General features: G+C 42.1%; 1 protein-coding gene across 1 annotated transcript; it reads right to left on the bottom strand.

Annotated features, from left to right (window-relative positions):
- Positions 1-15,164: 15,164 nt before the first annotated feature.
- On the bottom strand, positions 15,165-33,748 carry CHST15 (carbohydrate sulfotransferase 15; the record flags this gene model as incomplete). The annotated part of the gene is made up of 7 exons (XM_080621716.1): positions 15,165-15,355; positions 16,618-16,765; positions 19,719-19,875; positions 23,943-24,099; positions 28,768-28,914; positions 32,080-32,419; positions 33,161-33,748. 7 exons carry the CDS (start codon positions 33,746-33,748, stop codon positions 15,165-15,167), a joined length of 1,728 nt encoding a protein of 575 aa, XP_080477842.1.
- Positions 33,749-71,050: the final 37,302 nt, after the last annotated feature.

Here is a 71,050-nt window from a genome sequence, read left to right as displayed (position 1 = left end):
AAACCTTCTTTTTAGCATTACGGTATAATGAATGATAGGCAGTATTATGACTGGTTATTATTTTCTTTACTATATGAGAGCTTCCTCATGGCAATTAAAAAGAGACTTAGAATAACAAACATTTCTTCCACTGGTTTTCTTTAATGGGAAGCTGGATGGGACCACTTGAGTCATTAAGTCTCCTCCCATGTAATGCAAGGTAGCCATATAAATCGTAGAATCATAGAATAGTTAGGGTTGGAAAGGACCTCAAGATCATCAAGTTCCAACCCTCCTGCTGTGGATAATTAGTTTAGAAGGTTCCCTTAAAACCCCATCTGAGGTGACCTACACCCCACAAACTGCACCACCTATCCCAGCAACTCATTCAGGACCTCAATTCAAAGGTCATGTTACAAAACACCCCAGGGAGAAAGAAGGAATGATGTAGGAAATTACCAGTTACTCTAATTCCTTGCAAGAGCAACAACATTGCTATTGACTAAAACTCTCAAATGTGTATATAAATTTCCATGTATTTTCAGTAAATCCCTGAGTTTTTCTTTCTTCCTTTACTCTTTTTTCCCCTGGAAAAAGTAATTTGTGATATTCCAGTCTTTTCTCATTTATGCATTGGAAATGCTTTGGTTTTAAACCACCAAGATCCAAACGGCATATAAAATTGTAATGAGACCTTCTCCCAAGGATGAGAAGATTCAACATTTCACCTGAGAGTGCCTCTTCTATTAAAAGTAGGCCACTTCAGCCTATCACCTCACATGGCCAAGACAGCAGCCCTTGCTTTCTGTTTGGGTTTTTCTGGTTGGTAAGAACAAGTTTCTGCTGTGAGAGATGCCCCTACAGCAGCAGCCAAGCATCTTCCCACTCTACAGATGGCTCCCAGCAGATGTGTTGGATGCGCCTCTGTTTGCCCAGGACCCGCTGAGCTGCGACCTTCCCTTGGCACGTGATGGGACCACCACTGGGAAAACACCTCCCACAGCTGGGATCTCCTGCTCCTGCAAAGCACCAGGGCCTCACAGACAGAAGGAGCAGGCTCTGGGCCATCCCACCCTCACACATCGGGAGAGAAGAAAGGAAGTTTCTCTTCATCAAAAGAAATAACCAGAGTCAGGATTTTGGAGAGGTTCCCAGGAGCTTCTGTTGTTCTCTCCATTAGAGATGACTTTGGCACTGCCCCACCTTCTCCTGCTGAGCCTATACTGCCGCTTTACATACCCTGTTGTGCACACCTGGGGTTTATGTCCAGAGGGGATGTCCATGCTGGTGAGAAGCAACACAGTGTTTCCTACCCAACATGGGACTTGTGCATGTATAACACCCAGGCTGGCAATCACAGAGGAGCACTGTTACTCCTGCTCCTAATTTGTGGAAACGCTCCCTCTGGTTCTGCCCATTGGGTTTTATTGACCTGTGCTCAGTAGGGACAGAGGAAGATTTTATACCTTCCAGTGGATTGCCAGTAGAATTATTTTCTAAGCAATAATTACAGGCCTAAGAAGATACATCTCCACAAAGAGCGTCTCAGCATGCATAAATGCATCAGAGGGCAGAGAAAGACTGTAGAGATCCCAGAACTTCACTACTGCGTGTGTCTATAGGTAGTATATAGAGGAAACATCTTTTTACTTATTTTACTGTGACTGTATTGCATCTTCTGTTTTTCATTGCAATGTTACCTCATGTAGCCTTTGTTTTCAGAGTAAAACTCCAAGTGGTTGCAGTCAAAATACTATCTTGTGATTTTGATTCAATTTCTGTTTAATCCTTAGCCAGTAAGAAATCCTTTGAAGTAGCAGAACTGTGCTTGGACTCACACTAATCAGAGACAGACAGCAGGCAAATGTACCAGAGCAGAAATCGCAGATTTGCTGCTAGGTCCCTGACAGCTCCAGACAGACCACAGAATCCTGGAATGGTTTGTGTTGAAGTAGACCTTAAAGCTCCTCCAGCTCCAACCCCTGCCACGGGCAGGGACACCTTCCACTAGAGCAGCTTGCTCCAAGCCCCTGTGTCCAACCTGGCCTTGAACACTGCCAGGGATGGGGCAGCCACAGCTTCTCTGGGCACCCTGTGCCAGCGCCTCAGCACCCTCACAGGGAAGAGCTTCTGCCTAAGAGCTCATCTCAGTCTCCCCTCGGGCAGGTTAAAGCCATTCCCCTTGGCCTGTCCCTACAGGCCCTTGTCCAAAGCCCCTCTCCCTTAAACTAAACTAACTCTGCTTTAGTTTTACTTACTCCAAATAGAGGCATACCAGTGAGGGGACCTTGCTCCACTAAGTCCCCCCACTGCTGGCCTTAGACCAAGCAACAAAGTCCTCACTACAAAGGCTGCCAACCAGCCAAGTTGGTGTTTGTCTGCACAGAACCCTGCTCCAAAGCATTTCCACAGCTCACTGCTGCTGGAAACCTTCCTGATACTCCCCTCCCTCTACAGCAGAACCCCAGACTGTGATGACCAGAGCAAGAACCAGCTCACATTTAGGTTAGGGAGGGGACAGTCAAGGAGGAACCTCTCAAATGCATTCAACCCTTGCTATTCCCAAGTCTCACCTCTCTCTCAATCAATGGAACTGATGAGTGCCAAGCATTTAACTGGAGCAGCATGTGGAAATGCAGAGGAAATAATCAGTCTCAGGTGCATGTCTCAGCTGTGGCTGCAGCTAATGTGTTTATGACCTAAGATGGGATCAACCAGTGGTATGCACTGTATCTGCTGTCTCTCAGAAGAGTGCTTTGAGATCCAATTGCCTGTTACACAAGTGCCATAAAGCCTGAAAATGCATAGGGATGGTCCTTTGAGGACTTTCCTTTGAGGACATGATGTCAGCCAAATGGATTTCCCCTTTACTGGGAAAAAACTTGCAGCAAAGGGACTGTTTGGATTAGAGGAGCAGCCTGAAAGTACTGCTTCTTCTCTCCTTTCCATCCCCTGCTGAGGTGCGTGGCACTCATCACACAAAAGGATGCAAGGTGGGTTTGTTCTTCCCTTCAGCTTCCTCACACACTTTAGCAAGGTGACATTTCCCATTTGAAAACCAGATTGCTTCAATGCAGAGGGGGGTGCAGGGCTTCTGCTCTGCTGTGCAGGGGTGGGTTTCATCTGATTTTCATGCTGGAGCAACTTGAAAACAATTCTTTTCCCAAATGTATTCAATAAATTATAAAACCAAGGTAGTAGATGCTTGAAATAAGTGTTGCTGCCCCTTACAGTCCTATTCAAATTGACTTTAAGCATGTGAAATGATTTTTGAACTGCAATCAACATAACTGCGTGTACATTTTAGGCATCCAAGTTTACTATTGTGATAAGAGATGTTCTTCTTGTGTAATATTCTCTGGGTTCAATTTGTATGTTTTCCTTATCCTAAACATGGAATACTTGAAAGACTGTAATTCAGGGAAACAATATTTATGCTGTAATATTCTTCCTGACGTGTTATGCGGTGCTGGAAAAGACTTTGGCATCAACACGTGTTCCAGGTCCTTACCCAGGCATCCAGCCTGGCCCTCTAACAGACATGCTGGCTCTGTCAGAACTGTTCCCATTCACCTGTGGGCTCAGTAACCATTGGTTTAAAGACAATTTACACTTTATTTAGGGGATATTCGTTATACTGAAGATTTCTTCAAGTGGCCTCTTGAAGAAAAACATGGTGCAAGTGCCTCCATCCACCTAACCTGCAAACCTGAGCCCATGTTATTTGTGTTACTAATGTTCGTTAAAGCCAGGCTAGTGTGAAAATGCTTCGAGCACAATCAGGAACCAGCTCAGTTTATTCTAGGGACCTGTGTGAGCTGCAGAGCAGAAAATCTGCAGCATGTGTCTAGAAATGAGTCGCTCTGGTGAAAAAAGTAGGGCAAATGGTCAGGAAAACTGGGCCTGAATGGGCTTAAATAAAAATGTGGTATTTCTCATGGTGAAACTGATGATATATTACAAATTCCTGTCCTAAATTAAAAGTTTTTTCTTTTCAAGCACATGGTAGATATCATACCATCATGTCAATGGGAAGGCCTCCTAAAAGGCTGCATAATGCAAAGCTGAAAGCTCCTGTATCTGTGTTAATGTTGCAGAGTACTGATGTCAACATTGCAGAGATGTCACAGAGAAGACTGGAGGTGTTGCGCTGGGGACAGACGTGTTTAATCACAGCATTAATTATGCTTTCTAAAAGCCTAGAGCTCAGTATTTGCTGTGGAAATGGAAATTGTTTCAGATCTTTGCATTCTTTGCGTATTTCTGGTGCCCTGCGGTACTAATACAGAAAATTCACCTCTTTTTGTCATAGACCCAGTGCTATAGGAGGCATTTAATTTCGAAATATGATGAGGATTTAGTTTGTTTATGGGTCATAGGAAAAAGAGGGGAAGGAATGGCTATAGGGGAGAAGCATGCAGAGTTACAATTCCTGAGCAATGTGCAAGTTTCCAAGTATAGATATGGATATATATAGCTTAGTATAATATATATGTTTTCTTGGTTCTTGGATTTAGGAACAGCCACATTCTGGCTACCTTCACAAAGCTTTGTAAAGAGCTCCATGTATTAAAACATTTCAGGATATTGTTCAAGCTAGGTACTCTAATCAGTTGCATTGTCCTTTTGAAGCAACCAATCAGGCTAACACCAGGCTGTTTCCTTACAGCAGAGGGATTTCTCCCCATGCCTGTACTCAAGCTTTACCAAGCTCTCTAGACTGTCCTTCACTCTTCCCACCTGGAGCTATGTGTGGACTCCTGCCCATCCACAGGCTGGGTTTCTTAAGTAGCCTGGGTTTATTCCATTGACAAGTTATCCTGTAAGACTTTGGATGATCTTATACTCTCAGGGGGAATATTAGTTTAGGTGCAATGCCTAAACGTGGCTGATTTGCCTCCTTGATGTTCGCCAGCCTCAAGGGCAGGAAGGTCCTAGGTCTGCCTTGTGAGAGGCTTCCTTGAGATCTGATGGGGGTCTGGGTATCATTAAAACATCATTAAAATCTGCTGAGTCCCAAGGAAGTGCATTGGCTGCAAGATCCTCTTCCTTTCCTTTAGCTTTGATGACTACAACCATGAGCTGGCTGTTATACTGCCTGCGGCAAATCCTTGATGCAGCATTCTTGAAAGTAAAGAATATGTGAACAGAGAATATGCAACTCCTAACAAAAGTAGTCCTAAAAGCAATAACAGATTTGCTTTTAAATACCCACAGCTCAGAGCACTTCAAATTTTAAAGATTTACAGTCTAAAATGCTGTAGATACCTGCCAAGACAATAGCGAACACTGAACACGTCTCACTGGCTGGTTCCCTTTGCAATTGGAAGACTGTACTTGGAGCCTTCCATCTCTCTCTGACCTGATTTCTCCAGGTCTCCAGCACTTCTGTTCCTGAGCTTCTGCTCTGCAAGCAGTTAACTTCAGCAAATGCTGCTTCATGTGGTGCTGGACACCTACAGCTTCTGCCTCCTGAGGGTTTTGCCACACTCATGCTAGTACGCTTGCACTGGTCCAAGTGCTTTAAATCTTCTGGCTTCAGAAGCTGAGGATTTTGATTGCTTGCCCAATTGTTCTGTTTCAAATCCCTGTCTTAGTTCATGCTGTGCTGCCTTCAGCTCCCCAGTCTTTAATTACACAGCAATGAGTACCCACCAGGGTGTTCATTAAGAAATATACACTTCTGTAGCACATATAGAAGAAAGGAACTATTGAAAAGCAGCTTAGTATGAATGTATAAATCCAGTACTTCTCAAATACAGCATTACAAAAGCTCAGCCACAGTTAGAATTATGGGACTGCTCGGCAGCACCATCTGCTGAAATGAAATACACTTGGTAATCCAGTTTCAGCAAAGCACATATTGACTGTTGAATCAGGCCAGACATCATGCACTCTTGGCTTTGGAGTAGGATCAAACGGTCTAGGATTCACTCTGGGCTATATGACACAGCGCTGTCAAAGACCAACACGTATGTGCCTCTTTGGAAGGTGGTATTTAGATGTAGAGGGTTTATTTTTTCAGTCTAAGCTTGGTTTTATGTGTTCGTAGTACTACTGAAGCAAAAGATGCTTCAGCAACACTCAGTTTGGTAATGTCACTGTGAGGCAACAGAGCACTTAACAAATACTTTCTAATGATTCAACAAATACTGACTCAACTGCTTAGCGTGCAACCATCACAGAAGGATTTTTCAGTGGGCATAAATTGTTCATATGTCCTTTTCCTGATATATCATGATCCAAGATAGCTAAATAATGCACTGCAATTAACAAACTCCTAGAGTTTGGGCTTATGTTTGCCAGTCACAATAAAGAAGTGGTATTTTTATTTGCTACCTTCAAAATCCATGTTAGTTGCACTGAGGTTTGAAAAGGGATTTGTATTCAGCTGCACAGATCAGAGTGAATTAGAAGGTGTGGGGCTACCCCAGACCTGGTGGGCTCATGCAGGAGAGAGAAGAAGGATCACAACGCCAGTGCCTCTACATGAATAGCATCAGTGCTGTACGGTTGGACTCGATGATCTATAAGGTGTTTTCCAATCTAAATGATTACAGCAGTGCATGTAAATTGTACTGCTGTGCATGTTTCAGTCCTTTTGCCTAATCCTCCCAGTGCTCTTTGTGTTGTGTATGAGTTATGTTATGTGTGAGTTATATTGAGTTGTGCTGAGTTATGTGTGATTTATATTGAGTTATGTTGAGTTATGTACAAGTTAGATTGAGTTATGCTGCTGTGTACGGGTTATATTGAGTTATGTTGAGTTATGTACAAGTTAGATTGAGTTATGCTGCTGTGTACGGGTTATATTGAGTTATGCTGAGTTATGTACACGTTTGTGTTACGCGGCATGAGGACCGCTTTCCCTCTACCACTTGGTGTGAGCCTAGGAAAGCCTCTGTTAAAAGCTTTTTGTGAGTGGATCTCTCACCAGGGTTTGCCCACCTGCCTGCAGTCACCATCAGACATGTCCCTTCTTTTTCCCCGGGTTTCTTTTGCTACCTCCTGGGTGTTATTTGCAGAGCAACACATCTGGGTCTGCCCATTGCACACCGGTGTTTCCAGCTGCAGCTGAATTTCCAGATCTGCCCTGCCCTCTTGTGGTGTGCTGCTGGCCTAATCGCACCTCGTCTGATCTTACACCACTGGAAAATAAATGCCTGGACACCCCTCAAAGCTGCAGCTGCGGGGATGGGGTGTCAATGTGTGAACACGCTGCAGGCAGATGGGTTTTGGCAAGTGCTGTGCTGCTCCTGCCACACATTGCCTCTGTCAGCAGCATCACATCCCACCACCTAAAATTGCCAACATGGTTTCCCACAGAGACTAAAATGAAAGGCTTATGCAGTTTTTGCCATCTCTAACACACCCTCTGGACCACAGTCCTGCCCTTGGATGGTCCTCCCATCTAGAGTCTGAATGCAGGGACAGAGGATAACTGAGACATCCCCTGATCACAGAACCCCAGCCTGGTTTGTGTTGGAAGGGACCTTAAAGCTCATCCAGTTCCAACCCCTGCCACGGGCAGGGACCCCTTCCACTAGAGCAGCTTGCTCCAAGCCCCTGTGTCCAACCTGGCCTTGAACACTGCCAGGGATGGGGCAGCCACAGCTTCTCTGGGTACACCATCCACAACTCCTCTGGTTGGCAATGTCAGCACTTTTCTCTTCTTAGCTATAGATGCAGCATTTAGCCTCTTTCAGTCTCTCAATCCAGTCAAGTAGCTCTTGTTCTTATTTTAGCCCTTCTCCTTCAATAGCTGCTCTATTCCCTTTAACAGACTTTACTCCTTCCCAAGCCTAAATGAAGAGTTGAATTCTGTTGTATGAGCTGAGCAAAGGGGGGGGTTTAGGAACACACATTTCTGCAGATCCCATCCCATCCCTGTTCCTCCCAACTCTGAGGTTTGACCTCCCAGTGCAACATACAACAAAACAAAAGACAAGTCTGTGGTGGGCTCAGCTGATACCTTTCCAGTCAAACCAACATAGTTGCCCCAGGTTATATCATTATTTCCTTTATCTAAGCCTTTTCAGATGGTCAAAATAATCCATCTTTTCTTTTCCTCTGACAGCCCTACATCTCTTCCTGCTTATTTCTCTGCCTGATTTCTTCTATTTTTTGGCTACCTTGCTAGGATTTAATTTCTTCTGTGCAGTTTTGCCCTCTTGATTACTCTCACCTCTCCAGAATTTCATCTGACTCAAATGCATGATTTCTTTCTTATTTCCCCCCTTCTTCCATCCCTTTCTGTAGCTGTTGTATCGCAGCCTTTGCCTCCTTACCCTGCCCTGTGTCCCCTGATCATATCAATGGACAGCAGTTTTATATCTCTGATTTCAACATACTAGAGGAAGAGTTAACATATTTAAACCTAATTAACCATCCAGGTAATTGGGGCCATCCAGGCAGGGCAGCATATAGGGCAGTGCTTGGCTCCTTCCAGGCCTGGGATAGCTTGGTTGGAGACATTCAAGTGTATTTCTGCTTTAGTGCCTATTTAATGGCAGTATGACTGCCCCCTGAGTACAAAGTTGGTAACTGCTCTTCTAGTAGAAGACCTGAGAAAGCAAAAGTCACTTAAATTAAGTCAGTTCAGGCCCAAAGTAATATATATAAATAAATATACACATGCTGTGTGTCACCCAGGGGGCTGAGCTGGTAAGTCAGAAAATCTGGGAATGACCTAAATCTTATGTTGTACACTCATCTGACTTATGGAGGTGTTCAGCAAGTTTATAAACCAAGAAAAACAGGCACTGAAATTTTAAACACAATTGGTTTTTCTACAAGCTCTTTTCTCAATATATCTCTGTGGGAGAAGATCCAGCTTGGCTGGATAAACTGTGAGCAGCCACTGATGAATGATGTCTCACTACATGTACATAGAATCATAGAATCACAGAATAGTTAGGGTTGGAAAGGACCTTAAGATCATCCAGTTCCAACCCCCCTGCCATGGGCAGGGACACCCCACACTAAACCATGCCACCCAAGGCCTCATCCAACTTGGCCTTGAACACTGCCAGGGATGGAGCATTCACAACCTCCCTGGGCAACCCATTCCAGTGCCTCACCACCCTCTCAGTAAAGAATTTCTTCCTTAGATCCAATCTAAACTTCCCCTGTTTCAGTTTGAACCCGTTACCCCTTGTCCTGTCACTACAGTCCCTGATGAAGAGTCCATCCCCAGCATCCTTGTAGGCCCCCTTCAGATACTGGAAGGCTGCTATGAGGTCTCCACGCAGCCTTCTCTTCTCCAGGCTGAACAGCCCCAACTTTCTCAGCCTGTCTCCATACAGGAGGTGCTCCAGCCCCTGATCATCCTCGTGGCCTCCTCTGGACTTGTTCCAGCAGTTCCATGTCCTTTTTATGTTGAGGACCCCAGAACTGCACACAATGCTCCAAGTGAGGTCTCGTGTGAAGTAGACAGCATCTTTGGTCTCTGAGGAACCCAGCATGTTAAACAACCAGGATTAAGCTTCCTGAAAAGCTAAACCCCAAGTTATTTGCCATTCATCTACAGCTTAGGTCTCTGTAGCCTAAAACAAAGCTTTGGGAGCTGCTCTGAGGTTTTTCTTCCTCTGCAATGCTCTGAGTATCAGCACCTTCTCTTTGCTCATTCCCATTCATTAGTAGATGAAGGGATAATTTTGTGAGACATACCTAGACTGTGAATTATTCTGTCCCTCCTTTGACAGTAAGTGACAGTGCTTGCCTGTGTTTTCCTTGGGAAGATGTCCTGTGCAGCAGCTTTGCAGTGCCACCACTACCATGCAGTAAGTTATTACTGCAGCAACTGCTATTCAGTAACTAAACAGCAATTGTAAAGCTCTTAAGGTTGCATTTTCAGCATTTTTCCTCTAGATCTTGGCTATGACACGTAGCTAAAGGAGTGTAAGCAGCTGGGTAGGTGGGAAACAGGGAGTGTTGTAGTAGGTAGGATCCTGCCATTGAGCTGGGAATCCCAACTGAAGAGGAAAGGCATCTGAGGGTAGGGAGGCAGGTACTAGGTGCACTTCCAGCCCTCACTGGGACTTGTTTCTCCAGGACTGGAGGTGATGAACCAGTCACATCATGGGCTTGGGACTTCTCACCCCAACAGAGCATCAGATGAGTCAAAAGATACAGACATGATACAGATGTGCATAGAAATCTTACCCCCTCTTCCTGAAGCCATCATTGGAGAGAAGTACATTTGGTGGATGAAAAGAAGAGAAGACAGATGGACACATACAAGGCCCGTATTCCAGTGCCCCCCTGCCGTAGCACAGCCCAAGGATGGGAGCAGACCTGTTCCCTGCTGTGGAGACACCAGCACACCTAGACCTGCTCAAAGGGGCAGCTTTTCCACCTAGCAAATGGATGCTCAGAAATGATGAGGGCGAGGGATGGGAAGTGTGTGTTTCCTCTGACATGTGAATGTGCTGATCACTATTTGTGTCTCTTCTAAATCTTATTTTTCTGTTAATTGTGACTTAATACGTACCCAGCAGGCCTCTAATTTTCAACAGCAGCTTTCTGCCTGGCAGCCCATTAAGCCCCTGCCATGCCGGCAATCATTTTAAGGGCAGTTCCATTGATTGAGGTAGCATGGAGGAGAGCTGGCAGAGTTTTCACAGGAGCTGTGACTTAAAAGCAGGGGTCCCCAGCAGGACATTGCTGAAATCAGTGGAGGTAAGCATCTCCCCAGCTTCAGCCTCTGACGTGTTTCCCCTGACGCAGGCAGAGAAGCATGGATGGAAGTGTGGACCAAAGGCTTTAACAGCATCTCTGCAAACTGTGTTTCTCAGGCCACAGCCTGACAGCAGTTTGGCAGCTGCTCTGCTGTTAACAACTAGAAGTGCTACTGCAATAACACGACCTAACAAATCCCCTCTGTGCAGAGGTAAGTGCTGCATAATGGTCAGCACTGGTGCTGCCAAATCCCAGTGGGAGACTGCAGCACATGCAGGACCCTGAAGCAGCTCCCCAAGAGGGATCGCAAGGATGAGGTTGTAGCGAGCTGTTGGGTCTCTTTTCCCAAGTAACAAGTGATAGGACAAGAGGAAACAGCCTCAAGTTGTGCCAGGACAGGTTTAGGCTGGATATTAGAAAACACATCTTCACCAAAAGGGTTGTCAGGCACCGGAACAAGCTGCCCAGGGAAGTGGTGAAGTCACCATCCCTGGAAGTAGTTAAAAGATGTGTAGATGTGGCATTGAGAGCAATGGTTTAGTGGTGATCTGGGCAGTGCTGGGTTAATAGTTGGACTCAATGATCTTAAAGGTCTTTTCCAACCTAAACGATTCTGTGATTCTGTGAAGCTGGGGCTATATGAAGTCAGCGCATCTCCATCGGGCCCTCAGCTCCTGGGCTGCGAGAGAAGTTTTATTCCTGTGCAATTGGAAAAGAAGTGGAAATCATTTTATTTCCTTTTGCACCTGCCTTTTTTTTTAATATAGAGAAGAAAACCCAAGCCATGTTCGCGGCACGAAGTGTTGCCCGCTTTGACCACACGATGGTGCTGCAACACAAGCGTTTGTTGGGAAAATACAGCTGCTCACGACATCCTAGAACCATGGAATCTTAGAATGGTTTGGGTTGGAAGGGACCTTAAAGCTCATCCAGCTCCAACCCCTGCCACAGGCAGGGACACCTTCCACTGGAGCAGCTTGCTCCAAGCCCGTGTGTCCAACCTGGCCTTGAACACTGCCAGGGATGGGGCATCATTTATCGTGCCTGTTTTAGGGACATCTACCAGGAGTAACTTCTTGTGGCACTGTTGTGCCTTGTCTTTAACAAAAGAGTGTTTGGCTTAGTTGGAAGATGGATGAAATTCTTGGCAGAAGGATGTATTCAGAACTGTGGCGGCTTCAGCATTTATCTTCAATTTATTAAGCTGAAGCATACAAGCCTGTGCACTGGACTCAACAGATACCAACATTTCCATGTAAACCACTGCCTGTTTTTCTTAGCCGGAGATCCTTTGTTTTTACTGTGCTTCTTTCAGCCAGCCAAGCTGCTTGGCCCAAACATGCAAGATCTTACAGAAAACACATTTCACATTCTTCTGCAGTAGCAGGGAGAATATTTGGAAGCAACCCTTGCCTCAGTGCCTTTGCACTCAGGAAAGCTGCATCTTTGCCTGATTACTTTTGTTCAGCAGAGATAAGAGTGAAAACGCAGTATGAGACAACACATTTTTGGAGGTCTCTGCAAAGAGCTGCTGCTACGCTTTGGCAAACATGAAAATGTATTGTCTTGATAGCAAGTCCAATTCCTGAGCAAATTACTGTTCTGGGGATGGAGGTCAGCTCAGTGCTACAGCAAATAACAGTAATATTGAATTCTTTCACAGCTAGAATTGTCAACAGAAAGGTGAAGGGAACTGGAAGAAATTGGGGTGAGCTTTATCCAATATAGAGATCTGCTGTGAGGCTGGAGTGAAGCCACTGAATGGCCGTGGTACACTGCTCGGCGGCTGACAGAGAGGGGCTCTGACACCCAGCGCTGTCACATCATTCAAGAAAATCAAATACTTTTTAACTTTAAGGTCACCAGATCAATGCTATTTTTATAGTACGGACTAGAGAGCAACATGCTCACTTCCAAGATACCCTTTTGACAGCTAATTTCCTGCTTTTTGATACTTAGTCATGCCCCAACCCAACAGTATAAGGTTGCAATGTGTTCAAGCAAGAGACCATAATTTGGAGCTCATGAAAAAGACGAAGACTTACAAGCAGCTTCAACCACAATACAGCCTCATTGGAGACTTCACTGTCAGATCACATATAGCATATAGCCCCTTCCTCATGTACTCCACACAACACAGCAACACTCAGTGCACCGCCTGCTCCCACCCTTGGGCACATCTGGACACTGCTGTCCGGCATCATACAGGGAACCTCCAATCTGAGTCAGAACTAGGCAAGACCTCAGTCTAGGAGGGTGATGGGTATGATTCAGCCTAAAGCAGAAATTATGACCATGAAGCATGTTTTGATTTAGTTTATATATTTAGCAAAAGGCAGAGAGAATTTCCCTGACCACTGGTGGACTGCATGAGTCTGCTGGCAGAAATTAGAATTCAGCACCATGCATCAATGTGACACAAGCTACTGTGTGTCACTTGTTCATGGCATTAACCCTCACACTAAATGATAGTAACAGAAACATTCATTACCTTTTAGGGCCGGTAAGATAACATCATTAGCTCGTGGTTGTAATGGAAATATTTGACCACGGCAGATCAGGTTAGCAAACATTGTGTATAGCATTATCCTAAGCACACAGTGTTGACTCTAATTCAGAGCACAGGTAGCAGAAATCTTTTAATGTCAATAAACTGTTGACTGAAAACTTTACATTTACAAACAGTGGTGAATTTCTTCTGATTTTCTGATTCATTCTGCCATGGTATTTTTTTTTTGTGCTGCTAAAATAATCCATCTTCAGTTCTCAAACCGTTTTTGGTCTTTAAGCATTCCTGAACTAGAACTAATCTGTTCTGGTTGCCTAGAACTACTTCCCTAAATCACTTATTTTAGTCTTTCCAAACACCAGACTGAATCCCTTTTAAACAGCACATTAACAGTTGGCAAAGGACCTCAAAATGTACTTCTGTTACAAAAAATCTCACAGCATCAGTCATATTCACGTGTGAAATGTTCAGGATTCATGAAGTTTTCAGCATTAATTCTCAGTTTAGAAACACAGGAGGTAAATAACACGTCCCTGTGGAGGAAGATGGTGAATAGTTATCCTTAGTATTTGCAAATGTATTTGTGAATCCATCAGGAAGCTGGATTGTGGGGCTCTACATAAAGGTTGCAAGGACACATAACGCCAATTAGAAATGATTCTTTGGGCTTTTGATATCTGATATCTAAATACCAGCTTCATTTGACCCACTCCACATGCATTCAGGGAAGAAACGATCTGTTTTGGCCTTAAAACGAAGGCAGCATTTTTATGTGTCCATGCTGGCCAGTTCCATCTGCATCTGTAGCTATCACTGATCCTGACCAGGTGTGTTTGAAATCAAATACTGAATTACTGCATATTTATAGAGAAACTTGGCCATTTTGGTCAAATAAAAACTTTCAGATAGTCCAAAAATTCTCCATAATTGAGTAAACACTTTTTTATCAATTCTGCATATCTCAACCTTCTTAACTAGATGTTGACATTTTTCCTGAAGAGGGAAACACGTAACATACAATTAATTAATTAGGTAACACACCTTCTCTATGAGGACGCAAGATACTGTGCATCCTGTCCATTTATGCATTTAATAACAAGATTTCATATTGATCTTAAAATGCATATTTCTTCGCAACAGAGAAGAGTAATTGTGTAGAACCTAACAAAAAACTCCGTAAAAGCTCTTCATGGCCAGCAACAGACTTTACATCAAGCCCGGTAGTGGTTTCCTGGGTAAATGTGTGAATAATATGGATAAATGATATGCATTTGTATTTACATGAACAATATATGGACGACAATGGATTTGTTATATTAGACACTACATGTAGCTTTTTGTTTGTATTTCAGTCATCCATTCTTACCTGGAATATAAAATGTTCTTTCACAAGATCTGTGGTTAAGAAAGTCCATTTTTCTTGAAGGTATAAATTAGACTTGGAAATTTATGTAAATGCAATTATCCTTTATCTTTGTTTTAGAATTAAGGAAACATAAAAACCTTACTGAGAGTGAAGACTATTTGTGAGGATGCTGAAAAAAAGAAACCAAATTGTAGGTTGAATTCAATTAAAAATTTTAATGACTAAATGACATTGATAGTTTGAAAAAATGAATGAATAACATATACTGAAAATGAGATTATAAGCGTAATTGTAGGAAACTGATGCTAATTCTGTGTTGCAGCATCTTAAAGAAGGTTAAACTTCACCATCCCCATGGACAGCGTAAGACATCATCTTTGTATTAATGCTTTTCCACTCTTTTCCTGGGGTAAAAGAAGTTGCAATAAACTGATAAGCAAGATGCTTTACATTCTCACAAGGAAAATGTGGTATAGCTGTCGTGAAGTGTGCTGACTGAAGGTGAGAGTCTCAGCTCATCAATCGGCTTCTCTTTGGAATGGGAAAAATGTAAATATCCACGCACAAAAATAGAATTTAAAAAAATAAAAACTCCTTTAAGCGCTGTATTTGTGGCACTAAATTTACATATTATGTCCTCTTCCATAAAAAAGCATCATCAAAAAGAACTTGTGCCAGTTTCGTATTAAAAGGCCTGTAGAAATCTCTTAAAATTGCCTTTGTTGTTGGTAGCATAGGTCCTAGACTTCTATCTTCAGGTCGTCTGGTGTTTGATGCAGGACTCTTTGTAATCAGAGCTTCTTGTTTCTCACTTAGAGGTCCTGTGGAAAAACAGATGATTATCTTAGAACATTTCACTAAAAATGCCCATGCTAAAGACAGCCAATGACTAAATCAGGTTTGCCAGGGGAAGACAAATGGAATTTGTGTTAGCGGCGGTGATGTTTCAGAATACTTAATACAGGCTTAGATTAGTGAAATAAATCACTGTTAGTAAATATGGAAATAATATGTTTTCCTTCCATATTAATTAATCATTGCTACAACAAGCAGCATAAATCATTCCTGGAGGAAAAAGAGTGTTTTCAGAAGACAACTACGACATTGTGGAAGGTGGCCCTGCCCATGGAAGGGAGTTGGAACTAAATGATCTTCAAGGTCCCTTCCAACCCAATCCATTCTGTGAATATAACTTTCCATCCATTTTGGATTTGCAATTATTTGCTAGTGTTACTTAATTTTATGATGTGAGTTGTCTAATATCTTGATAGCAACTCTATGGGTTTCACTCATGTAAGCCCTCTTTTTTGTTTGTTTTGGAGGCTGTCAGTGGGATCAAAGTGGTCCACGGGTACAGCAATGCCCCTATTCCAGGAATAAACGTAAGCCCTTGACAATGTATTTCAGCAAGATTAAAACCCACAGACTTTTCCAGTGTAAACCATATTCAGGAAGGAGATGCCAAACTCTTCATCTGTTCAATCTGCTACATTCAAACTTTCTCATCATCTAGACCAGCGTTTGGACCAGCCAGACTATTTTGCAGCCACATTCTCATCCTCTTGCTACTGTCAAATCAACATTGGGCAACATTTTGTCTGCCAGCATTTCTCTGAGGATTAGCAACAGATGTCTCAATCAACACAGCAAAAACACAATTTCCCCCTTTTCCCAAGGCTAGAAACTCAACCTTTCATCATACTCAGATTTAGATCCTGGATTGGTGGATGCTGGCAACATCAAGCACACTTCAATTTGTTTAAATTGCATGGGATTGCTCTTGCACCTATGTAAGCCCATGACAAACAAGCCCTGACTGCCTTCAGAAGAAGGACTGGCTTCCGTATGGTAAGATTTATCAGATCTATCCCTACACTGAATGGTTTTGATTTTTTCCTTGACATAATCTTATTAACATCTTCCAACACCAGCTTTTCTATGGGAATTTGAGAGTTTTAATTTCGCTCGACTCCAGGCAACAAGTTTAATGCATTCTTCAAGCCAGACTCCCATGCTCCTGTTTTGTCTCCTATTAAAGCAAAAATTACCTAGAAGAAGGATAAATCAGCCAGAAGACACATACCTAGATCCAGAAACTGGAACACCATGTGCATGGTGTACTTCACATTTGATGCGTGGTCCTCCAAGCGAAGAACAAGTATCTGATCTTTGTTAAAAACTGTCAGCCAGTCCAAAAGATACACAACGTAGAGCCCAACCTGCAACCTTACCTGTAAGCACAAAAAAATCCAAAGCAAATAAAGATTAATTCATCTTAGAACACTTGTAGCAGTAAGAAACCAAAGCTCAACTCCGCCTTTTGGGCAAAATTCCCACATACGTGCTTTTGAGGAACCATAAAAAGACAATATCTATTTTTAATCTTCCTCTTGTTTCCAGTGCAGCTTCAGGAAATCTTTGCAAACGGCCTTTCTACTGGTCAGAGATATCATTTTACTAAGGGCTTGGTTGCATACCTGCTGCAACAGGTACAGGCCTGCATAAAAGCACTGCATAGAAACAACCGTATGAAGAAGGATGCTCAGCCATCTCACCTCCATGCCTCTCTGCGCTTAGGATGACCCAGCCTTCACTGTGAGTAGTACAAATACTCTGATTTGGTGTCAAGAATTAGATTTGGATGTATTTGCTTGTATCCTCTCATTGCAATAATTAGATTTAGATCTAAGCTGAAGCAGCAGTGGCTGCTAGACAGTGTTAATGGCACGTTGTCTGAGTACGCGATGAGAGTGCCAGACTATGTTAGACCAGGCATGTAAAAAGGCAGTTTTTCAGCCTATCCTGATCTAATCTCTGTTTTTCTTCCCTCCTCAATTTTACATAACAAGCTGAAACATAAAAAGGGTAGTCTGGAGTTCTTAAAAGTCCAACCTCCAACTGTGCCTATAAATACTCTTCTAAATCCCTTCAGGCTCAGAAGAGAGAATCACGAATCCCAAGTCATAAGCATCTTTCATAAAAAAGACTTAGCATCTTTAAGTCGCATTACTGCAGAACAAATGAACTCAGATAACAGTATCTTTCACTTCTTACACTGACTCGTGGCCTACAGTGATACCTAAATTCCAGTAAAATAAGCCATATTTTGATTTATTGCTAGTCATTATTATCATAATGTCTGATTCTGATGCAAGTCTTTGGCTGTTTATAACAATAAGCATCTATATTTAGCAGACTTCTTTGTATACATGCTACACAAGAATTTGAAATATCTTATTTAATTAAAACATCAGCCTAATGTGTAATAATAATGGCACATATACTAATAATAGCTCTCCAGCCCTCAGTCAATGCCCCATTTCATGGAATACTGGGGCAAACGTGTCCTCAGTGATGGGTTTTGCTTTTCATTCTCCTGGGAGATGGAGATGAGCAAAAGGCAAGCATGAGCTGCATGATATAGTTTGGGATTGCAGTGCTTTCCCACACAGGTTTAGAATCCTTTTTAAAGCTCTTCACCAGAAAGAGAAATTTTAAGCTATATGTCCCCATAATTTTAATATGTCCCTGTAATTTTCAGTTTTCTTGGAATCAGCAAGAACTTTGATTTTATTCCCTAGGCAGTGTGTTGTACTGACTTCTTTTTCATCACTGTTCTTCTGAACCAGATCATCTCCTTCCATAAAGCTCCAATGCTTCCCCTCTATATATCAAAGGCATTAGTAGAGTTTCCCAAGCCATTCTCCCTTCCATAATATCTATTCTTTCAGTTTCTTCACCCTGGCTTTGCATGCCTTTCTCTGGGTAAAATGCTTTTCACTTATTCTAAGTAAGGATAAGCTGCCAAACACCCCTTTCTTTACAGGCTAGCAGGTATCAGCAGCAACAACGTCTACAGCACCTCTTTTGTTTCAGGAATATATTAACAAATAACAACATAAAAGTCTTCTGGCATAGTCACACAATTAGCAATCTAATGAGCTCACCAGGGAAAATAATTCTTACTTCTTCAACGTGTAGCAAACCATGCACATAACAGACTTGAATGAAGCAGCCGCTAAAAAAGCCCATTGAGGAGCACAGTTAGCATTTGTGTTTTATTACAAATAGCGTTTGTGTTTTATTACAAACACCTGCTTGTGGCTCTTTGGGAAGAGGCATCCTCTGTTCATTTGCAGAAGTATCTTCTTCAGAGGGCTGCCTAAGACAACAAATGAAGATTGGTTCTGCACCCTGAGGACAAAGAGAGGAGAGAACTCTTTCCTTCTGGTTCCCTCTCTGCTTTTCTCTCCCCACAATGAAAGAAATGCATTTGTACAAGCAGATGGCTGGAAAATGCTGTGATATTGCCCAGCAGCAGCTCGTGTCTGTGAAGGTCCTGGAGACTACCAATAAAGATGAGCAGCTCCAGTCTACTTGCCAAGGTAAGTAAGAGGAATGTCCTCTGCTGTGGAGCTCAAGCCTGTGCAATACACTCTTTTATGGCTATTTTATTGAGTGGAGGAGGGCAATAACTTCCTCCTGGAGACAAAGAGAGGAAGTATTCCCTCTAAGTCCTTTACAGCCTGAGCAAATAAAATAGGATTGAATGGCAAACTGGCCAGAAGTGATACTTCAAGTCAATCTCTTCCACATTATTCTCTCCCCTCAAGCAAAGTTTGAAGTCGTTACTACACTGAAAATGTGAATTTTGGAATACTGAGCCTGTAATCCTCATCCATTCTCCTGCCAGCACTTTCTGTATTTCCTTTTACCATTTTCTGATGTGCACAATTGAAAAAGAAAGGGGTTTTTTTATGTAGTTATTGGTAGCCTTTTCTGGAGAAAGAATACATCATTTCTTCCTATTTTGAGGCAATTTCGCACCAGAAAGATCCTTGCCAGAACTACTTTTTGGAGACATCTGCAAAAAAAGCTTACACATTAAACTGTAATCTTCACTAAATGCGCTCTCCATACGCTTGCACAATAGAAAGACTGTATTATTACTGTTGGCATTCATCAGGGAACAGACTGAGGAGACAGCTGAGCCAGTACATCAGCTGTTTACATATATGTTTACATATATGTTTACATATATATTTATGTCATCCACTTTACAAATGAAAACGGAGAAAGTTTCATTTCCTAATGCTTATTTGCTCAGCATTTTGGTGGTTTAATGACCTTGACACAACGCACCATCCCACAAGCAAGGAATCAAACGTTCTTGGAAATACGTACGGGCATGGCATTGTTGAGGGTGTTGTTGTAGACGCAGGCTCTCAGGGAATAATCCAGCATGCAATTTTCAAACAGCTGCAGTGATTCTGCCACTTTTTCATGAAAATCTTCCACAGATTTATTAGCACTTGCAAAGTACAGATAATCGGAGTACAATCTGTGAATGAGAGATGCGTAAATGACAGAGGGAATGAAAGCAGACTTATTTACATGAGAATGGCAACCAGTTAAGTGAACCAAGGGAAAGGGTACATGTGTGTAACATTGCCCCATTGGCAGCCTGATCAGCCAGGGATACATTTTCTATTCATTTTGATGGGGTTTGGCTCAGAGTAGCATTCATTTCAGGGAGCTGCTAAACATCATCTCTGCTTTCAAGGTCAGCATCACTTGAGAACCTGACCCTAGTAGTTGTGCAAGCCAGTATTTTCTCCTGAAAGCAAGTTTTACAAGTGAATGTACTTTTATTTTGCGTTATCTACCAATAATGGAACTGTTCTCAGCTGACATTGGGTGCCCCTCTTTATCTGGTGCTCCACACTGCCATGGATAGAAACAGTCCCCATCTCAAAAACTTAATGTTGATTTCAAAACCAACAGAGAATGGGACGGGTTATAAGGAGGGATTTGTATATGATTACCAAGCTGGCCAACATCAAGAGCAGGAAAGAGTCCAGAATTCCTAGTTTTTTGCAGAAAGCTCCCCCTCCAACCCTATGTTGGCTTTCCATCAAAAACTTCCAATTTACAGCATTCCACCTCTTGTTTTTTTTCATGCTGAAATACTCCAGCTAGGTGAATGGTTCACATTTGTGCTACAGTGTCTAGTTCTGCACTCCCCAAGCAGTCCAACCTCTGCTTAAAGGACAGCAGGACATAAGCCCATGCACATTTGGAGCTTGTAGGCAAGCAGAGCCCTTGCATCAGCTGCTGCTGTGAGCAAAAGCCACCAGCAAAAGGAATTTCTCTTAAGTTACAGCAAAGGAATATCCCTTTATTGCACATTTTTAGCCCAAGTTTTACAGTTGCTTAATATCACTTTAAAAAGACTATCTAAATTCAAATCCCTCTGGAGGGGGGGGGGGGTGTGGTGAAACAACCCAAAACCTATAGGCAAATGAAATACCTGTTTTAGCATTAATCCCTGAAACCCTGATTAGACTTTTCCAAGGTAAACGTGGTTCAAAGAGACAGAGCAAATGCCTTGACACAGCACAAATATTAGATCTGCTGAATGTGGTATTTTAACTTTCTGTCAAATTTAGGCTTAGAAACTATGATCAGAACCAATACTGCAGGTATTGTTTGATACGTTATTGTTGATATTGTTGTATGACCCAACAATACTGTAGGAGTTGGGAGACAATTCTGTAACACTTGAGAAGGAGTCATTTCTCCGAGTGTATTTGCAGCACAAATATTGTGCCTTCGTAGCACCCACCTCTCACAAATCCTAGCTATCTTTCAGCCTCTTCCAAAAAAACACAGGTGTCTAAGGAAAAACCTAATAAAATCCATTTATTTTGGTCTTATTTTATTGCTGCTGTAACCTTTTGTACTGCACTTTATTTATTTTTTAACTCCCTTGATGTCCGCAGGTACTTAAAAATTCATCATTTAATTTAGAAAGTTTAGGCCCTAATCCAGCAAAGCACTTAAGCACAGGAATAGCCCCTCTACACTCATTATTTATGTTAGTGTTTTGCAAGAACATGATTTTAATTCCCATATGAAGCCAACAGAGGCTCTCTGTTAGTTTTAAAAGGAAGGGTTGCATTTGTTGCAGGATGCTTCCCATTCAATTTTTACCCATGTTTTAAAAGAAAACTCATAGCAAACCATAGAAGATGAGGCAGAGACACCCAATACTATGTATAAGAGTGACCAGCTAAGAAAAAGACTCTTTTGGCCCAGTTCTTCCCAATCTGGCAAATACGCTTCAGACAGCTTTCTTTAAATGAAAACACCACCTCAAAGCAAAGGGATGGTACCAGGTTTGGACCAGACTGGTTGAGCAGCCTATTTCAAAGCAATGCCCACCAGTCCTTGAGGACCACAACCATGGCACCATGTGTGTCTTTTCTGCAATGGCAGACCTTGGGTCCCTCATGCTGTACCACCGAAGAGCCACCCCATCAGTACAGGGATGAGGGGGAGAAGTGAAGGGACAAAGCCAGCAGACTTCAATTAAATCAGGCACACAGCAGCGTCTGCTGCTTGCAGAGAAGTGTATACATCAACTAGATTTGAGCTTGCCCGGCTTGTGCCAGGGATGACAGGACCGACTGCTCCTGGCAGACAAGATGAAAAGCTTCTTGCTGAGGGAAATCAGCCAGCAGACATCACGTACAGCATGGGCCTGGCTGCAATTTCATTTGAAACATTTAATATGACTGCTTAGAATTTCTACTCATCCATTAAAATAAATGCATCATTTTAAAGACTTGCTGACATCTGATGGAAAACTATATTCTTGAAGACAACCTCTATCTCTACAGGGCAGTTGAGATTTTCTATGTTTCTTTCCATCTGTTTTTAATTCTCAGACATCTGCCTGGAAACAAAACCTTTGCTGATTAAGATTTCAGATGTTCCAGCTGCTTGAAGTCCTTAACCTCAATCACCATCCATTACAATGAAATAATGATGACAATGACACCCACCATCACAAATCTTGATGTCCTCCAAATATCCCCCATTGGGGGATAGACCAGATCCTGTGCAGGTTAGATCAGACCCTGTCCCAGACCTTTCTGTTTTTCTCCTCGCTACTGCATTATTGATGGAGTTGCCTGGGCTTCCCCTTCTGCCAAAGCTGCTTTTGCTCCTGCAGCTCAGATGAGCTATCAACAGCAAAGGCATAGGGAATCAAACAAAAAGCCACCAATTTATCATCAATAAAGCAAGTGAGATGAATCTGACTTTTTATCTCACCCTTATTAAAGCTGGCAAAGAACTACACCCGTATGACAAAGGATGGTTAAAGCAATCACGGAATTTGCTGGTAATTTACATGAAGAAGCCACTTCAGCCAGCTCTCTAGGATAAAATTACCATCTGTTGAATCCTTAGGTCAGGAGATGCCATTAGAAATTGAGAGCTCTATTTCCTGACATAGGAGATAGGAAGCACTCTCACAGCTCTGCCTCTCCTCAGTAGCCGTGTCCTACCATCAGGGAAGCTTTCCAAGGAGCACCCTTCTCTTCCGGCTGTCACTCTGGGCAGCTGCTGCCTGCAGGAGCATCCCAATCCTGCTCTTCTCCCAGTGCTTGAGCTCACACCAGAGCCTGGTCCCATCATCATCTGCAACCCCTTGTCCTTCTTGGTCATTTCTGGGGTTTTGCCCCTGAGCACTGACCTAAGTATCCTGGATATCCCTATGGAGCTAGAGAGAAGGAATTCACATCCCCTTGGTCTGATACTTTTGGGCTCTTGCCTCCATGCCCTCCACCTTCCCTGTTGCCCTCATTGTTATCACCCTCTTTCAGACAATGCAGGGGGAAGAAATGCCTCAGAAATCTGGAGGAAAACTAGAAGAAAAAGTGAAATCCAAGTGGAAAAAAGGGCATTCCTGGCTAACCCAATGGAGAACCTTTTGAGAACAGCCTGCACCTTTGCAAAATCAGAGCCTTTTCACTGCAAACAAAGTCAGAAAGACCAAGAATGAACTCCTGTTGGCTGAACAAGCTAAAATTGCCCAGTAAAGCTTTATATAACTGTTGCACCAAGCATTTTTAAGATTAAAAGAAGTTTGTATCATTTGCTGACTCTGGAGCTATCTGCAATCTTTGAATCAATTTGAACAGTATACCCCTTGAAGATATAAACCTTATTATTTAACATGAACTGAAGCACGTACAGGACCACACATGCAGGGACCTATAAATGCAAGTGCCATGCTCACTCAAGTGAGCCCTGCTGAGAACCAGGGTGTATTAGCTCAGGTGATGGAGTTATATTGCATTTGGCAAGGTATATATCCATTTCTTTTCAGGTGTCCACGTGTGGCACTCACTGTAGCATTTACACTCACATGTCCCTCTTTAAAACACTATCACAATGCCAAAATACACAGAATAAAACCCCTTGGCAGCTCTTAGCACAAACCATGTAACTGTCAAATACCATGTGAACATTTATTTGCATCCAAGAGAGTGAAAGCAAATAAAATCATTATAGTAAGAAATTGTTCTTGCGTACTTTAGCAACGTGATCCTTGCTCACCTTTCAACAGGGTCTCTCAGCATGATGATAAGTTTGGCATTTGGCTGGAAGGCATGGATAAAATCCTGGATTAAGAAGGGAGGTTCTCCTTCAGTGCTGTTGTCATAAAAGAAAATCCAAGCGTTGTTATCCCACATCGTTGAGGCGCTGGCCTCCCCTGGAAATTAAAAGCATCTCTGCTAGTAACTCATTTCATTCCTTGTCTTGGAGTGGAAATGGCTGAATTTTGAAGTGGTGCAGATTGACTAAAATTGACTCTGTTAATTTCAACATACCTTAGTTCTTGTAAATTGATCTAGCTAATGCTCCCCCCAGCGCCAAAGCAATCACTCAGCCTCAATCCTTTGTGAACGTAGTGATGGGTAAGGCAGGTTTCATGTAATTCCACCTGAAATATTACTGTCCACTAACCACACTGCTTCCTTTTAGTGGTTAACACATGGAAATGTATTTGCCCTGAGCTGGAATGGACTGCTCAGGGTTTTGGCACGTCCTCCAGTGAGGAGATGCTGAAGACTTGCCAAGCTCTCTGTAGTACCCAAAGGGTTGGTTTTAATGCTCTTGGTCTCGAGAAGTAACTGCTAACAAATAGTACAATTTGACACAAACTAAAGAAAGAAGCAGAAACCACCACACTGGTGGATCAATAGTGTTTAGAACATAAACAGGAGAGCTGGTGAGCACATGGGAAATATTAAAATATAATGCACCAAGCAGCTGAATTGAGTCATTGTGGTTTGAAATATCCCTTCTTGAGAATATTCCATTATCAGAGCTTTTTTATAGAACTACAATTATTCACGTAGGTGAAGTCAAATATAACTATTCCCCAACCATTAGACAAAAGGTCTATAGAATAAAGAACACATTGGTTAAATGCCAGATTCTGACATCCCTGGTTTCTGAAGAAGCTCACTCTAAATGTAATGCTACAAGGAGAAACACAGGCAGTAACGCCTGTGCCAGCACAAGGTACATGATGCTTCAGCTGCTAAATAAATGATCTGAAAGGATGTTTTGACTTGTGTAATCTTCCCTGTCTTTTTAAGTAACATTGCGTTTATGTGGCGTGCTACCACTTAATAAAACATATAAAGAAGCTTTTTGGAAACTTCCACTCTTTGAGAGTCTAAAGAGAGCTAATTCTTGTTAATGAGGTTTTTCAAATCAAAAGGAATAAGATGAGACAACATGATTTCACAGACTTGCACATAACCTTGGACATGATTTCCCCCCTCCTTTTATTTGTTTCTTTCTTAGGAAAGTCCCATAAAGATTCTAAAAGATGGCCAAAACACAGCATGAAAAATATACTGGCTCCAAACTTCAGCTTAACATAATGCAATTCAGTAATAAAGTCTGGAAGTTGTTAGAAAACACATTAATCTTCTGTCATGTTCATTTTGCCCCTTTTCAGAAGGAGGAGATCAGGTCCATTGGCTAAAGCTGGGTGTCCAGAGCTTTTCCATTCTAAATCAATTAGCCAAAGTACTGCCTAATCATCAGAGGGCTTTGACTTGTCAATTGAAACTCATTAGCCCAGCTCCCACGCTGGGTGCAGCAGAAACACAAAAAACTAAATATAGGACAAGAGCTGAAATAGCCGTACCACAAAAACATCGCGCAGCTATTTCCGTGCTATCAGAAGATGGTATCATGCAAACGGGTATGAGCACTTGTGTACATGGATTTACGGAAGAGTGCACTCCAGGGATGAGAGTGACCTTGGAAAGTCACTGCTGTATCTCTGTGACTGGAATGGCTTGACTTAGCTGCTCCCTCAAAAATGTTTACCTAAATCATGCCAAAGAGTGAAGCATACAACCTCCTCAGGCCATTTATTCCACTCTTCCTTCCTGCTCCTCTGCTCTGTAATCTCTGATCATATCTGATGTTCTATTGGATTTATTCCAATTAGCTCATATATAGTGACCAAATCTAAGAACATCTGTTTACACGTGTGCTATCGGAACGAAGTAGAATCAGTGCATTTACACATAAATGGGCAGAATCGTTTAACGTCACAGATCAGACCACTTCATAGCTGCCACCATCAAAGCTCTACAGGCAGTACACACGGAAAGGAAGACCACAGGCACATAGGCCAGTCATGCTAAAGCATTAACAGGGACTCAAGGTGCAGTTGGTCCAGGATAGCTTGGATTCAAGAGGACAAATCTTCCCAAAACAAGATGACTGTCAAGAATTAAGGGGAGGGAATAATGATAATTGGAAAAATAAACAGCATTCTGGTCTCTGCTGGCTCTTATAATTTTAATTTCCTGAAGCAGCCAAAAATACTCCTAACAGTGCTTGTTTCTGTTTTATAATGCAGATTTAATATCTGCAAAAACAACAAACCATAATAAACATGAGATAAATTAATCACTGGAGCAATTATGTCAAATTACTGCAGTATTTTCTCTTATGGACTTAATGAATATATGAATTAGTAAATTGCCTAAAGAGTGGTTGTATAACCTCTTTATTCAGTCACTAATAGATTAACATCATATTGTGTTTTCACAAGGCATTCCTTTGAGTTTATCATATTAATGATCACAAATAAATACGTCCTGCTCAGAATGCCTCCAGCTAGATCACTGCTGTCCTCTTTGGTGCATCTCTAAGCAGATGTTGGTCTTTTGCAGGGTGAAATGCAATTATTACCCACTAAGTATACTATCCAAAGAAGCTGAACTTCATGTAACATGACGAACTACTTAAAGGTTTATAGTTTAATAATTTGTTTTTCTTTCTAGTCATCTGAAATAAGAAGACGGAGGATTCTCAGCAAACCTGATATACAAACATATTCATTTTAGACCACCTCTCTGTGCTTTACCAAGGTCATAAAAGACTGACTTAATGAGTATAATCATTCAGGACTTTTCCTGTAAACTTAATAAGAAAAGCGAACAGAACCTTAATGAAACAAGAAATGAGACTACAGGAAAACGAAACACAAAGCAAACTCTAGAAAAAGCCGTAACAGGAGGTAAGTAATCAAAGATGTACGCTGCCAATTAGATTAGTGAATTTAATTAGTATAAGCACTTCACCCATGAAAGGACAGGAGATATTATTGTGAGGCGGAGGGAAGTCTGCAGATGTCCTTGATGGCAACATTCTTAAGACCCCATCTTGCGAATATTTAATAAAGTGAACGATAGACTTAAATGGAGGCTGAGGAAGCATCGGACAAATGTGATTCCAGCCAAGTCTCTGGTTTAAACAAGGTAAGGCAGAGTCACCTTTTCAGCATGCCAACAATAGGTTAAGCTTTTTTGGTTAGAATAAGACAAAACCAAGAAGATTCTGAGGGCAAGCAGCAAAAACCCCATGTCTCTGTTTCCTGCAGAATAATGACTTCAGGCCTATTTGAAAAGTCTCCTTTCAACAGGGAACTGTCTCTTGCACAACTCCTACTTTCATGGAATGTGTCTGGTTTCCCTGGGAAATTCTGCGGTGGCAGAGCAAGACTGGTCAAACTCTTCCCTCCAGCTTTCTGGTGTTAGCAGACTGCAAAAGCAGAATTAGAAACTCCTGCTGATTTTCCCCATGGGCACTGTGAACTGATGGTACCATTGACGGCAGTGGATGAGCACAGTGCACTGACCACTGTGTGCCATAGAAAGCAATGCAGGGAGCCCTCCCTAGAGCTCAGTTCTAACCGTACACTTCCATAAGGCACAATACAACAGCATTTCTAAACCACTTTTAATACTAATCAGGTAATTTAGTAACAACTGAAACCGTAAGATTATCTTAAAATAGTATCCTGTGCCTCTAGGTTCCACATCTGGAAAGAAATACCATGCAAGATAGCTCCAGTTTGACTCTGTATATTCCTGCTCTTGAAACTTGCATTATCTTTGCTGTTAACAAAGCAATTCAAGGTTTTAATCATTTTTATTTTAGTCCACCATAGGCTACACAGACTGATGACTCAAAAAATGTCTATCTTATGTAGGAGCTTAAGAAAAGCTGCTTGGAGCTATAACTATCTCCATTCAGCTACAGCGTTTCTACAGCAACCACTGTATGTCATAAAATCACAATTACTGTGTTATATCAGATGCATTGCTACAGCATTTGAACCTGATGCTACAACCCCATGACTACAGGTAAACCCCTGTAATGAAAACAAAAACAACATCTGAAGGAGTCACCAAGATCATTCTCACTCTTTTGTTGTTTGGTTGGGGTTTTTTTTTAAGATGTAATTAAATGATGATGTTCATTGCTTACTCAGGCATCTTCTAAGGTTAATCACAGTTTTAACAAAGCAAGTAACAACCCTCAAGGAAAAGGCAAAAATTCCAGACTGGTTTGTGTTGGAAGGGACCTTAAAACTCATCCAGTTCCAACCCCTGCCATGGGCAGGGACACCTTCCACTAGAGCAGCTTGCTCCAAGCCCCTGTGTCCAACCTGGCCTTGAACGCTGCCAGGGATGGGGCAGCCACAGCTTCTCTGGGCACCCTGTGCCAGCACCTCAGCACCCTCACAGGGAAGAGCTTCTGCCTAAGAGCTCATCTCAGTCTCCCCTCTGGCAGGTTCAAGCCATTCCCCTTGGCCTGTCCCTACAGGCCCTTGTCCAAAGCCCCTCTCCAGGTTTCCTGGAGCCCCTTTAGGTACTGGAGCTGCTCTGACACCTCCTTCAAGCCTTCTCCAAGATGAACAAAATAATAACTTCTGCACTAATGTCAGGGGCTCAGTGTTGAGAGCCATTCACATGTGGGACAATGCCCCTCTCATGCCACAGCTGCAAATGCTGCCAACCTGGAGCTACAGAGTCATATTCCAGAGTGTTATTTCCCTTACCAATTACGATGTTGTTCATCTTGCCATGTTCTTTTGCTGCTTCACTCTGCAGCACGCCCTGAATCTGATGTGCTGCTAAGTCAAACAGATCAAGGTAATCTTCCACTGGGTAGCGATCGTGAAATCCATCCCTCAGACGAATGATTCCTAAAAACAGTGAAAAGAGAGAAGTTTAAGGCAGGGCAAGATTAACCACTGGTGTGAACCAAGATGGCTTCATTGACATGGCTGGCACTGAGCCAGTTAACGTCAGCACAGAATTAGACTGATGAAGTGTAACACTCAGATAAAAGTGCCAATAATGAAGTAGCTGAGATTGGAGATACTATACGATTAAGCCATAAATTCACAGAGATAGGAAATATCTGAAGTGTTCTGGTTTATAGCTCCTGCATGAATAGCTTGCATTTATGTTCTTCTAAATTTAGCTTTTGGAATGAATATAAAAGACCAGATTCCACTTTCATGTGCACCAATATAAATTGAAGTAATATTAATATTGGACTCCCACTAGATTTACTGTACTGAGATTGAGAACAGGCTCTGGTGCCAAATATGCAAATCAACATGCACTTATCAAAATCAGAATGCTGTGTAATCATTCATGATATTGTCTTCCATAAGTATGAAAACAAAGCTTCACGATAGTGTTTTATTTTCCTCCTCTCCCTCCCTACAGTCCAGGGTGTGTTCAATATCACCTGCTCCCTGCATTTCTCAGCATCTTGAGCTACATCTGTGATTTTTACACTTTTTTTCCCACTTTTCTGTCCAAACCTAGTCTCACTTTTCTATCTTCTGGACATACTGCCCATGCCTATCTTTGCTTTCTTGCTTCATAGCACACCATAAGTGAGTCTCTTAAGTGTACAGTGGTCAAGGACAATATTGGGAAGGCAACAGGATAGGAGGAAGCCTAAGCAGGAATCCTCATCTCTTTCTTTGTCCTGCAAGGCCACTAATTATCAATTAAGCGAGAGGAAACCTCAGCAAGGGAGTTATTTTGTTTGTTATTTTGTTCGTTCCCTCTGATTTTCCCCTTTAGAAAAGTGGGAGTTAATGAGGGTAGAAGAAAGCTCAGCTGTGAATTATGACTTGTTTTGAGGGAAGGAAGAAAAAGAACAGTCGTGGTGCTACAGACTGCCTTGGTCTGTTGCCACCTCACACATGGGAATAGAAACGGTGGCTATGAGCCAGGGAAGAGAGACAGTCACACTAGGACAAAGTCCTGTAGAGCATCAACCATCCCAGTGGAATGGGAAAGTGGTGATTTGAGAAACAGGGCTTCCCAAGGAGGGCTGCTTAGCTTCAGCTGGAATTAGGCAGTCTCATGAAGATCCACTGAATCAGAGGATGCAACAGAACAAAGAGATTTTCTTGTCCAGATAAGTGTTACAAACTAAACCAAATTAGTAGCCAGGAGCATTAGAGTCATATTCATTATCTGGCTCATAAACACGGTTGTCTCAGTTTCACTTGTTATTCTATTTGTCATATTCTCTTCTTTCTTCTTATTGTATTTTTTCAATAGTAACTATTAGCTAATGCACTGTTGAGGCAGAATGAAAGGACAAGACACCAGAGGCAAACTTAATCTTCCACTCTCGATGGCAGACAGCCCTAGATGATCGGAAGGTCATCTCTACAGATCTCCCTCCCATGAGATCACGAGCTCTGCATTCTTTCCTCATTCTTCAGCTTTATAAAGTCACTTCAGAAAATGTAATTATGCAAAGAATGTTCTCTTCAAGGATCTGCACTTGTCCCCAGTGGCTGACCACAAGACCATGCAAGTGGAGGGTTTGTGAATGCCAACACAGAGATAGGAATTTATCCTTGTTATGAAACTATATGCACCCCAGCATGATTCTGTCCACTCCTCTGCCTGTTTGGTAGGTCCAGTTCTGAGCTTTAGTGAGTCCAGTCTTGCTTTGGTGAGGCTGGAAAACACTACCTCCTCTGACATTAATTCCAAACATCTAAGTTGAGGCTAGTGTAGGTGTAGAGAACTATTTAGTATAAAGGATTTCAGCTTAACGTATCAGTTCAGCTCACCCTTTCCTGCCAGCACTCTCATGGAAGACAAAATCATCCACAGCTGCTTTTGTGACAGTCCCTGCATCTATACATGGCATTTGCACTGGAAAGTGTCCAAACCTAAAATCCCTTTTCTTCACCGAACTGACTTATCCCCTTCAGGTCTGGAGGTAATTCTTATCATTTATCTTCACTAAGCCCCTGACTGTCATGAACGAGTGTTTTCTCATGGGGCTTCAGGGGGCACCATGATGCTTCTCTTGTTTGACTTTCTTTGACTCCTCAATTCCCACTACTGCTGCCTCTAGTGTCTCCAAAACTGGGATAAATTATCTCAAAACTGCATTTTCATCATAATGCTTTAACTCTTAGTTTCTAACAAACATTTTTGCAATCACGAGGGGTGGATGAGTTTTGCTCCAGCAGGCCGTAACCTCAGCTATTCCAGTCTGCCTTCAGAAATGAAGGGTCACTTCATGAAATATTGATGTCACCCAGGAAAAGAGCATCAAAAATACATGCAAGTTCCTCGGTGTGAGGCAGCGTTCTCATGCAGAGCATCTTTGCTCTTCAGTGCTTGACTAGAGCTGCAATGCTAATGAAGCTCCTACCACAAAGCACAGTTGTATTATTTACTGAACCGTAAGGACTGAAGCCACCTACATTTCAAGTACTGGCCATCATTTATGCATGTCAGAAAGGCTTTACAGAATTCTGCAATACAAAACTATCACTGCTCTTCCTTAAATCTCCCATCACAACCGAGTTGTTCTTCTTTCCTGCTTTTACAAGTTCACAGGATTGGTTTTATCTAATGCTTTTATTTTTTCCCTAGGTTTTCCAAATGAAGGTGCATCATCTCAAAAAACCAGGCTGAAGCATCCTGAGCATTCATCACCTGGATTTTTCAAAACTGTTCATGGAATCATAGAATGGTGTGAGTTGGAAAGGACATCATTTACTTCCAACCCCTCTCATGGACAGAGACAAGTCCACTAGAGCAGGTTGCAAAAAGCACCATCCAAACTGGCCTTGAACACTGCCAGGGATGGGGCAGCCACAGCTTCTCTGGGCAACTTGTGCCTCACCACCCTCACAGGGAAGAACTTCTGCCTTATAGCTAAGCTAAATCTACCTTGTTTAACTTTTAACTCCAGTGGGTTCAAGGGAAGCCAATACAGAGAAAATCCATCAGCTTCATCCCAAATATATACAAGAAATGTCAAAGTTTAATAGAGACAACTCATCTGGATGCCAGAGGACACATTTACTTACCAAACCGTTTTCTTGTCCACCAGTGAGGCTCTTTAATTGCTGAGAACCGAACATCAGGATGAAGCCTGAGTCGGTCATACAGGTCCGTTGTCCCACACTTGGGCTGGCCAATGATGTAGAAATGGGGGAGACAGCGCAGGCGGTAGTGCTTGTCCTTATAATGGTACAAATGGTTCCAAAATACCTTCCTGAGGTAATCAAATATGGTTCGAAAGCGCTTTGAATAGAGTGCATAAGAGTTTGTTGCATAAGGATCTGTGGTTGTGTTTCCTCTGTACTCTTCGTACCAACAAGGATTCTTGCTATTTGGAAGGAATTTATTAGGAATTACTGAAAACATCTGCAACATAAAGAACAACAATTTCAGTCAAGGCAGCAAAAAAGTTGACAGTTATACTTTTCTAACTTAGCACAGTAAGAGAACACAATAAAATCACTATATGGCCATTTTTAACCCTTATTTTGTTAACTACAAAGCTAACCTATTTCTTCTGATGGCACCAGAACCAAATCCTTTACAAATGGCTGGATTAGGAGACAAAAACATTTAGAAATCCTTTGCTTTTAAGGCCAGAAAGGACCTCAATAATCCCCCAACCCCCCTGCAACCCTAGGATTTAATTTTTAAAGTCAACTGCATAATACTCAAACCAAATTAACTCCCAGTTTTTAACTCTAAAGTACAAGGTTTTCAATGACCGGATTTTCAGGGGGCACACAGGTAGCCAGTCATTAGAAAGGCTCTTTTATTATTTATCATTGAAGTTGATAGGCAAATTTAAGTCAGAATTATTTTGCATGAGACAAGGTGAAAATTCAATGAGATTGTACAGCTATCGGAGAGCTGCCTGGTTTTTGTTTTAGGTGTCTAGACCATTTACATAACCCACCTATTTTGCCCATGACTCAGAAAGATCTACAACTTCAACTTTTCAGCTGGTGTTAACCAGGAGGCTCTAGATGGTGTAAATCACTACATGAACATCTGAGCGGTCTCACTTTTTTCATCTCAGTAAAAGATGGACCCAAAAGTCTTGAAATAAGCAAGTATAGAGCAGTTAAAGACACACTTCATACTTACATGTGGCTCTTGTTTCCTCAGTTCTTCTGAATCAGGGCGCTGTCTCGTTATAAACTCTATCTTTGAAGTAATAGTGTCAATAATTAATTTAATGCTTGGATAATCCTTTACGTATGAAATATTCATTTTAGAAGGCTGGTAATGGTCTTTCATGTCACTAAGGCTTTCATTGTCCATTAAGCTTGGATTGCTAGTAAAAGCTCCATAATGGAAGGGAGACGGTATTAACAATAGGCCGTGTTTGGCTCCAGTCAGTATGTAGGATGCCATCACTAGAGTCATTATAATCAACCCAAATATTAAGCTGCATAGCTTCCCCTTCCTCAAACAGAAAACTCCATTCCAGCTTTCACTGTGATCAGTCCTTACTTCCAAAACTGCAAGCAACTTCATCTGCTTGCTATCGGTGTACAAAGGGATCTTACTTTCCTCTTTGCAAACAGGACACTTCTGGTTATTATGATTAGGTCCACGGCATCTGAAACACTGTCTGTGCAAGTCATTTGGTAACAAATGAATGCAGCAATTAATGCAATACCTCATATTACTACTGTTAAACTCCCGTATGAATGAGCCAAACACAGTCATGAAAAGGTTTCTGAAGCATATGAGTCATCTTCTGTAAGTCTGAAGTTACTTAATTCCTCGAGTTTACAGTTATTAGTTCCTGATTACAACCAATCAGCAATGCAAAAAGACAGGTTCAAACCAGAATAGGTAAAAGCACTCAAAAAGTGACATATGTCCCATAAAGAAAAAACCCAAACCAACAACCCCCACACAAAAATAGATGTAGTGTGGCCGTGGTTTCCAAGAATTTGGCTCAGCAAGAGGAATGTGGCGAAGGAAGAATCGGCTACAACAACCAGCTCAAGTTTTTCCCATCGAACAAAATGAGAAGAAAGAAAAATTGTTACGTGGTGTGAAAATATGCAAAAAGTAAAAATAACTCATTGTCCTCTGATTTACGCTGGAATGGGCAAATATGGGTAGAAATTCCCAGGTAGTCTTAAAGCAAGTGGGTTCCACACTGGAGTGCTGCTACTGGAAGCTTCATCTTCCCAGAGACAGAGATTTGGATCATACAACCTAAAAAGGCAAAAATACATATATACATATACACAGAACAGCAGGTGAATATCCACATTCACCTTCATTCAAAGCCACAGCAAAGTACCAATCTGCCTCAAGTAATTTCCCAACCCTATTTGAAAGATGACTTCTATTTGCCAAGTATATTAATTACAGCACTCACGATATTAAACCCGGGAAACATTTGGCTTCAAGTTCAACAGCAAGCTGCCCTTTCTTTTCAATCACCCATCTGCTCACATCAACAAAGAGCTGCTACCACAGGTAATGCTACAGAACCTCCCTCAGCTGCTCACTAACCTACCCAACAGATCTCAGTCTGCTTTTTAAAGATGGAAGCATTTTTGGGCAGTGTTCAGCAATACAGGTTCAAATATATACACTCTATCTGTACCTGGGGACCTTAAGTTAACTGTCTTGAAATGGAGTAGAACCCTAGTTAAGAGCACAAAGGATAAGGTAACAGTCTCTTTTCAAGTGTGTAAGATAAAAAGCCAAACAAAAAAAAACCCAAAGCTACAAGTAAAATTGAAGGGATTGAATAATAGATGTGGGCAAAGGCTCATGGGAGGATCTCTGGTTTCTGGACCAAATGATTCTGGGATGGGAGTAACCACGCACTGCAGTCACCAAGGTACTTTCAGCACTACGGGCCAAACATGTTTTGAAAACATAGTACTTGATAAAAATGGCAAATGGTGTTAAATGAAATGTACCAACACTGCTGCAACTTTAAGGTAAGACCCTGGATCCAGCAAATCTTCTTAATGGTGTGCACTTTTGTACCTGAGAGGTGGTGCAGAAAACCTAGGAAGTGATGTCCCCTTGCTACAAGGCAGGCACCATGGGCAGGGACTTGACCACTTGTGGGTCCCATGAAGGTGTCCCCATCCACACAGATCAGGGGCTAAAGCAACCTGTGCACAGGGTTTGTGCCATCCTCATATAAACACTTTAACACCATGGTATCTTACAGCCAAAAAGTAACCAGAGCTGTTTGTAATGGTCTTGGTTTGAGTACATCCATGCTTGGGTTTCCAGGCAACATTCAGAGCAGAGACACTTGAAAATCACAAAGAAGTCATCAGCTTAAGGATGGTCTCATTAAAGCATTTTTATGCATAGTTCCTCCAGAATTTCTTTTTCATGGCTTATAAACACCTTGCTGGTACTACCCACATTTTAAGGTCAAAATCAGCTTCTCTGTTTTGAGAAGCCAGCTTATCAAACACAGAAGTTCACAGATAATGTTATCTTCTTCTATATACTAGAAAACACTCTGATTTTCTAAAATTACTTTTCTGGGGGAATTAAAGACAGGAAATGTTTTAAAATAATCTTGAATAATCAGAAGTAAACCAATAAAATGGCATAGGATGAAGAGAAAAAATATGGGGAAAACCTGAGGACAGTAGTAATGCTCTGACAGGTAAATCCTGTTTTGGTTTTTGTCCCTGATAAAGACAGAACTTCCCTTTAGCCACTGCGAACGAAGACACCTTAAGGCTCCAGTGCTGTTATGCTCCTTGTCCATTCCAATATGAATGCCAGTGAAAGCAGCTATCCAGATCCCCTCTCAGCACCTCCATTTCCTCAGCATCACCCAGGACCCGGTTTGCTACAACCCAGTATTAACCTGAGTAATTACCCTGAAGGTTCAATACACACAGTTTTAGCCATATGCTGATTAAGAGGCTCAATATTGCCTCTGAAGAACAGAAGGACTGCCCCTTCTACATAAAATATAACACCTTATTGCAGATAAAAACAGCAGCTGAAGGAATTGGAAGAATTCAGAGAAATAAACTTTGCCTGAACAGAACAGTATCTTTTGCCCAGAGACTAAGGATGATTAAATATGAATTAATTAGAACTATGTGTTAAATTAAGTTAATCCATGTTATAATTAACTTTGCTAGACCAGAGAACCAGCTCACTGCTGTATGGGATATCTAAAGGTCCAGCATTCACTTTTACTACTGAAATGAAAATACATTTTCCAAGTCACTTTAATCAAAATATGAAATAGAAAAGAGATTTAACAATTCCCACTTAGAAAAATCAGTGCGCTATCACAGTAACATCAAAACACCCTCACCATTATAATCCTCATGTGGGTACATTTGTCCTGTTTTAAATACACCTCAGTAACCATGTACAGATTTTCTTCTCCTTACTTTTTGCCAGCGGCTCCTTCCTCTGGACCCACAATAGTTGCTCCTTCCCTACAAAAGTCGATCCTTCTTTTTAAGGCTCAGAAACACTTTTTCTCTGCATTGTTTCCAAACATCTTTCTATTTTCTCTCTCCTACAGTGCTCTTCGTTCTACCCAAAACAATCTAGCTTGGCTCATGCATTTGCACACTTATGTCTTCAGCAGAATTCTTCCTATCTGACTTCATCCCTTGTTCCTGAAAAACAGACTTACTTCTGAAGTGCACATTTGTGTAATGTCCAAGACACTAATAACAAAAATAATTTCTCCTGACAATACAATGTATACAGAAAGGATCCTGTGAGTACTACTACAACACATCAAACCATAGAATCATAGACTCATAGAATAGTTAGGGTTGGAAAGGACCTTAAGATCATCCAGTTCCAACCCCCCGCCATGGGCAGGGACACTTCCCACTAAACCAGGTCACCCAAATCATAGAAGTACAATCATTAGAATCATAGAATATTTCGGGTTGCAAACGGCAACCCCCGTGTAATGGGACTCATCATTACTGACGATGATTACTAATGATGAGTCCCAGAATTTGGCAATTTTGCCTTTGGCTCTCTCAACACTTTGAATTCTTAAGAAACTCTGCTATAATCCCAGATAATAAGTCTTCATTCATTTGTACAAAAGTGTCCAAATCAAACGGGGCCGTCACTTCAGATCCTGCATTAATCATCATTATTCTAGTGTGTTTTTTGCATGAGACAAAGTGCTTTTGTACAATTATTTGTATTCTTGATATTTTTCCCACCTAACACTGTCGCTGTCGGAGCATTTCTGCAATCAGAGCAAGCACGCTGTGTCTCAAGGACTCAAGAGTCATTATTTAGATAAATACTGAATAAAAGTATTTGCCAAATATCTTCCTACAGAAAATAAAGGTTCATTTCCTTAATGAGTTCATTCTACAGTCAGATGAGGCAGACAGAAATCATTGCTGAACCATAACTCTATTTTAAACCAAAGTGAAAGAAATCAGTGTAAGAATTCTAAAATAAACTAGTCTTAAAAACTTCTCTAAAGAAATGGGCCTGAGATGATTTTGACAGAAGTTTGAATGACTGGAGAGACAAAACTGGGTTCATACGTGCAATATTAAACCCAGAGAGTTTATGCTTTCATACATGTAAAACAAAACCCCTCCTCATAAAATGTCCAAAAGAAAAACTATGGAAAGAAGCCAAGGTTTAAAGCAGGAAAGAACCCAACAGTTGTCTCAACACCAGTGATGGTCCTAATGGCTGGAGAGGAGGGTAAGAGAGAGAGGTCCTGAAGAGAAGTGAAAAGTTTACAGTTTTCAAGGGAACATTTGGGGCAGCAATAAGACACCTGAGCAAAGATTTTAAAAGAGGAAATAAAGGAGGCAGGAGAGAAGTGCTGCCAGGACAGATTTGGACATCATTCACGGAGGTAATAGAGGAAAACATGAAAGCTGAGATAGTTCCCAAAAAAGACTATTGAAAAAGAGGGGATAGAGATAACAAAAAATAAAGGGAGATGAAGAAAGCACCTCTTAAAGATGCATAAAGCGACTGCAGGTTACAGTGGCAACTATATAAAGACCTGGTAACCAGAAGGTACTCTACAGCATCACTTCAACTAAATTTATCCTGTGCTACATGTTTGTTTGCATGTAATCCTTCCACCCTGAACTCCTCTACTTTGACACCCGGTGAGTATCTCAGCGCTCTCCCAGCTCCTTGCTCTTTATTTTCAAAGTTACTATGCACTGTCTGTTTAGAAAAAAATATAAATCCAATTTATTTCCAGTCCTCTTCTAACCGGGATCTGAAATTGTCTCAGTGACACTGATTGAAAAGATTTATCTGACATAGTCTCACAGAATCAATTCAAGCCCTGTGTATCTGACATTAATTCTCAAACTTTTAACAAGAGCCATAAGAGATACGGAAATGAATTCAGAGCACAAGATCTTAGCAAAACCACAGGAGATTCACTGTCCTATCTCATGTCCATTTTTATATGAATAAAATCAGCTGGAATTTACTGAACCTTTACCAGCGGCCGACACCTCTCTTGAAACTCCGTTGCAAATATGACAAACTCAAGGAAAAAACACGTTAACTACATCTTTGACACCTGAGGAAAATGCTTTATTGGGAAGCTGATATAAGGGGAAAACAATATGCTTAGGTTACAGTAAAACAGAGATCTTCATCACACCAGTCATGAGGGGAAATTTAAAGTTCCACCAGCAACTATAACTGCCAACTTATGCATACACACTACAACAGGCTGCTTAATTAGATGATCAGTTTGATGATCTACCACAGGACAATATGACATAGTACTCAGCTAATGGAGACATCAATTTTGTTGCTTTTCAGTTGCAGACATACCATTTTACACGGTCATGTTCATGTAATAAAATACCCAATTGTAATAAACACATAAAAGTCAGGACATTATTCTCTACTGCCACTGTCTTCCTTTTAGAAAGGAGGTTTGAATACATTCCCTAACTTTTCGCAATGTAACAAAGGATGCTCACAAGAAGGCCAGGATCTTTCCCCCGCATAAGCAGCCCTCGTTTTCCTCATTCACCCCAAGAAATCAATGTATCTATAGTATCTTCTTTGCACGTTCTTCCAGTCAACATTTCCAGCAGTCACAACCACAGCCACAGACATACTTCACCTTTCTTGTACTTCAGTACTGAAAGCAGAAGGATGTGAATTGCAGGCAGAAGAAAGGTTATGAGATTTGAGTTGGTAGTAAACCATTTATGTCTTTTTATATTTTGGTTGCAAAACTGCTGTCTGTTCACTGCCAGAATATTGTTCTCTACACAACAAGCAGTGTCTTTGTATATTGTTGAATAATGCAGCAAGTAATTTCCTCTTGTTGAAGAGAATGGTGAATTATTTATGATCATGTCTATATGGTATTTGTCTGTTGTACATAACTGTATACCAGCTCTAACCACAAAGCAGAAATCAACGTAAACCTTTTCAAGCTCCTAGGCCAAAAGCAACCCTCCATATAAAAATGAGGATTTTGGGGAATACCTAAGTAAGAAACACGGGTAAAAGAGATGGCACACAGTGAAATGGGAAAAAAATTATAAGCTATCTTGTATTTCAAGATACTCCTGCTGAAGCTAATAGGACCTGCATCACTTTTCCAAATTGAAGCAGATTCAAGCTAGCAAATACATTTATATGCAACAAAGAACTTAATAGCAAAGAGGTGAGATCTTTATTTGATAGTTTCCTTGTGCAATGCCTTCATTACATAGGAGAGGGAAGCACTGGGTGTCCTGCATGTGGGAGAGAAGTCTGGCAGGTAACACTTGCAGGTACCACAGAACTGAACAGTAGGGTCTTACAGTTAACTACTGAAAATGCAGTATCCATCATGTCCTACTAATTGCCATATAAGAAGCTAAATAAAGTAAAAAGATAAATGCCACCAAAAAGAAAACGTTCAAGGTTTTTCAGCATTCACATATTTTTGTTCACTGTGTAGAAAATATTTGAAATTCTATTTTAGTTTTATTAAATACACATTTCATAAAATTCCTCCCCTTTCTCTTCAAAGATCATATGGGAAGACTATCATCAAAATGGATATAGAAGCATAGAATCATTTAGGTTAGGAAAGACCTTTAAGATCATCAGTGCAACTGTTAGTCCAGCATGGCCAAGTCACCACTAAACCACATCCCTAAGTGCCACATCTACATGTCTTGTTAAATACCTCCAGGGATGCTGACTCCACCACTTCCCTGAGCAGCCTGTTCCAGTGCTTTTGATGAAGAAATGCTTCCTAATATCCAGTCTAAACCTGCCCTGGTGCAACTTGAGGCTATTTCCTCTTGTCCTATTGCTTGTTACTTGGGGGAAAAGACTGACAGGCTATAAAGAGAAATTAGTTTCACATGTTCAGTCATACAACTAAAATTCTCCTTTACAAATAGGATAAAACAGATGGAACAGATTTTATCTGCACACACATCTTCTGGACATCTAAGTGTACCACCTAGTTTCAGGTCACCAGCCATAATGTTTCATGTGCTTTCCTTCAGTTCATAAGTCTTTAAAATGAAGACAAAACAAACTTTTGCTAGTAATCTTAAGGCTAAATTTTATACTAGCCTTTCTACTTTTAATCATATTCAGCTTTTCCTACTACCACATGAAAGAGCGGCGTGCTGTTAACCTATTAGAAACACACTTCAAGTACACCAGTAACACAATTCTCAGCTTGATGTAGAACAGTTTCTCTGGTTTATGTCAGTGGAGCTACAGCACTTTATTTCCTTTCTTCACACAGTATAATTAAAATGTGGAAGTCATTGAGGCCAACATATGAATGCATTTGAAAGACAGTAGACAATTAATGGAGAATAAATCTTTCAGCAGTTGCTATCCTCAATTCCCAGAAGCTAGAAAAGGATGGGGATTGGAGAAATCTATTAATACCTGTTCTAACACTCTTCCACTGAGCATTTGTTACTGGCCATGGCCAGAGGCAGGAGAGAGGAACGGAGGTATCTATGCCAGGTGATAATTTGAGCTAAAAATGTCTTGTTGGGCAGGTCAGAGCCTAAAATAAGGATGTCTAAGACAGAAAATAACCCAACAACTCTCAGGTTAGATGAGACAAAGCCCAGTCAAAGCATATCCCACAGCTACAGCTCCTGCAAGCAGGCTTTGCAGTCTCACAAAACACATCTTTCTTCTTTCTATCCATTTACCTATTGCCACTCTTGCCATACATCACATTGAGGATTTGTGTGTTAATGGGCTTGATAGAGCTGAGATAAATGAGCACTTTTTCCAAAGGAATCTTATTACTTCTAAGCAAAAATAAAAACATGGAACTATTAATATGCGGCAAAACAAGAGCACTTCATGTTCTTGCTCTGTTGCTTCCTTGTTATGGGTAGACTTTCAGCTGCTGTGATGTCTGTTATTTCTCCATGTGATGAGAAGTTGCACCACAAAAAGATACTTCAGCTGAAGCATCCCCCAAAGCAGACATGTGGAACACATCCCCTGCAGCAATTAGCCCTTTGCCCCCCTTCTTTTTTAAATGAAAGCTACAGCTCCTATAAAAATAAGGAAGAGCACCTTTAACAAAATATCAATCAAAAAGGATTAGGCAAAAGGTCATACTGCTGGAGCTCATCTGGTCAGTAACTTCTTTAAACTGGCAGAGAGTACATTTAGATTACGTATTAGGCAGAAGCTCTTCCCTGTGAGGGTGCTGAGGCGCTGGCACAGGGTGCCCAGAGAAGCTGTGGCTGCCCCATCCCTGGCAGTGTTCAAGGCCAGGTTGGACACAGGGGCTTGGAGCAAGCTGCTCTAGTGGAAGGGGTCCCTGCCCATGGCAAGGGGTTGGAACTGGATGAGCTTTAAGGTCCCTTCCAACTCAAACCAGCCTGGGGTTCTAGGATTCTAAAGGAGCACACAGCTCCTAATTTAATAATATCTAATCCCATTGTCTGAGTAACATCTGTGCTGTGTTATTTGTATTCTCCTGTTTTCACTAATCTGGATAAATAATCTTACTGCCTAAGTGCCTTCCCTGACAGATTTGTTTAATTCAGGTTCTCAGTTTGCACTGTTAACGCTTTCTGAAATCTCAGAGCAAAGCTGATACCCCACCCTCCATGAACACTCCAGAAATGAACTTCCCTTTGGTAACATCTCTCTATCAGGAGCTTCTATGAAGATGGAGCTGTTACTAGTCACAGAAAGATGGAGGTCTCTCAGTAAAATGCTGCCCACAACCATTCCAAACTATCCATGACTCACATGAAGAGGAATGGAAACATGAAAGGGCAGAGTGATGCTGGTAGAGTAAAACCTTCATCAAGTTTTCACATGTAAAAAGATAAGCAATATTTAGCAGCAGCTCAGCACAACCACTTAATTCCTCTTCCATCCCTATATCAACCTCTGCAACACGGCCCACGGCAGCAGGGACCACCTTTGTCTCTGTACAACAGCAATTCTTCAACCCACGCAGAATTTTATGACCTCTGGACATAAAAAACCCTGCAAACTTTACCATTATGGATATATTTTAGCTATCAAGCTTACTGGAAATGATAGCAACTGAACCAGACTACAGGCTGTACAACAGTTTTGCTCTCAGACATGGTCTTTTCACAGCAAACTGAAGTGTTTTTACAAGTGTAGTGAGGTATTTGTACAGCGTGAGGAAGTTCATCCTGTCAGTGGGCAGGTTGTACCATAACAGTAAAACAAAAACAGAGCAAGTAATAAAAACCTTAGCTAAGAAAAATGAAAATGAGGTCGGAAAAGGAGAGGAATAATCGTACATTTTCTCTGTCCCGTTTATTGCACACGTTTGGCTCCTCGAGTTAACATTTGGGGAAATAAACTTTGCCTGAACTCACAGTTATTTACCTCAGAGAAATCAACGAGCTGCCAGAAAGAAGATGTGTCAATAAAATGAGAATCATGAATCACTGACCTCTGCAAGAGAATAAAACAAAAAGTAATTGCAGTGATTTAGAAAAGCTGCAGGACTCATGGCAAAGCTGAGGAGCCTCCTGCAGACTGATGTAAAGCTCCTCTCGTTGCTTAAAAACACTAATTAGAAACACTCCCAAACCAATAAATGCATCTCCCAAGAAATTATATGAACCCACTGCAAATATTTTTGAAGGCAATCACTTAAAACCAGCTACTTATAAAAGCTCAGAGATGTGGTCATCCTCCATGATTATAGATTCGACCTGTTCAACAACTGCTGAACACTTGTTCAAGCTTAATATTTTCTTTAAAGAAGCCTTTTAAAGCCAAAGAAAAGCTCCTGAATCACCACTGAATCAGCAATCTCACCCAAATAACAAGTGCGGCTTATTCCATAACCCAGCTGGTTTCTTTCTCAAGATGTAATCTAAAGAGGCTCTGCCTCCTTCCTCATTAATAAGCTTCCAAAGAAAATGTGAGAATGGAACAAATGACACCCTCCATTTGCAAAATAATCAGCAAACTCCCCTAAAATCAGTGTAATGGTAGTTGTTTCAATCAAATAAGGAGCCACTCCTACTATTTGTGCTGCAGAGCTCAGGAAATAGTTACTGAGTTTGAATCACCACTCAATTAGCGCATAAACACTGCCTGAATAAACAGATTATTGGAAGCAAGGGAAAAGAGGGGGATGTGGGAAGGGAAGCAGGAGACTGTTCTAAATCAGCATGGTCATGCCTTCCCCCAGAAACCTGTTATTACATCTGAAGTCATGTGCGGGCTCCTAGAAATTACCAAGGTCCAGCTTCTTGCATTCCTAACATGCCACATCGGCACATTCGGATGTGTTATTGTTTGGTTTGCTTTGAAAATGTAAAAATAAGAATTAAGCTTGATATCACCCAGGTTTAATTTAAACTATTTATCAGCAGGAAAAATATCACTAAAGATTTAATGACTTCCGTGTGGCTTTTTCTTTTGATTTCACCTGATTTCAGTCAGTTTAGAATCAGAGCCACCATTTATTTTTCGGCTGCTTGACAAATAAGAAGTCCAGATAGGAAAATAAAACAGAACCAAAGCCAGCCAATGTCTAGCCTACTGATAAACTCCAAACTATATTATGATCTCCCAGTTAGATCTAAAGTAGCATAAGGATTTAGACTATAATCGATTGGTTCTTCTACATTCTTCTACATTTAAGACAGGAATGAGATCTCGCCAATTATTCCACAGCAACACCTGCCTCAGACCCACAAAAGTCGTTTTCCAAAAGCTATTCCCACACAAGATTTATACCCAAGGTTTTATGTGAGCTGAAGAGTTCTGTAGGGATTTGGGGCATCAGCACTGTAATCACTTCTCCAGAAATGCGATTGCAAGAGCCTTGGGAGAATAAAAGCATCACTGCCAGTCATCCAACCATGCACACGGCCCCTGCACCATTAATCCCTCACTGTGCGTCAGGGTAGAGTTTACGCTAATGGATTTAAGTCCTTCCTCTTGAACATGCACAGAGCAAAATTCTCCTCTCATGTATTTGGGGTTTGAACTTGATGATCTTAAGGTCCTTTCCAAGCCTAACTATTCTATGACTCTATTCCTAAGGATGCTCAGAGCAGATTTTTGCCTACAGTACATACTGGCTTCTTGATTCTTGATTAAAACTCACTGCCTACGATGTGCAACTTCTCCAGCAATTCATCTTTTCACTTCACTTAGTTTCTATTCATCTCACATGCTGTCTTGCTACAGAAGCACTGACAGATTTATATTGAATATGAAAAAGAATGCATAATGTAGAAAAACTTTGTCTTTACATGAATTACCCCAGTCCACGTCTCTCACAGAAAAGCTATTTTAAGAAACGCATGGTGGAAGTTCAGTATCTTTTCCCCAGGCTGAATTTGCCATATTTGTTTTCTTTTGTTATGTAGAAAAAGGAAAATAACCAAAGAGCTCATAGGAAAAGTAAAGTGGTCACCTGAAATACAACTTCAGGTGCAGATAGTGGACGCGATAATCAATAAGATCAAACTATCAAACATCAAACTTAGGCTTATTATAAGCCTTATGAAGGCTTATTCCCAACACATTACTTCACAATAATAGAAATTCACATGCTCTTTCAAGGAACAAATCACACTATCATCCCTCAAATCAGCAAGATTCCCGTTATACATATTGTATTCTTAGTCCCATATATAGCGCTAGCACAACAGGGAAACATGAAGCATGAACGTGAATCTATTACAAAGCTTGTTTATCAAATAAATTCATGGGGTTTGGGGATTGGCAGGTGGGAAAAAATATCCTATCTAAATACAGCTCCATACTCCCTGCAGTCAGGTGTATCAAAAATAGATAAGTGCTTATCTCCAGAAAACTCCAGAGGCAAAAATTGGTCTGGTATTGACAGAGCTCACTTATCAAAAGGACACTTTTTTGTTCTGCATCTCATCTGCCCATCCTGCTTTATTTCCAGGCTTCCAAGCCTGCCTCATTGTTTGAGTCTCTGGACAAATACTGCTATAATTTACTCAAATAGCTCTTCTGGAGCAACTTGTTCAATAGAGATACAGGGCTTCACTCATGCAAAGCTCAGTTAGGTGAGGACAGCACGCTCATTGTCATAACCTTATCTGAACACAAGGAAATTGCTCTGGACAGCCAATTTCTCTGTGTTGGCTACAATGCAATGTTCAAGTGACTGCCTCAGACTTAGGCATCTGCCATCCACACCTCTAAGGTCAGATGAGACGAACACCAAAGCCTCGTTGTGCTAAAGAGGAATAAATGCTCACATTCAGAGTGGCAGCTGATTTATTTGAGGGAGAGATGGAGAACTAGCATAGCACAGTTGAATTTGCAGGAAGAGATCTCTCAGTGCTCAAGAGTTATTTTAAGCCTGGGTCTTTGTCTCTTGCATTGATTACTGGTCCAGAACCAGGACGTGGGAGAAAAATGTTCAGAGAGTATTTCCAATAGTCCTGCCAAGCATTTTCAGCCTCGACATGCTGCAAAATAGTGGGTATTCACAGTTATGTTACTCTGATTACCATCTTGTTCTTTTTACACATTAGATTTTACTTGATTTTAGCAGCTGCTACCTCAAGCTGATTTAAAGTGAGAACCATATTCTTTCCACCATCTGAAATGTAATACTTTCTGCCCCTCTACAAATGGTACAAATCGCTAAATCTTGTGGGTTGTGAGAGATCAGCTGCTAATTTAAGGCTGCTTTTGAGGGATGAATAACATTATATGGAATAAATAGAATATGCATAAGGTAATGCCTTCAGTGCCTGTTTATCTCGTGGTGTGGCAAAATGTTTTTGCATGCAATAATGCAACCAAATGGTATCTACTAGAATTCATTTGATATACCTTCACACTTCATAAATAAGCAGTCTTTCTGAAGGGGGATCAGTCTATGTGATACTTAACGTTGCTTTAAACACAATATTGTTGTGACAATTCGAGAGCAATGTACATGCTAACAGCTGCTCATTTGATTTTTAGTGGCTGAGAAGGGATTTTCCTCCACCTCCAAACTGAATTTTCTCCATAAACTTTACTATCTTAACACAGTCATCTGAAATTTGTTGTTATGACTCATCTATGGTACCTTCTCCACGAGACAGACATTAAAATGGATGGAAAAACATATCTCATCTGTATATAAGTACCCTGAAAGTGCTTTTTCATGAATAAGGCATTTCATCTTTCATCTAGTGCTGAGTGGGTGAAAGGAAACATACACAGCTGCATCCTGAAAAGACAAACTCAGTATTAGAGTCTGTCATTAAAGTTTCTTGTAAATTCAAACAAAAATTAGTCAACAAAAACTATTCCTTGATGCCAAATCACAACTGTGCATTTGTTTCAATACTTTAAAAAGTGTTCCCAGCTTAGTAGTAACTTTTATAAATGTCCAACAACTTGAAGGCTTTAAGCAACAACACAGCAGATAAATCTCAGCCCATTTACCAAAAGCCATACACTTGTTCCAAAGTGAAGTAGATCAGGTGAAATTCCTGCAGGTAACTTCTGGCTACAGATAATTAAGCAAAGCCTTTCTGATATAATATACGAAATTGCTTTCAACATCCTGGAAAAGTGTTTATTCTGCATAAGTCAAGCAACATTTACTTCTATAGTCTCTTATTGCTATTCATAAGTGCTTCATCAAAGGCTTAGACTCCATTCATTCATCTGTATTATGTGCTCTTTCGCTACACAAAGTGAAATAATTCTTTACTAACCATCTTACAAGATACAATCATTCTGAGGATGTTTCTGCATTGATATACTCTGGTTTCTGTTGCTTAGAACATTTTATCTTCACAGGCAGAGCACGTAACTGATGTGGAACCTAATCCACTTGGTAATGGATTAAACATTGATTATTGTCCTTTCATATCTTTAGCTACAGAACAACACTTTTATTACAAACTTCAAAGAAACTCACATATCTTCATTTACTAACTTCTACTATTACAAGGAAGAGAATGCGGTCCATTCTTTCACCAGCCTCTCAAAATATCACAGCTCTCGATATAACAGTCATTACATGGTAAACTCTAGCTCAGAAATCTTGCAACTGCATGAATACCCCTGTTTACAACAGTAGTAATACAAAAAAGCCATGCTATGTATGGGACCTGGTAAGTAACCACTGTAATATGCAGAGCCATAAGATAAATCTGATCCTCAGCCACTGGGTCGCTGCCTCCTCTGACTCAACTGTGTATTCCTGCGGGTTTTGCCCGTGTTTGGCTTCAGTCTACTTGTTTTCCACTTGGAAAGAACACAACCACAAATACCTTTTCATGCTTTGCATTGCACTTAGATGGGCTGCAGATTGTAAACAAACAAGGTAAATACCTGAGAACCTTCCTTACTGAATTTCCATGGGAAGAAACCAGGAAAAAGACGTAAACCAAATCCCAATCCTGCGTACTTATGAATGCACCACAGAAAATCTGGTGTGCTTTCCCTCACACCCTGCCTCTTCTGCAACATACTCTGCAACATAAAGCCAACATTTAGCCTAGCAAACTAGATGGTCTTTATTTGTGGTGCAGAGGTAATCTGAGGCAAGCTCTCTCTCTAAAAGACTTTTTCTTCCAATGGAGATGTTAAGTAATTAATTTTTGTTCCAGGGAGACTTTATCAAATTAATCTTCCACTCTTCTCCTGCTGACACTGCAGAGGGGTCAAAATTCACTCTATAAAGCCTTGCATTGAAACGTTGGAAGAAAAATCCCACCATCGACAACTCATAGATGACACAAGTGCATAATTCACATGGTGATACTCACTGATCCTCCCTGAACATCATGTGGGTGCTATACAGGGATGCATAAGGCCAGGATGCTCATCCCACTTGCTTTGTTGGACAGACCATCTCTTGAGGTGGCCCAGAGGATCCCAGACTGGTTTGTATCGGAGGGGACCTTAAAGCTCCTCCAGCTCCAACCCCTGCCACGGGCAGGGACACCTTCCACTGGAGCAGCTTGCTCCAAGCCCCTGTGTCCAACCTGGCCTTGAACACTGCCAGGGATGGGGCAGCCACAGCTTCTCTGGGCACCCTGGGCCAGCGCCTCAGCACCCTCACAGGGAAGAGCTTCTGCCTAAGAGCTCATCTCAGTCTCCCCTCTGGCAGGTTCAAGCCATTCCCCTTGGCCTGTCCCTACAGGCCCTTGTCCCAAGCCCCTCTCCAGCTTTCCTGCAGCCCCTTTAGGCACTGGAGCTGCTCTCAGGTCTCCCCTTCAGGAGCCTTCTTTCTCCAGGCTGACCCAGCCCAGCTCTCTCAGCCTGGCTCCAGAGCAGAGCTGCTCCAGCCCTCGCAGCATCTCCATGGCCTCCTCTGGACTTGCTCCAACAGTTTAAGGATGCAGCTTTAAGGAAAAAGGAAGAAAAACTGTTCTCAGATGCTCTGCTCCAGCCGGGAAGCTCTCAATCCAATGAAGACTCCCCATGTCCCTGGGGTAGGAGGGCACAACTCAGAAGTGAAAAGTGGGAGGTAAAAGCAGGTTTTATTTTTAAACAGCAGTTCTTGTTGATATATTTGGTTCTATACAAATAAAGGGGGACACAGGGTTGCAGTAGGACACTGCAGCTGAAATCAGATCAACACAAGTTCTGGAGCTCAGGTTCCACTTCTTGAAATAAACCATTTACTGAAGCAATTCACAGAAGAAATCTGAAGTGACAGAAATTCCATCAGCTGCAGTTGGCAGCCAGCTTTTCAAATAGATGCATGGCTGTTAATGATAACCCAAAAAACTTCGTTTCTAATGCAGAAAAACCGAGCATTAACATTATAAAACTCTGCAGAGAACCAGAAGCAGAATATACACCACAAAATATTCTGCAAGGACTTATAAAAGCCCAACTTTAGCAGAATTAACACATCTAGCCAGAAAACATCCCCAGTAAAAATACCTCCCAAGTTTGGAAATGTATTTCCATCTGTTAAACTTCCCTATGGCCAATAGTGTTTACCTTGAGCCAAAGACACAAATCTTTGATTTCATGAGATTAATGTAATAAGTTGGGTTAGGCTGTTAATGCATTCAAAGCTTTCAGACACACAGGAGACTAAGATGGCATCGAGAGCATACAGATGCATTTGGAGGGGGTATTTTTTATGTGGAATAAGCTAGAAATTCCTTAAGAGATGTCTGCAGGAGGAACTACACTGAAATAAAAGCTTAGTATTGTGTCTTAGGCTAGAAGAGATGGCTTCCAAGCCCATTTACGGTTTCTAAGCACTACTACATAATATCAATAATAACACCAAGTAAACCCCCTGACGACCCATCAGATAAGTGGCAACACAAGCATTCTATGAAAGCAGCATTCACATAAGTGAGATGCAGCCACTAAAACACCATAATAAATAAAATATGTACATTTTATGCAGACAACGGCATAGAAATATGCTGTATTTATCAGCAAAAAGAGCTCAGTCCAGCTGATGCACCAAACTGCAGCTCCAGAAACAGAGGGGTTTAGTGCCTCAGAGCAACAGAAACATGAAAAATGGGTCTATATTGAGCTGTTCTATCAATAGCACTATTGAGTTACCCTATTTTTTTAGTAGTCACCCAAAGGAGCTGCATGGTTTCAGAAATAAGGCACTGCAGAAGCTGGCCCATGCTCAGTTTCCTTTAAGGCTTTCCACCCTCGAGAATGGTGTTAACACAACACAGCAGCTGCTGCAAAAAGCCATATCAATCATTGTCTTCTACAAAGATCACTCCACTCCCACATCTAAAAACAGCAACATGCAACAAAGTGCCACAAAGTGCCACATCTTCCATCAAAGCTTCAGGAATGAGACTCAACTGTCGGCAGGAGCAGTTTCAGACACTGCAACCCCTCCACCCTGTGTTATCATAGGATTATAGAATCCCAGCCTGGTTTGGGTTGGAAGGGACCTTAAAGCTTCTCCAGCTCCAACCCCTGCCACGGGCAGGGACCCCTTCCATTAGAGCAGCTTGCTCCAAGCCCCTGTGTCCAACCTGGCCTTGAACACTGCCAGGGATGGGGCAGCCACAGCTGGGAGGTTGGAACTGGATGATCTTCAAGGTCGCTTCCAACCCAAACTGTTCTGTGATTCTACAAATGAGGCATGCTAGAAAACCATCCATCCGCGGTGTGTAAGAGGTGAGATAGCCTCACCACTGACCGCTTCATGTACAATTTTCTTTCATGCTTAAATCCTGCAAAAAAGCCTTCAGCATCCAAAACATTTATAATCAAAGTAAATGACTTCAGAAGTTCAGACTGATCTCTAAACTCAGAAAATGTCACAGTTCCCCATTAAGTGAAAAAATAAATGATATGCTGATAATATACCTCAGTTTCTTTACTGCTTGGCACAGTGTTATAAATTAGACTTTGGTAATAGCAACAAATTGGAATAAAACCTTACAATTACATGCTTTTTCTTCCTTTACCTGTGGAAACTTGACTTTGAAGTTATTCTTACTTTCCTCCTAAAGCCTCCTTGTACACGGCTAAGCTACCCCAGCAAAACTGATCTGGAACAGCCAAAAATGTATCCTCCAAACACGAAAATTTAAATACAATATATGCATTATTTTGTTAATAGAAGCTTCTGTCCAAGCTGAAATTTAAATGAGCACAGGTGGTACTTTCATTGCAAACGTTTAATACACAGCAGACTCAGGGGATGCTGGAGTGCACTAAATGCATCTCAGACTTTGGTTAACGTCTATGTGCATCGGACCCTTGGGGCATGGACAGTATTCACTTTCGTGGCGTAACTCCCAACAGCAGGTGCCAGAGCGCTTTTCAAAGGTGCTTTTCGATTTGCAGCTGACAAGATGACAGAGTACTGACATGTGTTACCTATGCTACCATATGGCATAATATGGGAGAAGTCCAAGGAAAAAAATCAGGATCTCCTAACTCACCATCCAGAATCCCATTACAGGGGGACTGAGGGACTTTGAACAGAATACAGATATGTGTTGTACAAGACAGAAAGTCATTGGCAATCCAATTTGTACATAAACCATCTAAGACAGCAGTCAGCCTGAATTTTCCCCAGTAACCATATTAAATGGGGTGAATTTCAGTCTTTCCATAAGCTTGAAAGACAGAGAAGGCATTTTTCCAGCCTTCCCAAGCTGCAATCCCACACCCCATCCCAGAGCCATGCTAAGACACTGCTGCAGAGCAGTAGTAAGGAGCACTTTTCAGTGCTGGCAGGTGGCATTTTCGGGAGCAATGGTGCAAGACCTCCAGCTGGGAAGTGAAACCCTCAGTCTCATAAACAGCTCTCAGTTAAGAGCTGGAGCTCTCATTAATACTAGCTGCTAAAGCACTAATTCACTGCATTTTGAAGTCAACACCGTAGTCAAGGAGGGCTTTGCTCACCTCTAGTTTTGCTCAAACATCGAAGGAAAGGTGGGGAATAAATGCTTGTGTCATTTTTCAGGTGAAAAATGAAGGCAGGCAGTCTTTCAAAACAGCTGCTCCTGAGGACTCCAAAGGAAAATAATCTGGAGAGCAGTCCTCCCATCACTCACTCGGAGCAATGGATTTATGTCCAGCCTGCATGAGATGCGCAGAGTGAGCACGACTCCATCCCAAACTGACATCTGAGGTAGAATACACATTTAAATTCCAGATGCAAACGCTACTATCACTGGGAGAAGGAAAAAAACCCAAACAAACATTAATTATTACCGCTTGGAAAATAATTCCATTTTCAGGCTTTCTGCTTCAAGTCCAGAAAATTAAATTTCCCCTTTGTAATGGTGCTGCCTTAGAGTACAGATCAGAAAATATAAATGAGCATTAGGCTTATGTGACCATGAAGCAGGAAGGATACCTGCACATGTTGGTTTAGCATCTCTAATAATGGGAGGAATAAACCGCTGTTGAACACCATGACCCAGATCACCCGTCCTTTGCTCGATCTCACTGGTGAGCAATCAGTCATCTCACCCTGCTCATGCTCACTCAGGTCAGGTAAAACAGCTTTGCGTTGAGTATCGCGTGTTCCTTTTCCACTTTAGAGAGATATCCCCATCCATCTAGCTTTATTTACACCTTTCTTTGAAGCCTTTAAACCCTGAGGGTGAATTGCATCCTTCTGTAAGTGGATGCTGTGCTCTCATTTTAGAAGTGGTTCTTCCCCTGCCTGCACGTACTTCCAACTTGCTCTCAGTCCTGCAGGACTTGAAGACTCATCTCCCTGCTTTTAACTTGGCTGAAGACGAATATATATTTAAGCCACTGGTTAAAGTGTCTTTAATGATAGTACAGTTCATAGTAATTAAACTGTCCATTCCATCAAATTTACTTTCATCCTTCTGAAAACTTAGTGAGCCTATTCATTAGTTTCTTAAAGACCGAGTTTCAAAATGTCACTGCTGACATTTAAGGCTCATAAAAAATGCAAGTCTGTCTTATCTGTGAGAAACGGGTCTATACGATCTATTTGAAGATGAAAATATTTCTCGAGCAAGACAGTAGCCAATTATGAATGCAAACAGTAACAAAGCCACTTATAGCAAGTTGCTCTTCCTTTTTAATCTTTTATATACCAAGGACATGTTTCTCCCCAGCACCAAATAAGTGACATCTGGTGGCTACACACTGTAATGTAATAAGACAACTCATTTCAATGCTGTTAACTGGCTCAGGTTTTAAGTTTACTGCTTCTTAGCAAAGCTTTTTAGATGTTTTATTTATTCATTTTGACACAGAGACTTCTGAGGCTCCCAGGCATCACAGTCCCCATGCACGGTGACAACGGCTGTTATCTAATTAAAGTGGGATTGTCATATTCACACCAGGAAAAACACAGCTCCAAAAAGGAATTAGCAAGGCATAGCGAAACAGCACAAAGATTTAGCTGGGCAACACCAGCGAAACCCACGCAGAGGCAGGCTGCAAGGAAAGGCTGCACTGAATTCCGCAAAGGAAATCCTTCAAGTGCCCGAAGTAATTAATATCAACTCAGGTTGCTCCGAGTTGTTTTGCATTCGATTTTAATTAAACCAAGGAGAAACAGCTCCAGTTTTCATTCTGAGCTTCGAAGCATCCCGGTGACTGAAGCTTTCACAGATTTGAAGCAGCCTTTCCACTTTTCATACCTTATCGATCCTCAGCCGTGGCCACATCTAATCCAGCCAAGCCTTCTGCTCCTAAACCTGCGTTCCAGACATAAAGCAATTACAGCTCCTCTTCTAACTCCTACAGGCCAGGAATGAAGTTCTCTTTTTAAATGCTCTAAGCCTCTCTTGGATAATTAATATATACACTGTCAGTCAGCCACAGTTAAAACAACAGAATTGCTGGCACTGTGATTTCAAGGCTTGTAATACCTCTTTCTGCAGTAATAAGTATTTATGAGGGAAAAAATCTAGCAGAAATGAGATGAAATCTAAACAGACTCTAAATATTTATCAGCAGAGGAAGTTCAAAAATATCCCTGCAAAAATAAGGCGGATGGCAGGCTAAATCCAGAGCCATTGAGTGTTCTTCGAAGGATGTGCTAGGAGGAACTTCATTTTCAGTCTGACATCGCTAAATCAAATTAATTCCTTCCTCCTATTCAACTGCTGCATAAAAATCCTTGATGCCAAAAGGACAAAGCTAAAAATGTCCCTAAAACCATGCCCGAAGGCTGCACTTGATGGAAATGACTGCCCAGACTCCTACCGACACAATGCAGCAGCGGTATACTTGAAATAAAGAGTTAGACTTTGGGGCTTTCCATCACTTTTAAGGCCTAAATATCTTCAACAGGAATGTCAACCTGCACGGTCAGCATCCCTTAGAACAGAGACGGGGACGTGTCTGCAGTACCTCAATAAAGGGGACCTCTGGGACAACACAACTACTGATAGATTATTCCAAAGAGAAATATTCTACCCTTTTCACATACCCTCATCCCCACCAGACGGTATCTTCACCTTAAGACTGCTGGGCTGAATGAAAGAACATACGCAGAGAAAAGAGCATCTGAATGACTTTAACTCCGGTCAATCCCTAAGAACTTCTTGAGATCCCATTTTGATTTATTTTGTTTTTCAATCCTGCCGTGCTGAAGTCAGCAGGAAGACATTTCATTGACTTTAATGAAGCCAGAGGTTCATCCTGCAAATTGTTGTTTGGAATGAACACAGCATTTATATGACCTCATTTGAAACCCTCCATTTTTTTTCCTGAAGTGCAACTTCATGGTATTTGCTATTTCAGAATTATTTGTCATCTTTAAAAATATACAGAGGAGGTTATTAAAATACTGCAGTGTAAATTTCTAGTGGCTAGGATTGGGATAATCTTGTTTCAGTAACAGGCAAGTATTTTTAATGCAGGAATATCCATTGTCATAAAGCTTCAGCTCATTTTCTAATACCGAAAAGCCTCCGAACATAAGAGTTGTAATAGTCCAACAAAAATCACTGTTGATATTTACATACTTACCTGTATTTTCACAGTACATCTAATCCAATCTACTAGTACAGCAAGATAAAAAAAAAGGAAAACTGCATAGATTACTGCACCCACTTGATGGGTACCATTGAAAGAAAAAGCTATCAAAACACAGCAGAGGCTTTTTATGCATTCCCCTGTATTACACCAGAATGATGTATGGCATCATTACAACTCTGATATCAAACAACAAGAATATTGTTTTTAAAGCTGCATGCAGAAATAAGCAGCAGGTCATTTGAAGCCATCTAAGAAGGATATTTTACCCAAAGAGTTTCTGAAATCTAGGGCTTTTTAAAGGTTTTTTTTTCAAACTAGTGGGGACTTCAGCTAAAAGCTACCCACTGTCAAGTATTAGAGTGTTACAGCAGACTGGTGCTTAGGTTCACCAGTGTTATCATTATAGCCACACGCTTTGTCAAGCAGAAGACTCTGGACTTCTCCAAACCAACTGGAAAACATTTTCAATACCCAACAGTTTGGAGAAGCCACATTCTGGTCCCTCTTACATGAGTGAAAACCAAGAGCGGAATTACTCTTGATCTACTCTAACGCAAGAGAACTCCACACGGGATTTCCATGGCTACCAACAAATATTCCATTTTACTATTTTTAACTTTGCTGATCTCCTCAGCAATGCTCAAAAATGTTCTCTGAAGACTTAAAACACTTCAGGGTTCAAAATAGCCTGATGTTAGACAAATTCATTTTCTCTCTTTCCTATAAAGAGAGGGATAAGCTTAAGTTCCACTGTTCCCTTCTATTCACCTCTCACATTTCTTGCTGAAACTGTTGTAAAGCTGGCATAAATAGCTCTGTAAAGTAATTCTAATACTAAATGTCAAGAGCGATAGTGGCTTCATTCTGATTTATCCTTAGCTGTTCCTCAAGCAAGTTGATCTTCAACCTGAGATACTGTTCTCATAGCTCTATAATTTATGACATTTTTCATCTAAATTATTCACTTCATGAATGGTTCTGATGAGTTACTCAAGGCATAAAGCTGCACTACTCAGTGCTAAAGTGCTCAAGAACACGTTTTTGTCTTTTTAAATGAAGAGACCACCACTGTATCTCATGTTGTAACTTCTATTGGTAGTATTTAATGCACAGCAGTGTTTTTACCCAGCCTTTTTATCTGACCTCTGCACTTGCAATAAACGCAGTCACAACCCAGGCATCACAGTGTTATCCCAGGCTGGAGCTCCAGGGAGCCAGGAAACAAGCAAAAACTCCCGAATCCTGAACCCATATTCCTTCAGGGAGCTCTGTGTGGGCTCAAAACCTGATGAACACACCAACCTGCTCCTCTTCCACTTCAACAAAGCAGCATCCAAAATTCCTTCCAGAAATGGCCCCAGGAAGCTTCCTCAGGCTTTAGCAACCAAGGCAGAAGTTGGAACTGGATGATCTTAAGATCCTTTCCAACCCAAACCATTCTATGATTTTATGAACTGTAAAGCAGCAGTCCTATAAATGCACTAAGCGGTGGATGAAGACCGAAGAGGAGCATGACGACTGGCCTAACATGGTGAAATGGGTTTAGGAAAAGCTAAGCTTTCAGAGCATTCCTTGAAAATCCTAGACGTTTCAGGTTCATTATCCATTTAACTTGGTTAACATCAACAGGCTATGAAGATTGGGGCTGTTCAGCCTGCTTTCCTCTGAAAGTCCTGTGAAGAAGGTCCAGGTTGGACAGGGCTTGAAGCACCTTCCTCTAGTGGAAGGTGTCCCTGCCCGTGGCAGGGGCTTGGAACTGGGTGAGCTTTAAGGTCCCTTCCACCACAAACCAGTCTGGGATTCTACGATTAACAATATCTATTTAGCATTGTCTCTATAATATCTACGTAGCTCAGACAGAAGACAAATTTCTCAACTTATAAGTAGCCAAAACTGATGAGGCTGGAAAGGAATATTGGATAAGGCATTTGATGGACAGGAAAAAACAGTGTTGGTTTTAAGAACCTGTTAAAGAATTTTCAGGAGATGAAGCTCCCTTGCAAAGAGCTGGGCCTGCAGGCAATCCCATCTCATTACTTGATATACACACCTAACAGTCTACTAAACCATCCTTCTTTATTTCCTCCCATTTCTAGCTTTAGACAGTCAAACCTCCTGGCTGCACCAGTCAAACTGAGTCCTTCTTTGGTTTAATAAATTCTGGCACTCATAAACCATTATATCCTATCTCAGGCACAGTGAGGCTAACACTGAGCTCTTACCTTTTCTTCAAATCATGCACAAAACCTTCCAGAATCCTGATTTCTATGACTTTTTTTCCTGAGATCTCTCCTATTTGTTGGTATCTCGCTACTAATTTGGTGCCAGATCTTGAGCACTTTAATTAAAGTGCTTTTCTTCCCTTACTGCTCCAAGACCTGAATTCTAACTCTGCATATAGAACATATAAGAACATTATCATCTTCAATCATCTGAAACCATCCAATATTGCAAACTCACATCTAACGTGCTGCCCACTTTCATAGCATTCTTTCAACACTACCACCACCACCAATCGGGCTTCTTCCATCCCCCAAGCACATGTACTACAGTTAAATCTTCATTGTTTTTCCTACTTATCTTTATAAGTTCACATTTTCTCAAATCAGTCTTGTTTCCTCTGTACATCTTAAAACCTGACATTTACCTTCACTCTTTTTGTTTGATCATAGAATGATAGAATGGTTTGAGTTGGAAGGGACCTTAAAGCTCATCCAGTTCCAATCCCCTGCCACGGGCAGGGACACCTTCCACTAAAGCAGCTTGCTCCAAGCCCCTGTGTCCAACCTGGCTGAAAAATGTGCAGAACAAATATGCAGGATAAAAAATAAAAATACAAAAGCCTTTTTCAATCTCATCAGTTTTTCTAATTTTATTAGAATAAATAATTCTAATAAGAATAATTCTACAAATTCTACCAGAATAAGTCTAATATTAAAATAAATAATTCAGGGTACATTCACCCACACTGAATATCAAAGCTTTTTACAGGAAACGTATCTCCTTGTGAAACATATTTTTCCTTACTGGAAGGTGTGAAGCAAACGAAAAAGGTCAGGTTTAGTATTTTCCTGTTTAGGTTCTGATCTGCACCTTGTACAGTGAGGAATGACCCACCTTAGGTACAGAGTTGGCACAAAAACCCCACATTTATAGAACGGTGTGCCTGTTTGATGAGTCCAAATGATGACACATTAAGGTTTAGAATATAAAGTGTGCATTTAGTAGTGCTTGGTATATATATTGTTATACATCACTTCCCTGCCTCTCCAGCACCACATTTCTTATCAGAGAACTATAGAATCCTGGAATGGTCTGGGTTGGAAAGGACCTTAAAGCTCATCCAGTTCCATCCCCTGCCATGGGCAGGGACACCTTCCACTAGAGCAGCTTGCTCCAAGCCCCATCCCACCTGGTCCTTCTCCACAGGACTTTCAGGGGAAAGCCATTACACGAAAGGCAGGCTCCTTAGCAGCCAGGTGCCTTTCACCATCCTTAATGCTGCAGGGGCTTTAGCTGCTTTCTGCAAACTCAAGGAGGAAGACTCAGTGCACCATGAGCTTCACAAGTATTTCTGGAGCTGGGTTAGCCTAAATCTACCACCTCATTTCTGGTAAGTTCATCAGGCAAGCAGCAGTCTTGCCACTTCAGAGGTTTGGAAAACAAGTGTTTCAGCCAGCTCAAGCTACTGTGGGAATGTTAACAAGCTGGATCTGGGAATGAGAAGAGGCAAAGCAATGGGTTGGGTTTGGCAAGTCTATGACTTCTGGTGTGTTTCCACAGGGGGACAAAAGCAGAGCACTGGGACAGAGCCTGCCATGGACCTCTCACTCCTATTCACCTTCAGCATCACATATGGTCTCTCACCACCACCACAGCTGCCTTGTTGTTGCCATCAGCCACTAATACCCACCTGGACATCATGTTTCCTTCTGCTGCTTCTTGCAAGCTATCATGCTCATCTCTTCTTAGACAGGACACCACACTCCTTAAAACTAGTGCTTAAAAACCGCATTCAACAGCTCCTGGAAACCAAGTGTAACATAAATTAATAAATATTCCATGGAAAAGCCACATTAACTGCTTGCCCTCCAAGTGCTGTTTAGTGGCATGTCAGACACAGCTGTGTAATCAAAGGATTACAGTGCTCCCATTGCAGCACGCCTGCCGCACTCTACCTCCTTGGTAGCTTTCCTGTCTCCCTCGCATGTAAAAACCCAGTCGAGTGACCAGGATGGAACCATTTGTAACCATTTCTTTCAACCTGGGAAACACAGATGAACAAGGACAAACAGCCAGTGTGACTGTACAACCTGGTTTCTGTTAGATACATGGGCAGCCCTATGTATTTTTAAGGCAATGGGTCAACAATGCTGTATGCAATCAGTTAATTTTAGTGAAACTGCAGTATAAGTGGAGAGATTGGTGTAATTCAGGCTGCTTTGAGATAAGGACTTGTAGGAGCTTACAGATCCCTTTTCCTCCTGTGAATAGCTGTATTTAGACTCCAAATCTGGCACCGCACTCCATCACTAAGAAAAACAGTGCACTTCACTATAAAACATAAATAAATAAGAAATACTAATTTGTGGGGAAATGGTGAAAAAAAATTAGCTCTCTTATTGGAAATCTACCTTGGTTTTCCACAGCACTTTGGATTCTTCCAGCTTAGCAACATAACTCCAGCCAAGGAGAATGGTGGGAACTCAGAGTTATGTACCTCACTGTGCAGGGTACAGAGGAAAATAGGTGGGTTAAGGGAGGAATTGAAGCCTGAAAACAGCAATTAAGAACCCCAGTTCAAACCAGGGTACAGCTCTTGCAAACTCTATAAGCTGTTGGAAGCAGGGTGATTCACATCACTCAAGTATCCAGAGTAGCACTGAGTGATTTAATAGCACATTTCCTTGGAGTTTCTGACTGTGGGATATAGAGCCTTGGAAGACCCAGTAACTGTAATTAAGTAACTGTAATTAAGAAAGAAAGGGAGCATACTGGCACCTGTTTAAGTCATGGCTTTCTTCACCTGAGTGATGTATCTGTACTGAAAGAGAAACACAGTTGGAGGTTGTAACTTCCTAAATCAATATGTCATTTAGGCAAGATCAGCCCTTGCCGCTAGCTTATCTCTAGAGAACGCATATTGGAATGTAATAGTAACACAGTGCTGAGTTAGAGCTTCTTAAGAATTTGCTCCCATGAGCACATGAGGAAGCACTCAGTGAAGGAGAAGTCTAATAATGATTCCTTTCCTAACTGGCAGAGGAATTTGATAAGAAATCCTTATTGGGGGGTGGAGGGTTTGTAGTATCATGGCTGGTGATACTACAGGAACTTTGGAAGAGTTTGCTGCCATCCACCTCACAACTTGATCTTAAATGCAAACCAATACTTTGAGAGGTACTTGAGTACTGGGACACAGCCTTTAGAAACATACACAATAATACTGAAATCACATCACCGTTGCCCACTGAAACTCCTGGTTCTCACAGAGCTTGTTGCTTAAACTACTGTTAAAAATATAAGCAGTATCTTATTTGCATCCCTATGATTATGCCTATATAATTCCATCATTGCTAATGCTGCTAATGGATTACATAACTTCATCCTTCCACTTCAACCTCATGGAATAATTCAAACACAAGGGTCTGCTCAACCTTCTCATTTATGCAGTTTCCAGATGCCTACTTTCAGTTTAGCAGCGATAAAATCCATTACTGTCTTCCATTGCATATGGGGAACAAAGTATTTTGTCATGTAAATCTTCATTGTTTCACCATATTCCTGTTACAAACCACCAAACAAAACACTCTGAATCTAAGGTCAGTCCTCCTATTACAAAATCTGAACCTTCAAACTGTTTTCTCATTGATTTCAGAGCTGCATGGTGACTGCACTTATAGACACAGGATCTAAGTACCATCTAGAAAAAAAAGAAGGTAGTTTCACTCCTAAATCTTCATACAAGTAGTTTCCTCTTTTCTGCATTCAAATTGATTTTCTTTCTTTTGGCATGTGAAGAGACAGATGAATCCTTTGACTCAATGCCCAGGAGTGAAACAGCAGCAGCAGGGAAGCTCTCAGGGCAAGAGACGTGTGACAACACTTTAATCACCGACAAAACCAAGCTTCAAGACAGCCATTCCATTAGTGTTTACTGTTTTGCAGGTGACTGTATATATATATATATATATGTCTGTATATAAAATACATATACCAATATATATAAATAGCATAGATATAAATACATCTGTATAACAACATGTACGTTGTGACCTTTTATTGATGGAAATTTCCCCTTTTGCCAGAGATCAAGTAGTCCCCAGTTACTACCAAGTGCTGTGCTGTTCAATTAGGCTTCTGTTTACACACACGAGTGCATCTGATTTTGAGTTAAGCCTTAAAAATATTTACTGTTCATGAACAGTGCCAGCAAACTTTGAGTTTTGATCTGTAATCAGTTCAGCTGACTACTCTGGGGTTTTCTAGTGGCAAAATACACAAGATATGTGTTTGTTCTATGGGAGATGGTAATGATTTTTTTGCCTTGCTAACAAGCAGTTCAAGAAGTGAAACCGTTCTTGTGTTACAGACAAGAAAATCAATAAGCAGAGAACTTTAGGCCATAGAACCATACGATAGAAATAAATACATTTCCATATCTGAAAGTTTGGTAGGTGTTTAGATGCACCAGCCTAGACATACTATCCCCTCTCCTATTCACCTACAAATCTAGCTGAGTCTGGGAAAGTCAATTCACTGCAGAGCACAGCTGTAGTATTACAATGAAGCAGCACAGAAAACAGACAAAACCCAAACCTATCTATGACACCACCAAAGTTCAGCTGGTGAATTGCTGCTTAACAGACTCTAACCATAATAACCCATCGCTGAACCCTGACTGCATTCGCAGCAAAAGCATGCTACGAAGCTATTTTCAACAGCCAACAGATTGCATACACGAAATACCCCTCTTCACCTAAAAATATTCATCAGTGAATGGCAACATCATCCCCGGCTTCATTCTAGGTAGGATGCGCTGCCGGAATTCAACGAGTCTTTTAGGGAAAGCCGCTTTACAAGTGTCTTCTCGCCCAAACCGCCGTAAAACCACCGCGATGAGCCAAGGAGCAGCTCTCCGGCGGGCAGCAGGGTCTGCCCAGCGCAGGAGATGACAGTGAGCCGCGTTATCTTTGTCATCATTCCGCCCTCCCCGGAGCACTAACCTGCTGGGGGGCACGAATTGAGAGAAGTGCCCCCCTCCGCTCACCCTGCCCGGGGAATGCTGCACCCCCAGCCCCGGGAGGAAGAGGAGGAGAGGGGGAAGAGGAAGGCTCCCGGTTCCCCTTTGCTAGGGAAGCACCCCCAGGCTTCACCCCAGAGTAACGCAGGAGCAGCCTCCAGAGCTGCTGCAGCAACGGGAGCCCCACAACCCCGGGTCCGCCCCCCCCGAGCTCCGCTCCACTGTACCGAGCCATACCGAGCCGAGCCGCGCCGCGCTGCCCGGCTGCCTGCCCAACTTCCCGCAAAGTCCCGCCGCTTCCAAACTTGGGGAGCCCCAACATCCCCGTCCCCGCCGCGCTCCTACCTCCGCCGGCTCCACCGTTCTCCCATCCGCGCCCGCCGCCTCCGCCGGCTCTGCCCTGCGGGGGGGGTGGAGGAGGAGGAGGAGGAAGAAGAAGGGGGAGGGAGGGAGCAGCCCCGCGCCGCTCGCCGGCCGCGCTGCGCAGCCCGGGAGGCGGAGTGCTGCCGCTCGGCTCGGCCCCCCGGTTCCGCAGGGGCGGGGGGTCCCCAGCGGTGCCCCCTGGGGAGGATGGGGCGGGTAGAGCCGCCCCGGTGCCTGCAGCTCTCCGGGGGAAGGGGAGCGGAGCACCCGCGGTCGGCATCAGGGTGCCGCTGGGCATCTCCCCCCCGAGGAGCCGCTGGCCCCCGGTAGCGCCGACTGCCGCTGGGCTCGCCGGAAAGCTTTGGGAAGGAGAAGGGCCTCTGCCGAGCGATCCTACAGGAATTCGAGCTGTCCCGAACAAGCGGCGCGTAGGTGGAAGCAGCATCGCAAACTGTGGCGAGGGCAGGCAGAGGTCAGCCCGAGGAGACACGTTGCGGCCATCGCTTGAGCCGGGCTTTGATGCTCCGTACCTTGCAGGCAGCACGCAGCATGTGCTGCCGTGGTCCAGTTTGAAATGGGAACAGCGCAAACACTGGCTAAAAAGCCAAACCCCTCTACTCAGCAAGTGCAAGGTTTATTTTCGGCTAAGAGGATCCTACCTGGCGTACTGCGTTCAGCTCTGAGGCAACAGCACAGTGGAAGTGCTCGAAAGAGTCCGGAGGAGGCCACAGAGATGCTCCAGCAGAGGGCTGGAGCAGCTCTGCTCTGGAGCCAGGCTGAGAGAGTTGGGCTGGGGCAGCCTGGAGAAGAGAAGGCTCCTGAAGGGGAGACCTGAGAGCAGCTCCAGTGCCTAAAGGGGCTGCAGGAAACCTGGAGAGGGGCTTGGGACAAGGGCCTGTAGGGACAGGCCAAGGGGAATGGCTTGAACCTGCCCGAGGGGAGACTGAGATGAGCTCTTAGGCAGAAGCTCTTCCCTGTGAGGGTGCTGAGGCGCTGGCACAGGGTGCCCAGAGAAGCTGTGGCTGCCCCATCCCTGGCAGTGTTCACGGCCAGGTTGGACACAGGGGCTTGGAGCAAGCTGCTCCAGTGGAAGGGGTCCCTGCCCGTGGCAGGGGTTGGAGCTGCATGAGCTTTAAGGTATCTTCGAGCACAAATCAATCTGGGATTCTATGATTCTACCTTGAATCCATAAATATACATGTATATGTAAATGTATAGTTTGCTTATGAAATCATCCAGGCGATACATGCACACACCTTCCGTGATGTAACACAGTTTCCCATGAAGGTTTAACTCAGCCGTTACCGATGGTGTCAGAAGTTGTGTGGCTGTGACTGCATCTGGCCAAGGTTTGTATGAGTGCACTGGAGAAGGAAAACTCTTCATATTTCCCCCCTTACACTAAATGAACCCACTGTTCGGCTTAGATCCACATGTTTAATATTCAGCAACACTATTTCTAAGAAGTTGAGGTGATGAAGCATGAGCTAAATAGGAAAGAACAATGAACACTTATTTCAGTATTTCTTTTCATGATTAAGTCCATCTCTGGTTATAACTTTCAGAAGCACCTGAAACTTGCACAAAGTTGTGGGAATTTGGTTTGAAGTGAAACCATATGTAACACAATAGTAAAATGCAAACCAGAAGCTTCCACGTTACACAGCTACAATTAGGACCAAACAGATAAAGGATTTCATATGAGTGATTATACACCCCTAAGACCATATATAAGGAACTGACTTAAAAATCCCACAGGTTTCCTATGGTACAGTGTGTGTATCTGATTCTCACCTAGTTCTTAGCTAAAAAATATCTCACAGGATAAGACATCTGATGAGGTGAAACCTGTGATTTATGAAATATTCATGCCCCATCAGTGTTTCTGCTCTGGGTTAAATATGCTGCCCTCACAGGCCTTCTTAGGCCTCCTGGGATGCTCTGGGTGGCAATTAGGCTCAGCCAGATTTCTGCATAATTATACTCCCTTCCTTTTTATGTATGTGAAAAAAAAAACCAACAGATAAGCTGTCGTGAAAAGATCTTCGTTCCCTGGGGAAGTCTCTGTTCACGCTGTTCCTCACCAAGCATCAGCTGGAGTAAGTATCTTGGTGATGGTATCTACACATGGTAGCTCAAACTTCCAGACACTCCATAAAGGCTGTGTCTATCCACTTCACAGGCACTTGCAAACTGTCTTCAACACTACCTGGTGAGATGGGGCAGAAAATACAACGTTTTATGGCACAATAAATCACTGCCCAGGAACTCATTGTATTACCGTGACCAATGATACTCAGGAGAATAAATAGTCTAAAAAGTCTAAAAACTAAGGCTGAACTTTAATTCTCCCCATTCCAGATGTTCAAAGAGGGAAGAGAAAAGATTTCAATATGGAAATTCGAGTAAACTTTCTCCGACTAGATTGGTTCTCATAAAATGAAAGCTTCTGACCTCCACCTCTGTATACGTGATTTCTGCTGGTTACTGTGCTTACTGTGCAGTGTATAAAGGATCATATCACTTTCAAACCAAGTTTGTAGGTATTTCTTAGCTCTGGGAAGGCTTATCTGGTAGCAAAAAGATGGGAGACCCCTTTAGCAGTGTTGGGAAGCAGACATAAAATGGGTAGTGTAAGTGTGTGAATTTTAAAGATGATTTTTTAATGCAGGGGGGTCCTTCCTTGTTGCTCCTGATCATGCTTTGGGGCAGGAGTGTGGCATAAAGGTTTGCGGCTGGGTTTGACAGCAGCAGAGCTGTGCGTTCATAGCCAGATTGAACTCTGGGATAAACAAATCAGATCATATCCTCAAAGCACTGCTGTAATGGGATGCTAATCCGGGGAAAAGAGCTGCTCTTCCTCCACTGCCTATTACAGCATCAGCATCTTTAGGTTATTCCCACACAGAGGAGCTAGGAATGCAGATGTTTCTGCTTTGTGCTTCCTCTCTCCCAAACTCCAAGGGCAGAGGAAGAAGTTCATTGCCCGCGAGCACTCCGGAGCCTTTTGCTTCCCACTCCTGACGCTTTTGGGGAGCCCTTTTCCCATGACCTCCCATCATCAGGCACCACTTTCCAAAGCTTGTCTCAAGGGATGTTGCTGCAGGGTACCAGCACAAACCCTTCCATCAGATTGCAATCTCAGCAGAAGCAGCTGTGGGTTGTGACAGGAAAAGACAAAAACTTCTCCGAAACATCTCTGCCCCCCTTCTGCCATGAACTGTGAGGAGCAAACGGACATTCCCCAAGAGAGCTGCCTGAGCATCAGCTTCAGGATTCCCCCTTTGCCCAGAAAAGCAAAGGAATAGCAGGAGCTGGAAGCAAATATCTTATTGGGTGGGGACTTCTAAATCCAGCCAGGGAGTTTCCATGCAGTAAGCCTGAAAAACCACAAGGTGATATATATGTTGTACTTAACAGTTTTAGGACTTAGACTGCTGTGCTGCTGAGCAGAGGCACAGCAAAGCCCAGTTTCACACAGACATTCCATCCTGTGGAATGCATGGCTGCTTTCTAAGACAGGCTGAGGTGAGGATGCGCAATCACAGCACCCCGACACCCGTGGTGACTATTTCGGCTCTTCTTCCAGCTCTAAGGCTGGGCTCTGAGCTGTCAGTTGGTGTTAGGAGAAAATTGCAGAAGGATTTGCTTTTCTAACTGTAAAATTAAAAATAATTATTAAATAATTGTTTAATTATAATGAAAAAATGAAAAATTTTTATACCCATTTTATACCCATTCAAATATGGGTATAGTTCTCATGGGAATTAATGGGATATGTCTGTTTTAAAGTAATGCATTATTTTATTTTCCTCATGGTATCCTGGCAACAGACAACACATCCCTAAAATACAGATCATCCTTCAGCTCTTGGTAAAGGGTATATCAACCTTCTAATTGATAAGCTTGTTTGTTATTTTCCCAGCTTGGTTGGGAATTACCCTTCTTGACATGCATATCCTGGGAGTGCATTTGGGAGTTCCGGCTCAGCCTTTAATTGAGAACAATGCCTTTTTTCTCTAGAATAGGCAAAAATTAATACTGAAACACAATGAGATAAATGTGTCAGAATTTGGTTCCCCATAAATGGCCTGTTATATTTTAATGATGCATGTGGACAGCCAGTTTCCTTTTCCCTAACGCCATCCTTCCATCCCCAACACCATCCTTTTATCCCAAGTTGTACGTCCTTCAGCGCCCTAAATTATTCCTTTTTTATTTGTGATATTTATGCCCTCCAAGTACTTGTTGAAGGGTATCATTTCCCTCTTAGTCATCATTTAGCCAAGCAATATATATTAAGGTCATTTAATCTTCACTCATAACTCAGCCTCTTCAGACCCTTAATCATTTTTATTGCTCTTCTATGAATTTCTCCCAATTTCTCTGCATCTCTTTGGCAATGAGGTACCCAGAATTTAATGCCTTATTTTAGGTGTGATCTCCCTGGAGCAACACAAAAGATGTTACCTCCTGCTACTTTTATCTACCACTGATTCAATAATACGCTGGAATCACGAAGTAGCCAGGAATCAATTAAAATAGATTTTAAATGGTTCAATGCTCAGAATTACCATAATGCTTTTGTGGCACCGCATGCAATGAGAAGGCTTCGAGCTGTTTGAAGCCCGCTGCTTTTGGAAATGCATGTGTGTGATATCCAAGGCCAGGCAAAGCTTTTAAACCTGCTGCATGCACAGCTCTGTGATTCTCCAAACGAACATGAACAAGGAGCTATAATTTAGAAGACGAATGGAGATGGGGTTCAAACTGGCAGCAGAAATAGCTCCTGTGTGCTGATTGCCTGGAGGTTTCACACTGCTTCTCCTATCACTCTTGGATATGTGACACCAACCAAGGGCTCATCACAGCAATAAAACTAGGTAAGCCAGCAGCCAAGGAGCTTGACATTAGGTTGGTTCCGGCTCTTATTCGATTGTTCTGTTTGCTTTAATAAAGAAAAACAGAAAGTCTTTAGAAATCGATAACTTTGATTAAAGTTGGAGACGTCTAAGAAGCAGACAAAGTATGGAAAGAACATAGAAGCATAGAATACTGGAATGGTTTGGGTTGGAAGGGATCCTAAAGCTCATCCAGTTCCAACCCCCTACCACGGGCAGGGACACCTTCCACTAGAGCAGCTTGCTCCAAGCCCCTGTGTCCAACCTGGGCCTTGAACACTGCCAGGGATGGGGCAGCCACAGCTTCTCTGCGCACCCTGTGCCAGCGCCTCAGCACCCTCACAGGGAAGAGCTTCTGCCTAAGAGCTCATCTCAGTCTCCCCTCGGGCAGGTTCAAGCCATTCCCCTTGGCCTGTCCCTACAGGCCCTTGTCCCAAGCCCCTCTCCAGGTTTCCTGCAGCCCCTTTAGGCACTGGAGCTGCTCTCAGGTCTCCCCTTCAGGAGCCTTCTCTTGTCCAGGCTGACCCAGCCCAGCTCTCTCAGCCTGGCTCCAGAGCAGAGCTGCTCCAGCCCTTGCAGCATCTTTGTGGCCTCCTCCCAGGGGGCTCCAGTCTTCCCTTACGTCTGACCAGAAGCTTCTGTCTGGGCAGTATTAGGGCAGGGAGGGCCAAAATCTGTGGTCCCATTCTGTTACGCTTTTCCACGCTCCATTTTAGCCGAAACAGTACATGGTTCAGGGAATAACTTGGTCAGCAACTGTTCCCATGGGTGTGACATCACCTGTGAGGTCAATGCATGAGGTCAGCCTGCTTTTCAAAGAGGGCTTACCTGTGCAGAGGTGATCTGTGCCTTGCTTCTTCCTTCAGGACAAAAGGATGGGCCCTGACCTTGTACAGCTTAAGGAGATGAATTTCCAAGCATGCTTGTGCTAGCTTAGCCTTCATTTGAGATAGACAAATAAAGTAATATACTTGCTAGATGTTATATGAAAAAGATCAAGATAGATCAAATGTCCTTACCTTCAAAGTTATGAAAACCATTACTACGAAGATAAATCACATACCTCCTTGCTGACATAATGATGAATGTTTTCTCCAAATGTTATTCTCTCTGATAATTTCAGGAAAATGAATATTCCTGTTTGGTTTTGTTGCTAACTCAGGCCTCGTTACAAAGCCATTTCAATTTGCAATCATTCTTCCAGTACACCTGCAATGATAGAACTGATAAACACCTTCCTATATTATAATTCTTAATGACTACCCGCAGAATTTTGGCTTTAGGAAGAATACCAGAGATGGCAGAAAGCAGAGAGATAAAATTCAGCCTCCATCACACAAGCTGAAGAAATAGCATGGGAGGGATGAATTTCATACATATATTATCTATTCTTAATGCACATTTTCCCTGTTCAGTTTCTACTCATATAGTTCGAACACTGCTATACTTGAAGCTGTGAGGGATCTCTCAGTTTCTCCTTGTGCTCGTTTCTTCCTCTCTCCTGATGCCTAAAAGTTGAAACAGAACAGCAGAGCTTCTGCACATAGGTAATATCTTGCTGAATCAGGCAGTTTGGTGCAAAGCCAATTCCTGTGACTCCTGTGGTCTCGCATGAGAAATTACTCTTGTTGAATGAGCGTTGACCATTTAATATACAGTGCTCATGACTCACCATATATTTTCCAAGAGCACTTTGAGGTATTTTGATACTGCCTCTGTACTTTTACAACCTAAACATATTCTCTGGGGATTTATTCAGCTCTGCATTCTTTTGCTCTCACATATTTCCAGGGGGTTTATGCTGAAGAAGGAGCCTAACCATCGCAGGCAGCTCACTTAATTCAGCACAGTCCTGTCCCTTCCAGTTCACCCACCTGCGAAATGGGAATAATAAGAACTTAAGGGAGAGTATTCACATGTCTAGCTTGAGACCTCTAATGTTAGTCTGTCCAGGGAGAAATAGCTTCTAATTCAGATGTTTTGAATGGGTTTCTAATGGAAGCCGCTTCTCTCTGCTAGCAGTAAGGGAGACCAAGTTCTCAGCTCAAGCACCCCTACATCAGGCATTTCATGGCACAAGCCACTGTGAGCATCCTCTTTCATACCTCATCCTGAAACCATTTCCACGGTCAGCTTTCCGCTGTGGAGCAGCATCTGATTAACTCAGCAGTTTTCCACGTATGCAAAGTGGAGTGCGTTGTGGGATGAAGACTTTGCATAGCCCCAGCTATCAGCAATGGTGAATGAATCAGTATTTTAACAGCACTTTACAAGTATTAAGCTTGGGGAAAGTGCTATTAATTATCAATATGGTCAGTCATTATCATTCATTAGTGGTTAGAGATAACTCAAGATCTTTGTGTTTCAGTCTCAGGATTGCAACTGTGTGATATGGAGCAAGTCACTTTGCTTCTCTTGTCCTCATTTTTCCTGTCATTAGGATATCTGCCTCATTCTTAAGTGTGATGTGAACCTTAATTAGGCTTGAAAAGAGCTTTGAGAATTGCTGGTGAAAAGTGAAATATTAATGTCAACCGTTACTATAGAGCAGATGAGACAGAGCAATAGTCTCATCCCTATTCAAAGAGGTCGGACTGGTGCCATGGAGCACTTCAATGCCTTATGAATTCTACCCAGAAGTAGCCAGTTCTCCTCAAAGTGAGAGCCAAGAAGCACCACCAGGGAGTTCAGATTTGGAAAGCCCATCTCTACTGCTTTTCTTCTAGTTGTGCAGGCGAACTGCCCATTGGTATGCAAAAATGGATATTAAGGCATCTAAATATCTCCCCCGGACACAAATATGCAATTTGTGAGTGCATTTCACATAGAAGGACTGGTAGAGAAGTCAATCTTTGTTTCTGAAAATCTCCTCTTCAGTGTTTAGTCTTTGTGTTGATGATATGAATTAGATCCCTATTACAAATGAGCCTCATGTCCCAGAAACTAATGTGCTTTGCTCAAGAACCAAGACTTTCTGCGTTTCATCATCATTCTCATCGTTAACGATTCTGCTTTCCTGGCACTGATGAGAAACGTTTATTTCCCTGGAGTATTTCTGGATGAAAAAATTATCACGTTAGTTGTGGGCAATTGATGCTGCATTAACTTGCCAAGGCTATATTGCCGTATTTAATCACGCTGTTTGGAAACCTGGCCACCTTCTTTCACACCTCGGGTTGCCATGATACCCTCTGGCCATTCTTAATTTATGCAATTCATTTTTAGGTTTAAGACAGTGGCTGCCAGCTTCTGACTGCTTGAAAGCATAATAGCAAGATAAAATGGGAAAATGACAGCGACATAAAACCTACCCAGAGGTTTGAGCCTGCAGTTTAAGGACTGTTGTGAAACGGAGTGGTGGAGAGAGGGGCAGATTAGCAATGCCAGTGTAGAGAGGTGAATGGACATGCTGGAATCTACACAGTCCTGTAAAATGCATCTGTATATGTCACTTATATTCAATGCTAGCAACACTGTCATAATGTTGTGGGGGAAAAGGCTATGTTGGCAGTGAGGTGAAGGTCTTGTACAGTTCCTTCTGGGGTCATTGACTGAGTTAGCACAAGTGCCCACAGTGATACAGCCACATTTCCTTGTTTATAT

The sequence above is a fragment of the Psittacula echo genome (genome assembly GCF_963264785.1).
Source record: "Psittacula echo genome assembly, chromosome: 6".
In the NCBI taxonomy this organism is placed as follows: Eukaryota; Metazoa; Chordata; class Aves; order Psittaciformes; family Psittacidae; genus Psittacula; species Psittacula echo.
This window is presented reverse-complemented; position numbering and strand designations above follow the sequence as displayed.